The 72,089-nt window shown below is 36.0% G+C and overlaps 5 protein-coding genes and 1 long non-coding RNA gene across 8 annotated transcripts in view; 4 read left to right on the top strand and 2 right to left on the bottom strand.

The window, feature by feature from the left end:
* The first annotated feature begins 34,661 nt into the window (after positions 1 to 34,661).
* Positions 34,662 to 37,542, top strand: LOC135151161 (uncharacterized). Of its 2 annotated transcripts, none has more exons than XR_010289702.1 (2): positions 34,662 to 34,894; positions 37,205 to 37,542. It is a non-coding gene; the product is annotated as an uncharacterized LOC135151161 (long non-coding RNA). The 2 variants fall into 2 exon arrangements; XR_010289703.1 differs by lacking the exon at positions 34,662 to 34,894 and adding an exon at positions 35,011 to 36,354.
* A 1,740-nt stretch (positions 37,543 to 39,282) lies between these two features.
* LOC135151473 (uncharacterized mitochondrial protein AtMg00820-like) lies at positions 39,283 to 39,657 on the top strand. Its single transcript, XM_064089933.1, has one exon. The coding sequence runs from the start codon at positions 39,283 to 39,285 to the stop codon at positions 39,655 to 39,657; it is 375 nt and encodes a 124-aa protein (XP_063946003.1).
* A 13,930-nt stretch (positions 39,658 to 53,587) lies between these two features.
* Positions 53,588 to 55,358, top strand: LOC108212355 (obg-like ATPase 1). The gene is made up of 4 exons (XM_017384081.1): positions 53,588 to 53,785; positions 54,035 to 54,122; positions 54,636 to 54,724; positions 55,347 to 55,358. The coding sequence occupies exons 1-4, from the start codon at positions 53,588 to 53,590 to the stop codon at positions 55,356 to 55,358; spliced, it is 387 nt and encodes a 128-aa protein (XP_017239570.1).
* Positions 55,359 to 59,072: 3,714 nt separating this feature from the next.
* On the top strand, positions 59,073 to 61,022 carry LOC108213563 (uncharacterized). Its single transcript, XM_017385367.2, has 2 exons — positions 59,073 to 59,761; positions 60,849 to 61,022. Exons 1-2 carry the CDS (start codon positions 59,199 to 59,201, stop codon positions 60,913 to 60,915), a joined length of 630 nt encoding a protein of 209 aa, XP_017240856.1. The 5' UTR covers positions 59,073 to 59,198; the 3' UTR covers positions 60,916 to 61,022.
* Positions 61,023 to 62,648: 1,626 nt separating this feature from the next.
* On the bottom strand, positions 62,649 to 68,520 carry LOC108211476 (serine/threonine-protein kinase BIK1). Of its 2 annotated transcripts, XR_001805054.2 has the most exons (7): positions 68,372 to 68,510; positions 64,417 to 64,643; positions 64,179 to 64,314; positions 63,854 to 63,975; positions 63,551 to 63,680; positions 63,087 to 63,464; positions 62,649 to 62,788 (listed from the first exon to the last, which is right to left on the bottom strand). XR_001805054.2 is itself a non-coding variant. In XM_017383085.2 (6 exons), the coding sequence occupies exons 2-6, from the start codon at positions 64,639 to 64,641 to the stop codon at positions 63,145 to 63,147; spliced, it is 933 nt and encodes a 310-aa protein (XP_017238574.1). In that variant the 5' UTR covers positions 64,642 to 64,643; positions 68,372 to 68,520; the 3' UTR covers positions 62,857 to 63,144. The 2 variants fall into 2 exon arrangements, 1 of the variants encoding a protein (XP_017238574.1); XM_017383085.2 differs by lacking the exon at positions 62,649 to 62,788 and having other exon boundaries at positions 62,857 to 63,464; positions 68,372 to 68,520.
* A 1,982-nt stretch (positions 68,521 to 70,502) lies between these two features.
* The window catches only part of LOC108211473 (RNA-binding protein 2), a 2,265-nt gene continuing 678 nt past the window's right edge, over positions 70,503 to 72,089 (bottom strand). The window contains exons 2-6 of the mRNA XM_017383082.2: positions 71,922 to 72,058; positions 71,500 to 71,770; positions 71,331 to 71,392; positions 71,156 to 71,237; positions 70,503 to 70,952 (exon numbers count right to left, since the gene is read on the bottom strand). Coding sequence (XP_017238571.1) covers positions 70,849 to 70,952; positions 71,156 to 71,237; positions 71,331 to 71,392; positions 71,500 to 71,770; positions 71,922 to 72,058 — 656 coding nt within the window. The 3' untranslated portion in view covers positions 70,503 to 70,848. The remainder of the gene's footprint in view (positions 70,953 to 71,155; positions 71,238 to 71,330; positions 71,393 to 71,499; positions 71,771 to 71,921; positions 72,059 to 72,089) is intronic.

Genomic DNA, 72,089 nt, shown 5'->3' with positions numbered 1-72,089 from the left:
ACTGTTTTCTGTTTGGTTTCCATAGTCAGCAAATCACTCCTCCGCTTCTATCCTTCCTTGAAGTATATCCGCTTCTGAGCTCTTTCCACGTGTAAACTCTGACGAGTCTTGACTATGTAAACTCTGATCAGACTTTATCAAACTCTGGTCAGACTTTATTAAACTCTGATCAGCTTCCAGCTTAAACTCTGATCACTCCTGTTCTAAAACAAACTTTAAGAACATTAGTAATCATCAATTATATCTAACAATCTCCCCCAACTTGTGCATAAATATGTTATGTGCAAGTTAACAGATAATTGATGATGTCAAAACAAATAAGTCAAATGCAACAGAGTTTAGCTATATAACCATAACAGAAAACTTTTTAAACTTACAGATACTTTACTCCTTAGCTTCATAGACACCATGAGCTGTCTTTAAATATTCCTTGAGGAGTTCTCTTTCAGCTTCTGCAAGTGCTGTGATCATCTGTCTCTTGATCTCTCTTAGTTCTGGATCTGAAACTCCAGTTTGATAGATTGCAGATCTAAGATCATAGATCTTGTTTCTTCTCATGTCTTTATTCCAGCCTGATGTAGTAAGCTTTATCAGACTCTTCATTGAATGTAAGAGCACTGATTCCAGCTGCTGTTTCTATTTTTGCTGAATTCTTCTTCATCTCAACTAGCTGACCTTGATCATTGAAGTACTTAGGAATAAAAGGTCCAGCATTCTTGTTTCCTGTTATACCCATCTTTCTCTTGATTTGATCCTTGATCAGATTTGAGATGTGCTGACATGATTTGTTCTTCACTTGAAATATGTACTGAACATATCTCAACTCTTCCCAGTGTTTAGCATAAAGATCAGCTTCAATAATTCTAAACACTGTTCCATCAGACATAAAGTATATGAGAACATTATCACCTCTGTTATTCTTCACCAGTTGAACTGAATCAAGCTTGTCCATTCTTTCTTGCAAAGCTCCAGTCTTTGGTCCACAGAGGGATGAGGGATCATTAGGCATTGATGCTATGCTCTGCTCAAATACTTCATATTTTGATCCTAACCCTCTTTTATTTCTTCCTGCTTTTTGATGAGAGATTGGTTGAATTGAACCCTTGTCAAATTTTATCTCAGTCATCAAACTAGGCTTTACAAATCCTGATAAAGGAGTGATAGTTGGTTTAAACACAACTTGAGCCTTGTCAGAGGTTGTATCTTTCTTTGCTTCCTCATTAACTTGAGCTGTGTCAGAGGTTAATTTTTCTTCTTGTGATTCTGCAATATGAGCTTTGTCAGAGATTGCAGCTTCTGATTTCTTTCCTTTTACAACTTGATCTCTGTCAGAGGTTGTAGGCTTCTTCTGAATCCAGCCTTTCTCAAGGCAATCATCTACTATGCTTTTGCCTTTGCTTGTATATTCATCTTCAGAGTATACCTTTTTGATTGGTAAACTCTGATCAGCAATAGTAGTTTCCTTGATCATTATTCCTTTTTCCTTTGGTCTGGCAGTTGATTTTGCAGGTTTCTGAATTTGTCCTGAGTTTATAGCTTCAACATATTCTTTCTTCAGTTCAGCTTCCTCTGCAGCAATCAACTCCAAATCCAATTTAGCTTCTGGATTTTCTTGTTCAAATATCAGTCTAGCATATTCTTCATCAGTCATTGGTTTATCTGATCCAGCCACTGGTCTTTGCTTTGATCCAGATGTGACATTGTGTGTTGGAGCTGGAGCAGACTTTGAGCTTTGCCTAGACTGTTTTGCACTGTCAGAGTTTGAAACTCTTCCACCAGTTGCAGCTTGAAATCTCTTGTTCTTTGTGAAGTCATCCACATCATCATCATCATTTTTCTTTCTTTTCAGAGTTTGAGAAGTAGACTTGCATTTGACTTTTGCTACTCTCTCCCCCTTTTTGACATCATCCTCATCAGGAATCAGTACAGATGTGAGTAAAGAAAGTGAGGATTGGATGGCTTCCAGCTGTGTGGTCATTGTAGATTGGGTGGCCTCAATTGAAGTCATCCTTTGCTCCAGAGTTTGTTGAGCAGACACCAGCTTTTTCATATCTTCCTTCAGAGGTAGTAAATTTCTTTTCTTGTCCATGTTTTGAGTTTCAGCCAAGTTTGCTACCTCAGTTCTAAGATTATTTACAGACTTTGATGTTTGAGCGTGAGCTGTATGGAATGTCTTCAGATACAGGACTGTGGCTTTGAGACTAGACATTACATCAGAGTTTGTAATCTTGGCCTCTGCTAGAGATAAGAATTCTTCAGCTTTTGCTGGCTCCAGAGAATGCTGGTGACTCAGCCACAGTTTATCCCATACTTCATTAGGTGGATCAATCTGAAGATCCCTGGGAAGAGGCTCAGAGTTTGTCTTCAGAGTCTACAGCCTGGCATTGTATTGACTGGTAGACTCCCACTTCTGTTGTTGAAGAGACATGGGGACTTCATCCTCATTTTCATCATCTTCATTTTCATCATCCTCATCATCATCAGATGCAGGATCAACATCATCTTCAACATTCTCTTGATCTGCAGATTTTGATTTGTTGGGCTCTTCATCAGCCTTAGCAAGTGACTGCAATGCTTCCAATACTATCTTGTCAGAGTCTGCAATTACAGCATCTGACTTGTAATTTTCTGGAGCTGTATCATGAATTATGGCACCCTCAGGAAATTTCAATGGAGATTGAGGAATTGGAGTGGAGGGTCCATGATCAGAGATTGGAGTGTGAGGATCAGACACTGTTGTCCCAGCTTCAGTTGTAACTGGTTCCTTGCAGATTATTTCCTCATCTACTTCAGATGAAGTAGAAGATGCTGTAGCAGTAGAGAGTGGAACAGCTTGAAGAGGATGCACCATCAGAGCTTGAGAAAAATCAGGAAGTGTAGTAGATGGTGCTTGCTCTTCCTCAATAGTGAAATCAGTGATCTCAGTTATTGGTACCTTTGCCTTCTTAGGCTTGTTTGCCCTTGCTTTAAATCTAACTTTTCTTGACTGAGGGCTAGCCTGAGGAGGTTCAGAGTTTGTTGCATGAGAGGGTTCCAGATCATCATATTCATAAGCTGCAACAAGTCTCCTTCTTTTCTGCTTTGGTGGAGAAGCAGCTTCAGAGTTTAAAGTCTTAGAGACTGTATCAGAGTTTACAGTTGGAACTGTATCAGAGTTTGTTGGCACATCAGACTTTGTCTTCAGAACTTGTGTAGCAACAGAGGTTCTGGTCTTCACAGTGGAAGGGGCTGCATCAGACTTTGTAGCCCTTTTTGACTTGGATGCAGAAGATCTGCTTGCTGTGGGAGGTCTGGAAGGTTGAGGTTGTTGTTGTTGGACTGGGGGCAAATCCATCCTAGCTCTGACTGGAGCTGGAATTAGGAGAGGCCTCTGGATTGAATACTTCTCATCTTTTGAGATGAGGTCCTTGAACACCCTTTTATGAAGCCTAAAGGGCTTGATCTCATCATCAACAGCAAAATCCACCTCACCAACAGTGGCATTAAACAGTAATTGACAAAATCTTGAGAAATATATGATTTGTCTATTTTCATGCATTCTTTCACCAATATTTCTAAGAACTAATCTACCAAAATCAAAATTAGTAGAGTAGATCAGAGAATACCCAATTTGTAGCATATCCATGGGTATAGCATCCCAGTTGGTGCTTTTCTTCTGGAAAGCCCTCGTGATACAGTCAAAGAAGAAGCTCCATTCCCTTCTTAGTCCTGGACGCTTTAATTGTTAGGTCCAATCAGACGTAGAAGGGGGGGGGGGGGGTTGAATACGTCGTACCAATTTCTTCGATTTAATTTAATTGCGGATAATCTTTGTTTCAGTCCATGTTAAATCAATCGTAAATAAATAACTCCAGCAAGTCGGGGAATATTCTTGTATTAGAAATAATCCTCGGGTGCTACAAATTCCAACACAAGTGTCGGCTGCAGAGACTACAATCACTCTATTACAAACTCTCGATAAATACGATCTTCTAATTTAACTCTCGAGAATGTGTATAGTGTGTGCACTTACAAAGTGTGTAGTTGTTTTCAAATGAAAACACAAAGCCCTATTTATAGACTTTCCACCAACTAACCATGGTTAACGAGTTCGTCCAGGACGACTTTGATTCAACAAAATAATTCTAACTCCAATGTGAATGAAGTGGTGCCAGTTATGTATACACATATATATATATCACAAAGTTGCGCCTTGAATATATATACATGTGTATATAGAAAGTCAAACCTTGCGCTTTAGAATCAGTCAAACATTGCGCCTCTTTGTTCCACTGAGATGACTTAGATGAATTTTACTGGAATTGCGCCTTTGGACATGGTTGGAGAGTTGTGGCGCAAACTTTGACCTTGAGTCAAAGGTTGCGCCTCAACTGAGCACACTGTATCACTGTGGTTGCCTTAGACAAATCTAGGAGTGATTGACTCAAGTCAAAGTTGGCGCTTTGACTTGAGGTCAATCCTTGCGCCTCTTTCAAAGTATGTACACCTGAGTCACTTAGAAATATTTCTAAGTGTTTTAAGGAAGGATGAGGCGCAAACTTTGACTTAGTCAAAGTTTGCGCTTCATCAGTGATGAAGCTTCCCTGTATTGAAACACTTAGTCAAATTCATAAGCCTTCCAGTTTTGCATAATAATTAAATATACATACATATATCTATAATTAATTGTGTTTAATTAATTACTTGAATTTAATTAAATTCAAATAATTCACAATTAATATATATATATGTATATCTAATTAATAAGATCTTTTATCAATGTATTCTGGAGCAGCTTTATTGACTTGATCAATTAATTCGTTGATCGAATCCATTGAATACTTTCGTATGTCCTGACGTCCTGTGCACTGGTCTGGTTCACGAACGACTCGAACTGAAATAATTCTTTGAATCCTTTGCTTGATAATATACTTGATCAGTCATTCCGGGTTAGATGTTGCTTCGATAAATTTGATTGTAAATAATCAAATTAAATATACTGGAATCTTCTGGTCTTTGATACTTGATCTTCAGGCAATCTTGATAGCAGAAACATATTGAACTTTATTCTTCACTGAGGCTTGAACATGTTAATGAACTTCTTCCAGTGGACGGATGCTCGTCTCAGATATCTTGATTGTCTTTGTCTGTTCGTATCGAATCTCCAACCTGTAGATTCCTGTATAATACTTACGTATTGTTTCCTGTCTTTTGTTGTGTTGAGTTATCGTAATTACAGTTACGTTACATTATGCTTTACAATCTCCCCCTATTTGATTGTTAGAGTTCGACAAGCAAATCCTTTAAGAGGATAACTCAACTGACACAATGAAAAAGCATACTATTTTAAACAGGAAATAATACTAAGTACAGTCTGGATTATATCTTACATTTTCCAGAAATCAAAAGTAAATACAAGCAGCCATTGTTCCTCTAGCCTGAACTAATCTTTCCTTGGTTTCTTGGCTCTTGCATTAATCAGCTTCTGCTCAGCTTTCCTCTTTGCAGCTTCCTCTACTCTCTTCTGAGTAAGCTTGTTTTCAATCTCTTCAATCCTTGCTGTAATGGTACTCAGTGCCACTTGCTCCAGTGTATTCTCAGGTGGAGGTTGCTCTAGATTTTTCTTCATCTTCTCTAAAGTCTGCAGGTGAACCATCTTCTTCAACTTCTTAAAAGTGACATTCATCTCCATTCCTTCAATTTTCATAATGATCCTTGATGGATGAGCACGAACTCTAGAAGTGTTGTGGACAGTCTCTACAGCCTTTCTTATCTCCAGAAGATCAACCAAATCTTTGAGCACACTCTTGTCTTCTTTTACCACTGACCACTTAACAGCTGCAACTGCACGAGTGATTCTTTTGGAATTGAGTTTTCCAATCTCTGTGAGTGGTATAGCAGTGACTTCAGAGTCTTTCTTCTTCTTGAATAGTACAGATGTAGGATTGTAAGTAACAACAGGTGCATTTGGATTTTCAGGAATTTCAGGGTTGAGTGGAGGCAGTGGATATGGTGGTTGACGATTGATGGCTGATAAGTCTAAGTCTCTCAGAGCAGCAAAGTTCAGACGATAGGCATATAGCAGTTCAGCAGTTAGTCTTCCCTTGCTAGTCCTTGAGCACTTCTCCCTGACTTGAGCTTCCAGATATTTCAGTATACGAGGATTGTATGTTGATAGTGCTTCATCAGTGAGTCCAATACTCTGAATCATACCATCCTTGAAGTACTTAATAACTGAGGGCTTGTCATGAATTTCAACTCCAATATCAGTGATCCATTCTTCCACCATATCTCTGAATACTTCATTATGCTTTCTGCCGGTAGAGATGATCTTGTTTCTTACCACAAACAGCTCAGTTAAAGATAGATCTCTGAGAAACTGACTTGACACATGCTTGAGTCCATGGCCTTCTCTTTGTAGCTCAAATGATATGTTAACCATCCATCCTCTTCTGGGAAGAACAGCAACAGACACAGTAGAAATGATATCATTCAACACCTCGTGATAATCATGTAAATCTTTGTAGTTGTTCCTGAAGGAGTCAAAGATATCTTTTACTTCGTCATCATCATTATCTTGAGTGACCTCTGGAAAGTCAAACACAGATCTAGCAGCATCCCATTCAGCTCCATCTTTATGTAAGTTGGCAAGTCTCCTTTCCCTTCGAATCCGTCTTTGGTTTTCTAACTTCTCCCTTGCTCTCCTTTGCTCAGCATAATCCCTAGCAACATCAGCAATGTCTTGTGGATTTGCAATTTCAAACTCTTCAGCAGGAAAGATGTCATTGTGATATGCAAGTTCATCAGCAAAGACTTCAGCATCTGGGATTTCTCCTTCTTCAAGATCTTCATTCTCAGCACCAACCATCCTAATCACCCTGTCATCCACAAACTCAGGGATGTATTCATCATGAGTGTAACTGAATTGATGCCTAAGAGCAGAATCAATCAGTTCTTCAGACACCCCTGATATCACCCTTTTTCCCTTTGCTTTTTCTGCTGCTCTCTCCCCCTCAGTTGAGTAATCCTCTCTGGAAGGTTGAGATGCCAGCAATTTAGCCTCCAGGGTAGCCAACCTTTGTTCCATTGTTGATTTGATTTCTACCAACTCCTCCCGTAGAACAAGATTCTCAGCTTCTAAGTGTTGAACTTTGAATTTCAGAGCTTCAAATTCTGTCACAGATACAGTTGGAATAGCAGATTCAATTGTAGGTTGGGATGTGGGGTTCTCACTTGTTCGTTCTGTAGGTGTTTCTCTCGTTTCACTCAAAGCCAGAACACTCAGTGGGTCAGAGGGTTTCTGTATATCAAGTTCTGTTGGTGTTTCCCTCTCACTCAAAGACATTCCAGCATCCTTAGATGTACCTGTAGAAGAAATCTTCTTAGCCTCTTCTAGAGAGGTCACAGAAGGTGCAATGAAGGTTCGTAAGCCTTCGTCCTCGGTTTCCTCGTCAGATGAATCTGAGTCATAAGAAACAAGTTGCCGACCACTTGAAAGTGGTGAGTCCTTTGAAGGATCCTGAGTTGGAATCTCAGGGTGGGTAGACACAGGGCTCGAAGGATGTGATCCTTGAATTGGCGAAGCACCCTGGTTTCCCACAACTGCCTTTGACGGCGAAAGACTTTGTGACAAGTCCTCTATAACTGGCACACTTCCTGATACGAAGGGCTCAGAAACAGATTGCCGTTCACCTTCGAGAGGTGAAGAGTCCTTTGAAGGATCTGGGAATGTTCCTCCCAGGGGGGTAGACAAGGATGTAGAAAGTGGCATTTCATCCAAGTTTCCCCCAGAAGCCTGTGAAGGCACTTGACCCTGAAAAGGATCAGAAACAACAGTGTCTATCCCTGACATGGACGACAAAGTGTTCGCAACCGTCAATTCTTCAACTGTGTGTGCAACCTCACTGTGCATTGGAATAGTATTTGGCTGAGGTGGTGAAGAAATAGACATATCTGCAGTTGTCTCAGGTTCTATTCTCCTTTCATGACTAGGAGACAGAGCTGCAGTTTCAGAAACAATCTCCTTATGTGGTGCACTTAAGGCACTTTCTCCCTCTCTCTCAGAAATAATAAGTGGTTGGCTGAGGGGTAGAGTAGTTTCTGCTTCAGGTGTTTGTGAAGTGGTGCCTTGGTTATGAATTTGGGGGATTTCAAATTCATTGGCACTTGTGAGAGGTGGTGAAAGCTGATTGGAATCCAAAAGATTCTGAACCCAATCAGGTGCATCAAAGGACAAGTTGTCAGAGTCAGAAGGAATACCTGACTGTAGCAGTGGATTGTAAGTGTTAGAGAAAAGTTCATCAACATCCACCATTACATCAGCTGCAGTGGTTTGAACAGGAGTATCCACTTCATCTTCAGAATCAGTGGAGTTGTCTTGCAGTGAATCCTCTCCTTCAGATTGAGCATTGTCATCTGAGGATGTCTGTGCATCTTCCACTATCACCTCTTCTTCCATTAGTGAAGTTTGAGTCTCAGGGACATCAGCTTGATGAGATGACTCAGGAACTTCAGTACTTTGAGTTGCAGGGGCCTCCTCTTCCTGAACCACAGGATCAGCAACATTTTGAATGTGTGGTGGAGGCAAGTTCTGGTTGTTTAAGAATTCTTGCATTGCCTCCGGAAGAACCACATCCTCATTGTTAGTGTAGTTCTGGTGACTCTCCAGCATAGATATCACCCTTGTGGTCATGAAGGAGCATATGACATTGTCTATATTTGGATAGACAGCTCTCTCAGCAGGAGTCAGCATTTGATTCAGAACAATCTGAAAGAACCGAGGGTAGAGAAGTACATTCCTGTTCTTTCTTAGAGAATCCTGAAAAGCTCCCATGATTAAGTGTCCCAGATTTATCCTTGTGTTCTGTGCTATTGCAATTCCTATTTCCTGGTTGAAGATAGTAATTCCATGGAACCCTCCAGTCTTTGGTGCAAATACATGAGAAATGGAATTAAAGAAGAAATTCCATTCTCTGGGTAAATGCTTGACGTACATCTTTCCTGGAAGATCACCATTCTCCCTCTGGCAGTGAATAGCAAAGAAAAAGTTTGTTCTTTCAGCCCTATCTGGAACAGCTTCAAAGTCCTCTGTTGGAAGTTGCAGAGCAGTGTTCAGGGTATTTTCAGTAATTGATAGTGTTCGTCCCTGAATTTGACAAGTAATACCAAGTACCTGTCCTGCATTCACAACAGAAATGGAAGACAAGAAATCTCGTAGGAGAGATTTGTTAAGATATACTGATTCTGTCATAGCAAATCTAGCAAATGAATATTCTGACATATATCTTACCCAACGTCGATAATTTGCTTGCGTAATTAAATTATTATTCTCAACAATTGTGAAATTTGTTTTCGGAATCTCAAAATTTGCAGCCATTTTTAATTAAAATTAAAAATGATTATAAATTTTGTTTCACGAAAAAAATACGAACAAATAATCACTTTGTCACGAAAATAATTAATTAATAACGCTCCGAAAAACCCTAATTCCAAGAATTTTAGAATTCGATGAAATTCAAGTATGTTGTACTTCTTGAAATTCTAAGAATAATGGTATCGGTTTCGCAAATTATTGATGCTAAAATCACGTTAAAATCTGTCCTAGAAGTTGAAAAGCTTCGAAACACCCTTTCGAAAAACCGTAACGGATCGTGAAAAGGCACGGTTCAAATGAAAGCTCTCGTAAAGGGGGTTCTAAAACTGGTCTCGTAAAGAAAAATGGACAAGATTTGTGGTGATGGAGTTCGATCAAAGAACTCGACTTCGAGTAATTTGAAACAGTGGGGAGAGGGTTTATGCGTGTATGTATATGTCTGTGTATATAGTGAAGATGAAAAAGAAAAAGAAAATCACCAAGTGTAGCATATATATGTGTACAGGAGTGGGGAGGCGCAACATGTGAAAAGACATAACTGCCCCCTATTCTAGACACAGACAACAGAAGGAGGCGCAACATTTGGATTTACCAAATTGCCCTCTATACACAGCACAGTGTATAGAGGCGCAACTTCCTGACTTGGAAGAAAAAGGCTAAGTCACAACTCAGTAGATACAGAGAGATGACCCTAGCGCAACATTTGACTTGGTCAAATGTTGCGCCAGGCACAGTGGCGCCCAGATGATTAGAGAGGTGTTAGAGTAATTTGCATGTGTATATATATATGTTACTCAGGGGCGCAACATTTGACTTGGTCAAATGTTGCGCCTAAAAGGAGTTAATATCAGTGTATATATATACATACTTAGGCAAATATCAAACGAACTCTCAAAATCATATCAATTGATTAAACGTATTTGATTAAAATCAAATGTTCTAATAAATTGATATCACAACTAAATTAAACAATATGTAACTAAATTAAAATTTAGTTAACAAATATTTAATAAGTTATGCTGCAAGTATTTTAATTAAAATCTAATTAATGGATAACTTAATATAATTTGAATTGCTCCAAATCCATTAATCAAATATAATTAAAATATGAATTAAATAAACACTAATATTCATTAATTGAATATAAGCACTTAAATATTTCAAGAAAATTAATTCTAAATATCTACCATTTAGCAATTAATCACATAATCACATAAAATCATGCAAATCATATAAATCATGGCAAATAATTAAAACTAATTATCAGATAAATGTATAAAATACTGGATGCTCTTTGTAAATGCACAAGTCCTGAAAATATGTACATTTTAAAACTTGTGAACTTACGAACAAATTGCAGTTATTTCTTGTCTAATTAATTAGACATATTTAACATCCCAAGTTCACCAACCAGTCTAGAGAAAGTGGATTCGTCTAGTGGTTTAGTGAAGATGTCTGCAATTTGTTGATCAGTAGGTACGAAGTGTAACTCTACTGTTCCATTCATGACATGCTCGCGAAGGAAATGATACCTGATATCAATATGCTTTGTCCTGGAGTGTTGAACAGGATTGTTGGCAATGGCAATGGCACTCGTGTTATCACACAGAATCGGAATTTTATCCAACATGAGTCCATAATCTTGTAGTTGATTCCTCATCCACAAGATTTGAGCACAGCAACTTCCAGCAGCTATGTATTCAGCTTCCGCTGTAGACGTGGACACGGAGTGTTGCTTCTTGCTATACCATGACACCAACCTTCGTCCAAGAAACTGACAGCTTCCTGAAGTACTTTTCCTATCAATCTTACATCCTGCAAAGTCAGAATCTGTATAGCCAATCAGATTAAAACCTGTATCTTTAGGGTACCAAATCCCTAGATTGGGGGTTCCCTTAAGATACCTAAAAATACGCTTAACAGCTATAAGATGTGACTCTTTAGGATCAGCCTGGAATCTAGCACATAAACAAGTTGCGAACATGATATCTGGTCTACTAGCAGTTAAGTATAAGAGAGAGCCAATCATACCTCGATACTTCGTGATGTCAACTGACTTACCAGATTTGTCCTGATCAAGTTTGACAGTAGTTGGCATAGGGGTTTTGGCAGGAGATGCTTCTTCCATTCCATATTTCTTCAGAAGATCCTTGATGTATTTAGATTGGCAGATAAAAATACCGTCAGGCTTCTGAATAACTTGAAGTCCTAGGAAGAAGGACAATTCTCCCATCATGCTCATCTCATACTTACTCTGCATTAACTTAGCAAATCTCTCGCACAAAAGATCATTAGTAGAACCAAATATAATGTCATCGACATATACTTGTACAAGAATTATATCATCCTTATGCTTTTTATGGAAAAGAGTTTTATCGATGATACCTCTGGTGAAACCATTTTCAAGTAAGAACTTGGAAAGAGTGTCATACCAGGTTCGAGGGGCTTGCTTCAGGCCATAGAGTGCTTTGAAGAGAAAGTATACGAAGTCTTCAAATTCTTTGTCTTCAAACCCAGGGGGTTGTTCAACAAAGACTTCCTATTCCTGATCACCATTCAGGAATGCACTTTTCACATCCATTTGATATACTTTGAAGTTGGAGTGTGCAGCAAATGCTAAGAACATCCTGATTGCTTCAAGCCTAGCAACTGGAGCATAGGTTTCATCATAATCAATTCCTTCTTCTTGTGAATAACCCTTTGCAACCAGTCTTGCCTTATTCCTCGTAACAATACCATCTTCATCCAGTTTGTTTCTAAAAACCCATCTAGTGCCAACTATAGATTTTCCTTTAGGTCTTGGCACCAGCTTCCAAACTTTCTGCCTTTCGAATTGATTGAGTTCTTACTGCATTGCAGATACCCAATCTGGATCATTTAGAGCCTCTTCAACTTTCTTTGGTTCTGTCTGAGACAAGAATCCAGCAAAGTTGCATTCATTCTGAGTTGCTCTTCTAGTCTGCACTCCTGTGTCTGGATCACCAATGATTTGTTCAACAGGATGGTCTCTACTCCATACTCTTTGTCTTGGCAGATTCAATCTTGATGATTCACCAAAATCATAGTTGTGTTGAGTGTGATGACTAGTAGATCCACTTTGACTTACTCCCCCTGAGCTGATGTAGATTCTATTTGTTGATCCTCCACTTTGACCACTGTGATCATGATGATCATTTGTATTGTTACCAATACTTCCTCCAGATGGTTCAGGATCAGCATTTCCTTCATTTGTATTAGGTTCCCTTATATCAGCTTCAGGTTGATCTTCTCCTAAATAAATGTCTTCTAAATTCTCAAACTCCAGAGAATCAGATTCATTTTCTTTTTGGAGACTTGGGAGTTTGGTATCATCAAATCTTACATTGATGCTTTCAATCAGTTTGTCGTCATTGATCAGATAAACCCTGTAGGCCTTAGACTCCAAAGAATAACCCAGAAATATGCCTTCTTCAGCTTTGGCATCAAACTTTCCCAAATGCTCTTCTTTTAACACAAAGCATTTTGCACCAAACACATGAAAGTAACTCAGTGATGGTTTTCTGTTGGCCATTACTTCATAAGGAGTCTTATCCAAATCCTTGTTAATCAGGGTACGATTTTGAGTGTAGCAAGCAGTGCTTACAGCTTCAGCCCAGAAATAGATTGGAAGTCTTGATTGACTAATCATAGTCCTTGCTGCTTCAATCAAGGTTCTGTTCTTCCTTTCTACGACACCATTTTGTTGTGGAGTCCTTGGAGCTGAATACTGACGAGAGATGCCCTTATCAGTACAGAAGTCATTAAGAACAGCATTACGAAATTCTGTTCCATTATCTGATCTGATTGCCCTTACTGGCAGATCTGCTTCCTTTTCAATCTTCTTGATATGATCAATGATGACGAGTGCTGCTTCATCCTTTGAATGTAAGAATAATACCCATGTGTATTTTGAGTAGTCATCGACGATCACAAGAGCATATCTTTTCCTTGATATAGAAGGAATGTTGACTGGTCCAAACAGATCCATATGAATCAGTTGAAGGGGTGAACCAATGTCAGTCATGCCTTTGCTCCTGTGTGATGCTTTCTTTGACTTCCCTTTTTCACATGCATCACAGAGTCCTTCTTGACAGAATTCTTTCTGTGGTAATCCTCTCACAAGTTCCCTTTTGACTAAAGAGTTCATAGTCTTAAAGTTCAAGTGTGAGAGCTTCCGATGCCATAACCAACTATCATCAGCAGAGGCCTTGGTGTAGAAACACTTGACCTCCCCCTTACTTGCTGAGTCTATGTCGGCTATAAACAAACTTGATTTTCTTACACCACGGAGTGTAAGATCCTTGTTCTTCCGGTTCTGGATTAAGCAAACTTCCTTCTGAAAGATTACATCGTATCCTTTGTCACAGAACTGACTGATACTCAGTAAGTTGTGCTTGAGTCCTTCCACCAGAGAGATATCTTCAATGATGACATTTCCAACTTTCAGCTTACCATATCCCGTTGTAAATCCTTTGTTGTCATCTCCAAAGATTACAATTGGGCCGGTTCTCATCACCACATCTGTGAGCAGGGACTTTTCTCCAGTCATGTGTCTTGAACAACCACTATCAAGAACCCACACAACTTTACTTTTCCTTCCTGTGCCCTGCATTCACAAATGGATTAAACTTTCTTTGGTACCCAGACGTTCTTGGGTCCAGGTGATTTAGTAGAAACAGGATTATCAACAGAAACTGGTTTAACATGTGCTTGTTCAGGGGTGACTGGACTCTTCTCCTTTTTAGTCTTAGCAGAAGTGCTTTTAGACTTGGAGTTGGGAGTTTCCTTCTTCTTAGAAGGACTAGCAGTCTTTGCCACAGGGGCAACAGAAGGTGCAGGCATATTCATATTCATGGTAGATGGTGCAGAAAAAGATGCATTCAACATGGTAAAACATGTAGACATCATATTCATAGCACATAGCATGCAACCTACTCTACCACATGGCAAATGAACAGCATTCATGTTAACAGTATTAGGCATGCTAGAAACAGAATTATCTACTTTAATCACTTTACATGCATGAGTAAGATGATTAGTAGAATTGCAATTATTACAAACCTTTCTAGCATTAGAATTCCTAGAATTGGTGTTCTTAGAATCTAACTTGCCATTCCTGTTGTTCTTCTTTTTGTTGGAACTAGTACTTCCTAATCCAGTTTTATCTGAGTCATCTCTGACATGGGAATTAGAAGGTACATCTTGTGATTCCTGTTTTACTTGAGGCTTAACAACTTCCTCATTTTTCAACTCTTCCTTGATGACAAGGTCTTCTTCTATCAGAGGTTCTGTTTGTGCCATTCTAAAGATAGGGGTCTTGGTGTTCTTCAGAATTTTAGGTATATTTGTTCCTTCAGGAGCATTCTCAGTTCCTGCTGAAACAAATATGCCTTCATTCTCTTTTCTCTTCTTTCTTTTAGCTCTTTCCAAAGAACTATAGTCAAGGCCAATAGCAACCTTCTTATCAACCCTTTGACTATCCAAGATCTCTTTCTGTAGAAAAGCAGAATTCTGATAGGCCCTAAGCTTAGTTTCTAGGTCAGCAATCTGAGACCTAAGGGACTCCTCAATTTCTGCACTACACTTCTCCTTATTCTCTAGATATTCAATTTTATCTTTAAGGTTAGTGTTTATGAGTTTCTCTAAAGCTAATTCATCTACTCTTTCTTCAAGTTTAGCTATCTTTAGAGAAAGACTACTGTTATCTGATTCTGAAGCTAATAAACTAGTGTGCAAGTTATACATCTCTTGACCTAGTTCATTTATAGTCTTTTTATAATCAGCAGTAGTCATGTCATCAACAGAAATTTCAGGAGATACCTGAGATGGAGATTCCTCGACAGTGTCAGCCATTAATGCAAAAGCATAATTGCTCTGGACAGGTTCATCATCAGAATCTGTGTCATCCCAGCTTTTTCCCTCAGCAATATAAGCCCTTCCTTTGTGCTTGGCCACCATTGCTTCCAACTTAGCTTTTAGCTTCTCATTTTCTTTCTTCAGATCCTCATAAGAATTCTTCTTATCACATGAGTTGCTTCTGACAGGAGCTGCTTTGGGTTTCCTGCACTCTGTAGCAAAGTGCCCCAAGTCATTGCAGTTGTAGAATCTGACCTTGCTCTTGTCATACATGTTTGGTTTGAAACTGCCAGTACTCTTTGACCCTGAGCCTGAGTATCCTCCTTTACCCTGAAACTTGTTCCCTGAAGCTTTCTTGTACCGGGGGTTCTTTCTGAACTTGATATGCTTAAACCTTGCAGCCATATAAGCCATTGACTTATCTTCCAGCTGCTCCAGCTCTTCTTGAGTGTAGAACTCATCCTCCGGTTCTTCAGAAACTTCATCAACTTCAGAATCTACAATCTCAGTAATGGTAGAAGGATAGTCAGCTTTGATGGATGAACAATCACTCTGAGCAACAGTGTGATCATTGATACCATATTCAACTAATTGTTGATAACCAAAGTATGGTTGATCAGCAATCAGTGCAGTGGTCTTCTGTAAGGCCATACTCTTGGATTCTGTTGATCCACCACCATATATGATCTTTCTCTGTTCAAGTTCCATCTCAAACGTCTTCAGTTTTCCAAACAGCTTTTCCAAAGTCATAGTCCTGAAGTCGCTTCTTTCCCGGATGGTCTCTGTCTTAACAACTAGATGGGGTGGCATCACAAATGAGAACTTTCTGTTTATCTCTTTCTGTGGATAGGTCTTTCCATGCAGGGTGAGTTCATTCAGTAACAACATGAACCTCTCGTAGATTTGAGAAATGTTCTCTCCAGGTATTGCCTGAAATGCTTCATATCTGGCAATTAGCATATCGTATCTGTTTTCCCTGACTTCTTCAGATCCCTCCATCAATGCCTCAATAGTGTCCCACATCTGCTTTGAAGTTTTCAGACTTAGTATCAGATGTGTCATTGTCTTGGTCATTGATTCAACAATTATGAGTTGCAGATTATGATCCTGTGCAACATATTCCTTATCAGTGTCAGTGTATTCACTTTTCTCTTTGGGAACAGACTTCTGTGGAATACGAACACCATTTTCAACAGATTCAGGAATAATCTTCATAGGCACAAATGGACCATTTTCCAGAATCCCAATGAACATGGGATTAGCAACTCTGATGTACAGCAACATCTTCATCTTCCAGTTGTTGTAGTCATCCTTGTCAAATGGAGGTACTTTGATTCCTAACTTGTGTGTCGACATTGTTATCAGATAAAATTACGATTGTACGGACAGCTAGCTTTTCAGATTGGTTACGGATCTCAGATCTGTATATCGATCAGCTAAGCTCTGATACCAATTGTTAGGTCCAATCAGACGTAGAAGGGGGGGGTTGAATACGTCGTACCAATTTCTTCGATTTAATTTAATTGCGGATAATCTTTGTTTCAGTCCATGTTAAATCAATCGTAAATAAATAACTCCAGCAAGTCGGGGAATATTCTTGTATTAGAAATAATCCTCGGGTGCTACAAATTCCAACACAAGTGTCGGCTGCAGAGACTACAATCACTCTATTACAAACTCTCGATAAATACGATCTTCTAATTTAACTCTCGAGAATGTGTATAGTGTGTGCACTTACAAAGTGTGTAGTTGTTTTCAAATGAAAACACAAAGCCCTATTTATAGACTTTCCAACAACTAACCATGGTTAACGAGTTCGTCCAGGACGACTTTGATTCAACAAAATAATTCTAACTCCAATGTGAATGAAGTGGTGCCAGTTATGTATACACATATATATATATCACAAAGTTGCGCCTTGAATATATATACATGTGTATATAGAAAGTCAAACCTTGCGCTTTAGAATCAGTCAAACATTGCGCCTCTTTGTTCCACTGAGATGACTTAGATGAATTTTACTGGAATTGCGCCTTTGGACATGGTTGGAGAGTTGTGGCGCAAACTTTGACCTTGAGTCAAAGGTTGCGCCTCAACTGAGCACACTGTATCACTGTGGTTGCCTTAGACAAATCTAGGAGTGATTGACTCAAGTCAAAGTTGGCGCTTTGACTTGAGGTCAATCCTTGCGCCTCTTTCAAAGTATGTACACCTGAGTCACTTAGAAATATTTCTAAGTGTTTTAAGGAAGGATGAGGCGCAAACTTTGACTTAGTCAAAGTTTGCGCTTCATCAGTGATGAAGCTTCCCTGTATTGAAACACTTAGTCAAATTCATAAGCCTTCCAGTTTTGCATAATAATTAAATATACATACATATATTTATAATTAATTGTGTTTAATTAATTACTTGAATTTAATTAAATTCAAATAATTCACAATTAATATATATATATATGTATATCTAATTAATAAGATCTTTTATCAATGTATTCTGGAGCAGCTTTATTGACTTGATCAATTAATTCGTTGATCGAATCCATTGAATACTTTCGTATGTCCTGACGTCCTGTGCACTGGTCTGGTTCACGAACGACTCGAACTGAAATAATTCTTTGAATCCTTTGCTTGATAATATACTTGATCAGTCATTCCGGGTTAGATGTTGCTTCGATAAATTTGATTGTAAATAATCAAATTAAATATACTGGAATCTTCTGGTCTTTGATACTTGATCTTCAGGCAATCTTGATAGCAGAAACATATTGAACTTTATTCTTCACTGAGGCTTGAACATGTTAATGAACTTCTTCCAGTGGACGGATGCTCGTCTCAGATATCTTGATTGTCTTTGTCTGTTCGTATCGAATCTCCAACCTGTAGATTCCTGTATAATACTTACGTATTGTTTCCTGTCTTTTGTTGTGTTGAGTTATCGTAATTACAGTTACGTTACATTATGCTTTACATTAATTGTCCCAATTTATCAAACGATTCACTGTAGCCCAGAGCATTCATCATGCCCCTTAGATTGGTATCTCCATTTGTGATGTAAGCTGCATTCTCTGGCATGTTGAATGCTTGACGAACTGTGGCTGGAGTAACAGCATACTCCTCCCTTCATATTTGAACACAATAGATGGTGATCCATCTGCACCACCATTGTCATATTGCCCTGTCCTCCAAAAGGTGATGATTTGGCTTCCAGAGAGTCTGGCAGGGGCGGTAAGAGCAGTAGCCAGGGCACTCTGTGCCAGGAATTGCTGGATTGGATGATAATCCCTTGGAGCATCTGCTGTGTTAAGAATGGCAGCGTGGTTGTTGGGAACAAATTCCACACCTGCATGAGTAAACGCTGAAGTCGCCATTAGAACAGAGTTTGTAAAGGAAGAAAGGTGTTTGAGAAAGTGTGTAAGAGAAGATTTGAGTTGCAGAGAGAAAAGCTTAAGAGTTTGTTGAGAGAGTGTGTGTAAAGATGAAGTGTATAGGTGAATAACAAGCAATAAAATCTGATGTGATAAACTCTTCAGATTTTGTTTAGCTGTACACGCTTGGACTCTTGTTTAGCTGTACACCTGTCAGATTTTAACTGGTAGATGAGTGTTAGTGGCATGGAGAAAAGAAAAGAGTAATCATGAGCGCAGTAAAACTTGTGCAGTTATAAATGCTGATTACACGTTCTCCTATTAAAAGGTTTTACATGTACGCCCACTAACAATACAGCCGTTTGGAACACTCTCTTCACATTTTCTGAATATTTAAACTCCTGAGATGTACAAGATTTTAAAAAATCAAGATAAAATCCCTCGAATTTTAAACTCTGAGATTTAAAACAAAGAAAATAAATTTCTAAGTACCTCAGAATAAGACATAATGTTTAGAAAATTCATCAAAAATCAGAGTTTGTCATAAAATCCATAGCTCAATAATGTGCTTGTGAAATAATGTGTGTGATTTAACATATTAAATCAGAGACTAAAGAATTTCATAATTTCCTAAGAATAAGGAAGACAAATATAATCTGTTCAAACTCTCAAGACATAGAGAAGTGACATACTCTGATGAAGAATTATGCAATTAAATACCCCCTATTTTTTTTTAAAGGACGCTTCTCAGGGCAAATGAGGCACGACCTTTAAATATAATATTGCATCAGTATTTCTCCAGTAATCAGAGATTGTGACTGGTCACCATAGATTATAAAATCTTAGCAATTACTTAATACCAGCAAATGTTTGGGTCTTCCCAGTCACTGTCATATAGACATCGATCTCAAAGGAGTACCATGCTTATCATCTAGGGTGTATTGGCTTAGATATAAAGTCATCAGAGTTTATAACCACTGTGCATCTCTAATTTAATGAGAGAAAATTCAAATTAATCAGTCTCACTTATAATTAAGATATGTGAAGTAAAAGAGTCTCAATGATATTAACATGCTTCTTGTGTAATACAGTTGCACAAAATTGAGATCAAGATTGAAGAACTTAACTGAGATTCATGATTACTAATTCAGATCATGCTTCATAGTATCTTCACAGGTTATTTGTCTCAAAGAAATAAAATGAGATCATTTATCAAGATTTAGAGTTTACAAACATCAGAGAATATCATCAGAGAATGACAATCAGAGTATAACAAACAGAGTATATCATCAGAGAATGTCATCAGAGTATATCATGGCAAATTTGTGAGCAATAAATATGGTAATTTGACAATTTAAACTTGAAAGATCTGACCATTATGTTTACTCAGTTCCTGATATCATTCCTAGCTCATTCACCAGCCTAGTAAAGGTTGCTTCACATAGTGGTTTGGTGAATATGTCTGCTAGCTGCTGTTCAGTGGGAACAAAGTGAAGTTCAATGGTTCCTTCCAGCACATGCTCCCTTATAAAATGATATCTTATACTGATGTGCTTTGTCAGAGAATGTTGAACTGGGTTTCCTGTCATAGCAATAGCACTTTGGTTATCACAATAAATAGGAATTTTAGAAAAGTATAACCCATAGTCCAACAATTGATTCTTCATCCAAAGAATTTGAGCACAGCAGCTGCCTGCAGCTATATACTCTGACTCTGCTGTTGATGTTGATATTGACTTTTGCTTCTTGCTGTACCAAGAAACAAGTCTTCCACCAAGAAATTGACAACTCCCACTTGTGCTTTTCCTGTCAATTTTGCAACCTGCAAAATCTGCATCAGAGTATCCAATTAGACTAAAATCTGATTCTCTAGGATACCATAATCCTAATGATGTGGTTCCCTTAAGATATCTGAATATCCTCTTTACTGCAATCAGATGAGGCTCTCTTGGATCTGCCTGAAATCTTGCACATAGACATGTGGCATACATTATGTCTGGTCTACTTGCAGTCAGATAAAGCAAAGATCCAATCATTCCTCTATAGTTTGTGATATCCACTGATGCACCAGTATCTTTGTCTTGCATACCAAATTTCTTCAAGAGATTTCTGGTATACTTGGCTTGATTGATAAAAATCCCATCTTCAGTCTGTTTAACTTGTAAACCCAGAAAATAACTGAGTTCCCCCATCATGCTCATTTGGTACCTAGACTGCATGAGCTTGGCAAATCTTTGATAGAGTTTAGCATTAGTGGAACCAAAAATGATATCATCAACATAGATTTGAACTAAAAGCAGATCATTACCATGATTCAAATAAAACAAGGTTTTGTCTATGGTACCTCTAGTGAATCCACTTTCAATAAGAAATTGAGCTAGAGTTTCATACCATGACCTTGGAGCCTGCTTTAGTCTATAGAGAGCTTTGTCCAATCTGTAGACATAGTCTGGATGCTTTGGATCCACAAATCCTGGAGGTTGTTCAACATATACCTCTTCATCCAGTTTCCCATTAAGAAAAGCACTCTTGACATCCATCTGGAATACCTTGAATTTCTTGTGTGCAGCATAGGCCAGGAAGATTCTAATTGCCTCCAATCTTGCAACTGGAGCAAATGTCTCATCATAATCAATACCTTCCTGTTGTGAATACCCTTTTGCCACAAGTCTTGCTTTATTCCTTGTAATGACACCTTCACTATCAGTTTTGTTTCTGAAAACCCATTTTGTACCAACTATGGATCTATCTTTAGGTCTTGGTACTAGGGTCCAGACTTTATTTCTCTCAAACTCATTTAGCTCTTCTTGCATTGCTTGAATCCAGTCAGCATCTTGAAGAGCTTCCTCCACCTTTTTAGGTTCTGTTTGTGACAGAAAGCAATGATGTAAACACTCATTAGCTGTAGCTGTCCTTGTTTGCACACCTGCTTCTGGATTTCCAATTATCAAATCAGGTGTATGAGATTTTGTCCACTTCCTTGCATGTGGAAGTTGGCTACTTTCATCATTGGATCCTCCCCCTGATCCATGCTCTCTTGATTCTGTTGATCTTTCTCTGTAGCTCCCCCTGAATTTGTGCTATCAGAGTGTGAATCAGTATTCTCTGATGAGTGTGAACCAGAGTTTGCTGTATTTTGCTCACAGTCAGAGTTTGACTGTTCATCAGTGTTTGTCGAATCAGAGAATATTTCTTCATTTTCAAAATGCAGTTCTTCATGATCATCCATATCTGCTAAACCCATAATTCTCTTGTCATCAAATGACACATGTATGGATTCCATGATCACCTTGGTTCTTAGATTATAGACTCTGAAGGCCTTTGTTGTCAGAGGATAACCTACAAAAATGCCTTCATCAGCTTTTAAATCAAACTTGGTAAGCTGTTCTGGATGAGTCTTCAATACAAAGCATTTGCACCCAAATACATGAAAGTACTTCAGATTTGGCTTCTTTTTCTTCACCATCTCATATGGGGTCTTGCCATGCTTATTAATCAGTGTTGCATTTTGAGTGAAACAAGCTGTTTGAACAGCTTCTGCCCAGAAATAAGTAGGTAATTTAGCCTCATCAAGCATAGTTCTGGCAGCTTCTATTAGAGTCCTGTTTTTCTTTTCAACAACACCATTTTGCTGTGGTGTTCCAGGTGCAGAAAATTATTGCACTACACCTCTTTCTTTGCAGAACTCTTCCATAGTTGAATTTCTGAACTCAGTTCCATTATCACTTCTAATGATCTTTACTTTGTCTTCAGATCCATGGTCCAGTTGCTTCACATGATCCATCAGATGCAAAGCTATTTCATCTTTAGAGTGAAGAAAATATACCCAAGTGTATCAAGTATACTCATCAACAATGACAAGAGCATATTTCTTCCTTGCAATGGATGGTACATTAACTGGTCCAAATAGATCAACATGTAGAAGATGATATTGCTTCTTTATTGAGAATTCAGTCTTACTCTTGAAGGATGTCTTTCTCTGCTTGGCCTTTTGACATGAATCACATAGACCATCTGAAGTGAGTAGTGATTCAGGGAGTCCTCTCACAAGCTTTTTCTTTATAAGCTCATTTATGGAGTTGAAATTGAGATGTGAGAGCTTCTTATGCCACTTCCAACTTTCTTCTGCAGAGATTCTTGTAGATAAGCAAATTGCTTTTCCTTCAGAGTTTGTAGGCAAGTTGATTTCATAAATGTTTCCATGTCTGTGAGCAATCACTGCCACCTTGCCTGTTGACTTGCTTACTATCTCACTGTGTTCTTCATAGAAATCAACATGATATCCTCTATCACAGATCTGACTGACAGAGAGTAAATTGTGTTTTAGCCCTTGAACAAGAGCTACATTTGAGATGATGACATTTCCAAGATTGATGTTGCCATATCCCAGAGTCCTTCCTATGTTGCCATCTCCATAAGAAACACTTGGGCCAGCTTTCTCCACAAACTCTGACAGCAGGGCCTTATTTCCAGTCATGTGTCCTGAACATCCACTGTCCAAGACTAGGATATTCTTCCTGTTGCCCTGCAATCACAAAGACCACTAATTGTTAGTTTTAAGGACCCAGACTTGCTTGGATCCCTTGGCCTTATTAAGTTTGTTAGCTTTTGCAGCGGAATTATTATGATCAGAGTTTGAGCTAACAGACTTTGGAACAGAGTTTGTACTAGAAACAGATTTTGTACTTGCAGAGTTTTTATTAACCTTTTTCAAAGAAAGTTTTAATTGATAATAATCATAATACAAACTATGATATTCTTTGCAAGTATAAATAGAATGCCATAAACTACCACAATGAAAACATGGATCTTGTGGTTTATATCTAATACTATTTTTTCTAACTCCAGACTTTGTAGGTAAGGAGTTAATGTCCTTGTTCTTCCTGCAAAAATTAGCAAGATGATTAGTATTTCCACAGTTATGGCATGTCTTCCTAGGTGCATTTGGAATAGGCATGTAGTTATTACTCTTTTCTATTCCAACCTTGCCATTTCTATTTTTCCTAGGCTCCTTGTCTTTGTTATCAGACTTTACCTCTTTAAGCTTATGCTTAAGCTGTTTCTGAGTCATCAGTCCTATGTTTACCTGTTTGGGCTTTCCAGATTTTAAATTGTTGTTAATCTCTGATTCTGGTCTACTCTGTTTAGACTTAGAGGATTCAGCAACAAATTTAACAGGTTTAACCTTAGGTTTTTCAGTTTTAACAAACTCTGTTTTTGATGACTCAGCTTCTGAGTTATCAGTGTAACCTAGTCCCTTCTTCCAGTTTCCACTACCTAAGATATCCTGAGTAGTTTTGCCTGAATTAGTCCATGTCTTAATAATATCCCTTTCCTTAGCAAGTTCTGATTGAAGAGATGCATACCTCTTTAATAGTTCATCTTTGACAATGACAGCATCATCTCTCTCCTTCTGAACTTCTAACATCTGAACTAATTCTTTTTCTAGATAATCATTCCTTTTCTTTACACTTAGAGTTTCAGATTTTAATCTTTCATTCTCTAAAGTCTGATCTCTAAAGCTGATATGCAAAGTTTTAAGGAACAATCTTAACTCAGTTATATCTTCAGTATCAAAGGCAAGAGTAGAATGAGGTACCTTAGCAGTAGATTCAGAATTGTTGTCAGTGTTTGCCATCAGAGCATAATTGACTTCTTCCTCTGAATCAGATGTATTTGTCCAGTTTCCTTTCTTGGTGATAAAGGCTTTTTCCTTTTCTTTCTTGGCTTTCTTACATTCAGATGCAAAGTGACCCTTTTCACCACAGTTGAAACAGGTATACTTGTCAGCTTTTCCAGCTTTTCCTTCCTTGCCCTCATTCTTCCTGAAGTTCTTCTTATCATAAACTCTGTCAGAGTTTCTGTCTTTCCTTGAGAAACTTTTGCCTTTGTTGAACTTTTTGTAAGCCAACTTCTTGAAGCTTTTCACCATCAATGCTGCTAACTGCATCATCTCATCATCACTGTCTTCAGAGTCTGAGGGAACATCAGAGTTTAAGTCATCAGAGTTTGATGACTCAATGTCAGACTTTGTGACATGAGCTTTTCCTTTGCTCTTAGCAGCTTCCTCTTGAACTTTTAGAGCAACAGACTTTGATTTGCCTCCATGACGTTTGCTCCTCTGCTCCATCTCAAGTTCATGAGTCTTCAGTCTTCCAAAAACATCATCAAGAGACATTTCTCCAAGATCAAGATTGTCTCTTATTGTAGTGACTTTCAAATCCCATTTTTCAGGAAGAGCCAGAAGGAATTTGAGGTTTGAGTCTTCAAGATCATATTCCTTGTTCACCAGAGATAAGTCATTCAACAGTTTGACAAATCTGTCATACAGATCTGTCAAGGACTCACCAGATTTTGAGTCAAAGTGCTCATACTCCTGTGTAAGGATGGTTTTTCTGTTCTTCTTGATGGCTTGAGTTCCCTGACATCTGGTTTCCAGAGCATCCCAGATTTGTTTAGCAGTTTTGCACCCAATCACCCTATTAGACATTGCATTATCAAGGGCACTGTGCAGAAGGTGTTTCACCTTTGAGTCTTTACCAATTGACAAGATGTCCTCAGGGGTATAATCTTTCTTGTCTTTTGGAACCATCTTCTGAGGTTCATCTGCAATCCCAACAGAGAGCTTGGTGGGCATATGTGGTCCATCATAGATTCTGTCTAAGTATTCTGGATCTACAGAGTCCAGAAATATAATCATTCTCTCTTTCCAGACTGGATATTCAGATGCCTTAAGGACTGGAACTCTAAAAGACGAAGCTTGTGATTTCTCAGACATGACTGTGTGATTAAGATCTCACTGTAGGTATATCAACAGAGCTGGCTCTGATACCACTTGTTAGGTCCTTTAAACTCACTATATAGATTAATATAGTGAACACAATCAATTAACACAGTACGACAATATAAGAGATTAACGAAAATAAACTCTTATTCACAATGCTCAGTAGGTTACAAAAACTCTCTTAGTGATTTATATGTTATCACTAAGAGCTGCTAGGGTTCTGTAAAATATACTCGATAACTCAACTCATATAGAGTAACCCTAATCTGTGTCTATATATACACAGTTACAAAATCAATCTCTGATTTGATATCCTATAAATCAGCTATGTATTCTATCAATCAAAGATTGCTACTGTTTTCTGTTTGGTTTCCATAGTCAGCAAATCACTCCTCCGCTTCTATCCTTCCTTGAAGTATATCCGCTTCTGAGCTCTTTCCACGTGTAAACTCTGACGAGTCTTGACTATGTAAACTCTGATCAGACTTTATCAAACTCTGGTCAGACTTTATTAAACTCTGATCAGCTTCCAGCTTAAACTCTGATCACTCCTGTTCTAAAACAAACTTTAAGAACATTAGTAATCATCAATTATATCTAACATGTTTCATCACCCTCGGCAATGACCCTTAAGGGAGCCGAAGGGAATGGATTGGTTTTTGGAGATTTCATGGTTTTTGAGTTTGATTTCTTGTACATTCGAAGGGTGTGATGCTTTGGTGAGATTTTGGTGTGATTTCAGCCCTTGCATGTTAGTATTTTGATGTTATGTGATGATTTAGAGCTATGTATAAGAAATTCTAGTGATGCATGTTGCTATAAGTGAAAACCGTATGAAAAGCTATAAACTTGAGTTTTGTATGAGATTTCCATGTAATGCATGTCATGATTTTAGTGAGTAAATGCGAGATTAGAGTATATATGATGGTATGAAGTGAAGGTCAGTGGTTATGCTATGGATATCATGCTTGTTAAGTCAAAAATATGCTCAAAAATGCCATGTAAAAATCTGTTCTGTTTTGCTCTATGTTTTGCCTCGGTTTTGTGCTTTTAAATGGCCAAATTTTGTGATATCTTACTTAGTGTAAATAGTTAGTAGGTATATGGATAGTATAGAATAGGATTTGAGGCTTGGTTTGTTGGTTTATGGAGTTTTGGAGGGTGTTAAGGTGGAAGGAGACACACACACACTTAGGCAGATTTTTACACCTTAGAAACCATGAGAAATGGAGATGTCATGCTTAGGCCCTCATAGGCCCAAGTCACCTGGAGTTGGGACTTGGTATGTACAAGTCTCCAGTAGCCATAAAATCCATAAAGGCCTGAGCAAGGCCTTAATGTCATTCCAAGTGCACAACTTATATTTAGGTCTTAGGTAACCAGAGGAGTCACAATTTCACCAAGGCACATAGTGGAAACACTTGTTTTTGCCAAAACCCCCAAGAGGTGCCAAACTGCCTAGGCAGAATGGTCACTTTAGTGCACTAGTTATTAACGACCCATATAGGCAAGGCCTTTGAGTCACACCACTTCACAAAGTTAGTTTAGGATCATATCAACCTTTAGAAGTCAATTTAGAGTGAATGCCTTAAGTGGAGATGCCTCATTTCCACTAAAATACACAAGTGTCACACATAGAGTCACATTTTAGAACTAAGTGAGAATGCATTGCATTTGAGTGTGTCATCAGTGAGGCCTTGACCTCATATTGAGTCCATGAGTTAGTTTTAAGTCATATTAGATAGTGCAAGTTAGTTTAGGTTAATGCACATAGTGTAGATGCATTATTTTACCAAGGCACACAAGTGTCGCCAAGGTAAACATACTAATAAGTCACTTAGGTTGCACTTCACTTGTAAGTCTTGGGAGGTGGGGCACAAGTGTGCCTTACTATTAATTGGTTAAGTTGGGGTCAGTAGAGTATAGTGAGGAGGTATTGGTCTTAGACCTTATGTGCTACTTGATTAATTGATTAAGTGACTTAAGTATAATTAGAGGTTTATTAAGTGCTATTAGTTAAGTAACAAAATGCCATGCGTTACTTGTTATGTGCATTACTTGATGATTATGTTACTTGTTTTAATTAAGTTTAAGTGTATATTTTATATATATGTATATATATATATATATATTTATACACGAAAGGGTAGTTAGCATTATAGTGACGAGGATACTATTAATTATAGGTGCAAGTAGGAGGCCAGGCAAGGAACCCCTAGAAGCATCTATACAAGAGCTCAGTAAGCTTAGCCAGGCAAGTGAAATTCTTCCTTTATACTTGCTTGATAATTGTATATCCTGTGAATGTTGAGTTACTGTTTACTTAGAACTGAATTACCTCATCACCCCTTATGATCAAAACTTTGGATTCCAATAATACCCTTAATACCTGAATTACCTTATTCATATAATATCACCCTACACCCACATGATTATACTCCAATAGTCCCTTGATGAATAATGAGAACTTGATACCCCACATTAAACTGAATTATCTCTTTTAGAACCCTGATCTTAATAACATTCCCTATTTTAGAAAGATCACTTGTATTTTGAAAACACCCTTGCTTATAACTTGTCTTTGATCAAGACCCTTTTTGAAATTGAATTGAATTGATATGACCTTAAAAAGGAATTGGATAATAATTTTATATTAAGACTGAGGCGCCAGTCAATTATTGCAGCATCAGTAGCGGGGAGCCTGATGTCTGTTTATGGCCAATGTGTGCCGAGGATCCTCCCTGGTTGAAACACTTTATGTGGTTCGGAGCTTGGTGTGGGCTGATCACCCCTCAATGCTCGTAGCGCTGTGTGTTTCCAATTCCAATAAACTTGTTATCTCACATTGCACCTTTACTTGTGATTATACCTTGTGATATCCATTGTTGTTATTGCACTTGATTATATTGCATATTGTGAACTGTTATATACTGCTTTCACTTGCTGAGCTTATGCTCATATATTTCGTTGTTTATTATAACCCTTCAGTGAAACCCGAGAATGGCTCGATTCAAGCAGACCGTCCGTAAGTCCACCTCAGGTTCAGGGATTGCATACCGCCGTATGATGGAGCAGGTTGGGAACTCGTAGTTCCCTAGTTGTTATCTTTTAAGACTTTTGGGATTTAAAATGTGTAGTAATGACTTAGACATTAATTTTTGGGTTGTAATAACTTTAGATGTTGTTCATACTCATTCCTGGTGATTCCAGGATTGTGGATTTAGACTTGTAGATTAATATTTTATAATTCTGTAGTTTAATTTAATACCGTAATATGCATGCTTTAGTCGGTTATTTATGGTGGGTCCGTCACATAACAAATGGGTTAAATGGCAATAAGGTCACTCAACTCGATAGTAATTTTCACTTGGGTCATCCAACTCAAAAAGCTCTCAATTGGGTCACAAGTCAAATAATAATATTCAAACTAATCATCGAACACGATTAAATTTTCACAACCGTTAACTTGCGTTGACAATAGACGGAAGTCCGTCAATTGTCCCACATCAGCGGCCACGTATACCGCCACATAATCAGCCACATCAGTACTCAACCAAAATTAAAAAACCCGACCCATAACCCACCCTTTTTATAACCCACCCTCTTTATACACAAATCAGTTCGACCCAAATCCCTAATTAACCCCACACCCAAATCACCCAAATCAATCGCTGAATCAATCGCTCGTTCGTTGTAAGGTGTTGAAAAAATGGTTCGAACGCGATCAGGTGTTGAAGTTCGTATAACCCAGAAACGAAATGATGAAGACGAGATTGTGATCGAAGATGATAACGCTGGTGAAGATGATGGAGTCGATGCAAGTGATGGTGAAGACGAAAATCCTAACAATGGTGAAGAAACACTGTAAGGCTGTTTCTTTTGTGATCATTTGTTAAAACGCCCTTTACATTTTGTAATTAGGGTTCTTAATTTCTTTACATTTAACAGGAAAAATCTGTACAATGTTGAATTATACTATGGTGGGCATTTTGTTTATGTTCCTTACGAATCATATACAAGTAGTGTGAAGAGAGTCTACAAGCATGTTGATCTGGAGAAGCTTAGTATCGATGAGTTGAAGAGCTGTTTTAAAGGTCCTGTTGGTGAGTTTGATTCTCTCTTTTTTAGAAGTCCAGAACTCAAGATTTATTTGCTTAATGCTGAATCAAAGCCAGTGCTAATAGAGTTGAGTAAGAACTGTGGTAATGTAGTGAAATTATATGTCTATCATGTGAGTTTGCCTACTGATGATTCTGATGTAGAAAGAGAATATAGTGATGATGAGTTTGCAGAGATTAGAAAATCTTGTAGGGAAGAAGCCTTCAAGTCTGCAATGAAGTTAATGGAACGAGCCTCGAAGGGTGCATTTGAGAAAATGAATGAACTTGATCCTGGTGTTTGGTCCAAGGCTTTCTTCAAGACACATTCACTAACTGATTCTACAGAGAATAATATTAGTGAATGTTTCAACTCTTGGATACTCAAAGCAAGGTACATGCCTCTTATTGATATGCTAGTTGAAATACATGATATGATAATGACAAGAGTGCATCAAAATAGAGATAAAATGGTTAGAAGAGATTGCACACTTGTTCCCAAAGCTAAAAAAATTCTAGATCAGGCAGTGAAAGAATCATGTGGTTACTCTGTGCTTTGGGATGGGAGGGAAACATATGTAGTGAAGGGAAAGGGTACTTCATGTTCTGTCAATTTGAAAAATAGAAGCTGTTCATGTAGAGTCTGAGATTTGATAGGAATACCATGTGCTCATGGGGTTGTTGCAATACAAGAGGCTAGACAAAATCTCTTTGATTATGTTGAACCATGTTATACAAAAGAGACATATTTAAGGTGTTATTCTCACTGTTTGGATGTAATAAGGGGGAAGAATTCTGGGAAGATGTAGAAGGTGACACAATTTTGCCTCCATTGATTGTCAAGCAACTCAGGGGTAGGCCTAAAAAGATGAGAAGAAGAGAGGGGTGGGAGGGTGTTGTCTCCAGTGGTAAAAAGGCTAGGCTTAGCTTTTCAGGAAGGAAAATGCACTGTGGTCTGTGCAGGAAGGAAGGACACAAGAGAGATAAGTGCCCTGATAAACACCTGTATCCAGAGCATTCAAAGGGTAAAAAGGGGGGTGCACAAGAGAAGCAACCTGCTCCTGATCCTATGGAAGAAGAAAGTGCAGAAGTGCACTTACAAGAACAAGAAATTCTAACTGGTGAGGATGATCTAATGAATGAGACCATGGCAGAGATGGAAACTTCAGTTGCACAGGAAGCTGGGCCTAGCAAAGGGATGAAATTTGTAAGACATTTTTTTTTCGATTTTTTATCATTACTTTTCCTGCATATATATATGTAGTAACTTATGTATTGTATTGTATTGTGTTTAACAGATGCCAACTCCAAGTCTAATCCAACTCACAAGCACTGGATGCACACCACCAGCATCAACACCTCCAACACCAGCATCACAACCAGCCAAGAAAAAGACACCAAGGAAGTCTGTCAAGTCTTTTGCACCTCCAAGACCAAAAAAGCAGTGATGCTACTTTAAGTTTTAGAATAAGATTATGCAAATGAGAATCTTTTGAGACATTTTGTCATAGACAATGTGACATGTTCACAGCTTTCCACTCGTTTGAGAATCTTTTGACTATTATTATTGATCTTTGTAATGAGAATCATTTGAATATTATTGTTAATGTCCAATCTCTGTTTCTATTATTTGGCAATGTTTGGCTCTGTTTGTTACTAGAAACACAAATCACACAAAAATCACACAACATTCAATATAGAAAATTCTTCAGATTTATAAACTTTCATTAGATAATGTTGATACTCAACTGAAATATCACATTCAAACATTGATTACACTACTTGAAGAACCTAAAAACAACCCAGGCGATGATCATAAGCAATACCAACTTCTTCATTTTGCTGCCATCTGTTTTTATATGGATCGAAGCTGTCAATTCATCATTTTTCTTACGCAGCAACATACATTCTTCGTTCAAGACCACCATCTTTTTTTCGACAAAACGCAACTCCGCCATAGCTTTTTCCAGCTGATCTTCTTTGACTCTCAATTTTGTCTTCAAATGTTGAACCACCTCTCGTGCTCTTTCTGTGTATGGGGGATCAGCCCATACAAAAAAGTTACATTTTTTGCTTGCATCCTAAACAGAATGGTAGAGATTAGCTTAATACAGTCAAATACTAAACTAAAAAGCATACACACAAATTATACCTTGTATTGACTGCAACCAAAAAACCTCCTTCCCGGGTCCATTGTCCCTTCTCTCCAAGCTTCTTGACATGGAGCCAAAAGATCACACTTACATTTGATACCATTGTAGCAATATTCCAATTCAGAATTGAAGTGTTTATGGGTTGTGAAGGAGTTATTAATTGTTCCAAACGGATTTCTAACTGATGAACTACTACTCTTAGAATCCGACATAGAAGATGGAAGGGGGAGGGGAAGAACCCTAACTCAGAGATGAAAATGGGGGAAAGCGAGATGAGAGATTGAATGGACTGATTAACACGTGGGTCGGGTTTCAATATGCTCAGCTGATGCTTGCCACGTCAAACTGCCACCTCAGGTTTCCATCCATTTTCAAACGGCGTTAACGCCATGTGACCTTTTTGAAATATTTTAAGTGAAAAGTGAGTTGACTGATAGCTTTTTGAGTTGGATGACCCAAGTGAAAATTACTATCGAGTTGAGTGACCTAATTGCCATTTAACCCCATAACAAATGACCCAACACTAAGTAATTTTTTTATTTAAATATTCGAATGATAATCATTTTGTCTAAAATCAACTTTTATTATAAAGACATCATAATTATGAATAATATATTATATATCATTTATTAAGTATGTATGATTAAAATTAATGCATTATCTGAATAAATTGCGAGATTTTAAATTTCTACAATATAGTAAAAATTATAAAATGACTATATTTTTTACAATTATGATGAGATAAAAATAGAATTAATATATGGGTTCAAATTGAATATAGAGATCATATACAAATATTTAAGTAATGAGGAGAGTCATGAGGAGGGTGTCGTTGTATGTATTGCGGAGGGCTGTGTACCACAAACTAATACCTTCAAATACTTGGGTTCTATTATTCAGAGAGATGGCGATATTTCTGCGGATGTGACATATCGTATTTGGAAAGGATGGCTTGCTGCTACCGGTGTATTGTGTTATAAGAGTGTACCTTTGATGTTGAAGGGTAAATTATATCGTGTAGCAATTAGACCGTCATTATTATATGATTCTGAGTGCTGGCCATTGAGAAAGGCTCAGGAGCATAGGCTAGAGACAGCAGAAATGCGTATGTTGTGTTGGATTTGTGGTAACACCATGACAGGTCATATATCGAATGTTACTTTTCGCCTCTTTTAGGTGTTGAGTCTATATCTAAGAAGATAAGGGAGGGACGTTAACGTTGGTATGGACATGTTCGGCGCAAATGTAACTCAACACCGGTTAGGAGAGACGAGCACATATCGGTTCGGGGCAAGAGAAAGAGAGGTCGGCCTCGTCGGACATGGGCTGATCAATTAAGTTTGGACATGGGAGCCTTGAATCTTACGGGTGATATGATATTAGATAAGAGTGATTGGAGACGGCGTATTAGAGTAGTTGAGACTAGGTCTCGTGGCTTACAGAGATTATGAGGATTATGGCATTATCTTTTAAGGGAAGGGTTCAACTCAATCATTAAGAGATGCGTTCGTGACAATCGGAACTGTTTAGGTAAGTCCCATGTGAAGAATGCCAGCTAAGGTATTATTATTTTTCATTAACTTTAGTACATTATGTTGATGGAGGAATGTTAAATATACTATATAAAATAGTTAATGGAGGAGTGTTAAATATATTGTATAAAATATGGATCACCATTTATAATCAAGAGCATCAATTATGATTCTGTATTTTATGTATCTCTCCGTACCATGCAATAGTTTTGCACATCTATTTAATTATTTGTCCACTTCATCATCGATTATCGTTTTTCTTCATAATCTTCATGTCAATAACCTCAATCGCGCTGCATCTCTATTGGTCCGATTAATTTTTGTTGTTCAACATAGTTGAAGAGGATGACGATAATTACAATGGACTGTTGTGCACCTCCAATCATATCGTACATATGCATATAATGAAAATGCAAGACGATGTTGGCAATTACAATGGATTGTTCAGCACTCCATAGCAATTTTACATATGCATACAAAATGTACAATAAAAATGCAAGACAATGATGTCAATTATAGTGGATTGTTCTGCAACTAACCGTTAAACATAGTTGAAGACGATAACGGATGGTCTGACGATTCTGCTATGCATGAAGCTATAAAACTGATGTACGAGATGATGGTCTTGTAGTCCTATTTACAGTAAAAAACTTGATTTGTAATTGAAGATTTGTTAGAGAGAAGTACATGATGATTAGTGATATACTATTACGGTTGCAAGATATACGGTCCTTCAAATCCAACGAGATTGTTATAATTAATAAAATCTATTTTATTCCTAAAATATTCTTAGTCATTTATTTGTTTTATAATCCTATGATATATTATTTAGTCTACAAAGAGTACATTAAAATAAGTACTACACACTACACAAAACTAACTCTCAAATATTTTGAGAAGATCATATTATAAAAAATAAGGAATTTAGCCAATATATTGATTTTTGCAAGGTTTTTTTTATTTATAATTTTACTATCTTCAAAAATAAACTTCACTATATTTGCTTAGATATAACCTATTCTTCATAAAAAAAATTAGGGACATCTTATGTTCGTCGCGAACCGGTAAAAGCTGGTAACACACTAGCACAACTCAAACCACAAATATTATTTACAAGTAAGCCAAGTCTTTTCCTGAACAAGTTCTCAGTCGGTTCAAACGGATCTTCTTCAAGTGAGAGCTACCTTTCTCCGGTGCGGCTTCTTCACTTCTCTGGTCGTCAGGGCTGATTTGTGGGTGGTTTTTATGGCGAGCTGCTTTCTAGATGCATTCCTCTGGTGATTTTTGAGCCGTCTGATTGGTACGCTTTGAAATCGAGAATGCGGAGATGAAGAAGAGATTTTATGGTCGCATTTAGTTAATTTTAATTACTTTTGTGATCTTAGGCTCTGTTCACTTCACTTGAATGGAATGATTTTGGGCTGAATGGAATGACCATTCCGGGCTGAATGAAGAATTAACTTGTTTGGTTGGGCCAGCGGAATGGAATGAGGTATCCAGGTCCATTCCCTTTGGACTAAAAAAAATAACAACTCATTCCTTTTAAAATATGCGGTACAGATTCATTCCATTGTCAAATTAAAATGTCCGGCCAACGCGAAGAAGACGATCTATACTCACTGCCCTAGCCCCCCAGCGATGGTTCTCTCCTAGATGCTATCTCTCTCTCTCCGAATAGAGCGCGCTCTCTCTCCCAATTAACTCCCAAGCACTCAATCTCTCAATTAGCTCTCTCTCGGTTAGCTCTCTCTCTCTCTCTCCCTCTCCCTCTCTCTCCCTCTCCCCCCCTCTCTCTCTCTCCCTCTCTCGCTCGCTCTCTCTTTCTCTCCCTCTCTCTTTCCCTCTCCCTCTCTCTCTCCCTCTCCCTCTCCCTCCCCCTCCCCCTTATCAGCTTGAATTGTTGATTTTGATTAATTGTTGATTTTGATTATGTATGAATTGTCGATATTACGAATTTATGTGTTTGTATATTTGCTTTATTGAGTTTTGATTGTTTTTTTGAGGTGGATTATGAATTGTTGCTTTTTGTTTGGTAATTAGTAGTGTAATTATGGGATAAAGTCCTTTCCTCAGCTTCTGCTTGTAACAAGAAGAGTGCCTTCCCATATGGAAGGCAGCAATAAAAATTTTAAGCAGTGTGTGTGTTTATAAACAATTGATTAGTGAAGACTGAGAGAGTTTAGAAAATGAAATGGAGAGGTGATGGGTAAGTGAATCAAATTAATAGCAAGGATTAACTCAACAATTAATATAACATTGACACGCGACAAAAACTCTACTTTACCACCGATGATAGCTGCAATGGAAGTATTCACAAAATGGGCTACACATGTGAAGCAGAAGTACGCAGCTCCGTCATCTGGAGCTGCTGGGGGATTTATATCATTGGCATTTTCACTGATGATTCCTTTTGTGTTTGTATTGGTAGCATGAAAGTGGTAAGAGACATTTTGAAGCACAGTGTAATCATCGTAAATTATAATAAAAGGTCACATTCCTATGATAAGTTAAACCTGTAAAGGAAAATTTCATCTGAAAATGATAATCCAAATTGAAATGTATACTAAATTTGGTAATTTGTTTATGTTCTTTTTGTAGAGGACAAACTGAAATATAAGCTACGAAACTTGAGATTAAAGTAGGCATGTTAACGTGGTAGAAAAAGTTGCTCATACTGACTTGTAATTATGGTGTTGGTTAATGACATCTTTTCGTTATTTTTGCTTGCGTCTTTTTGTTCAAAAAATGATCCCAAGTTTTGTTTGCGTCGTAACTGGCCAGTACTGTCGTAGTGCTGCCAGGAATCTTGTTAATGTACTGGAGCTTCATTTTGAGATCTCCTAGCTCATAAATACTATACATTGTTCTAATAGAGAACTTGCTCTGATGTTCCCTGCTTAAATGATTTTGACTTTATTTAACAAAGGTTCTATGTACTTTGTACATGTATATTAATATCAGAAAAGCGCTCTTCTTTTGTGTATAAAATATAAAGAAGTTATCCTGAATTCCCTATTACAGCGGAAATGGTTTGCTCTTGTATGATAATGGTTTACTCTTCTTTAATATGCATTAGAATTTCAATAAAAAATGGGTTCTGCTTATTGTGAATATGGTGATTAGTCTGCCAAATCGTAATGCAAGTGTTGGAGCTGGACTATTCTGTCTGGAATCTTTTCTCAGAATTGGGTTATTCAGGTAAATTGTGAATTGGCTGTTGATGACGCTGATGTTTTAGTTTCATGTATGACTTGGTTATTCTCAAATAATAGGCCTTGTCATCGCGCTTTATGGAGAAAAGTTTGCATACTAATGATTTCTAATGAAAATTGCTGAATTAAATTTGAGGTCAAGTGGCATTAAGTTAAGGCAGTGAGCATCGAAAACGTAAACTTCATTTTCTTTCCTCTGTATATAAAAGCATTTTAAAGTATATAATTTTATGGACTTAGACCCAAGAAAATGTGTATGGATGGTTTTGGTTTTGGTATAAAGGGATAAAATGACTTCAGGGGATGTATTTAAACTGAATGGTGCATTCATTTTGAGATTCGGAAGAAGTGTAGGATTGCAACTTGGTCTGCGTTATAATTTTGTGTAATCTTTTGTGGCTTTGATATTTGCTTCTGATGGAACAAGGAACTGTCACCAAATATGTTTTCAAATTAAACAGAGATAGTGAAGGAAAATTTTTGCTGAAAAACAGCCAGATTTCCTGTTTCTCATCTGGCTCTATTTTCTTTGCATTGTGATTTAATTTCAATGATCAAATTTTAGACTTTTAAGCTTAGTCATATCAATTGTGTTAAAGTTTTGGACAAACAAGAGAAACTGTGTGCCTCTACTCTACTAACCAAGGCGTCAGTAGCTGTATATGAGTGTTTTCTTGGTTTGTAAATGTATCATTGTAAATATCAGTAACTAGATATTTCTTGGTTTTTTTGGTTTTTGACCAGACTTTAGATGCTTCACTTGTCAATTGACCCTCAGCCTTTGTTCCGGTATGTTTTGTAGTGATAATGATTTGTTCTTTGTTCCGGCAATGCAGGGGGTTGCGCGGAATGCACTGCTTAAGTTAATTCATGAAAATTCCTCTTCCATGCGCAGCAATCTGTATGGCAGGTAGATAATTGCATGTCTGGAGAAGACAAAGAATAACGCGATGTGGACATTGAACTGTTGAAGGAGTCTCCAGATTAGTTGTGCTGATGAAAAATCTGAAAATAACTTTGATGTTCTGTTGTTTTTACATGGTCAAGTAGCGAAACTTTGGTGTGTAGTTGAAATAGGTGCCTTGTATTAGTATCGTAAACTTTGATGGGTGCTTCTATGAGACTTGTCAATTTTTATTTTATACTTATTTTGATGAAGTTCAATTTAAAATTTGTATTATGTTACCTCTAGTTAATTGTATTTATTTTGTCGATCGAAATATTTTTTTTTTTCAAATTAAATTTAACAATCGGGTTTACAATGATTAAATTAAATATGACTTCCATTACAATTAAATTAAATTTTTTTGGCTAATTTCATTCCATTCCATCCTACATAATTGGACAAGTGAACAAGGGAATGGAATGATCATTCTTTTCCCATTCCCATTCCATTCCTTCTTCCATTCCATTCCGGCACCATTCCATTCATGCGAAGTGAACACAACCTTAGTATTGTCCTGTAGGCGCACTTATTTTTCGATCTTTGCAACTACTTTTAACTTATTATGCAAATAAATATAATTTTTAACAGACTTTTTAAAGTTGCATTTGTACTTGCATATATGGTTGCTAGCAGTTGTAGATATGGTTACAAATACAACCTCCGTATTTTTCCAAAAGAGTTTCTAGAAAACAGTATTTTTTATAATTTTATTTGGTAGACAGTATTTTTGCAAATATTTCTAAATATTAAAGTATTTTTACAAAAAACTTTTAATACTTGGATATTTATGAAGGACCCCCTAAAACTACGAGTTCTAGTCTGAAGGGTATATGAGCACGTTCTCGAATATATATTTCATTAAAATTTAAATTTTTTGACAAATTTTGATTATTTACTCCATTCACCCCTCTGGATTCTATACGTTTACTATTTGGCAAGCATTTTTTTTCCGACAAAAATACACTTACTCATATCGAGATACACCAATACTCCGATGAGTTTCTTTCATTCAAAAAGCTTATTATCTAACCGAAAGACATGAAAATGTCTCCAAAAGTTTAAACAATAAAACTTAATGTCCGATAAAACGTCCCAAGCTTTGAATCCACGCGCTACATCCACCTCATCCCTGAAAGAAACGAACCATTAATAACAGAAAAATAATAAATATAATAATAAAATTAAATTAGTATGCCAAAAGATGATAAAAAGGATGAATAGACAAAAAAATAGTTTGTCAAAAAAGAAAAAAGAAAAAGAAGGTAAGAATAAAAGAAAACAAAAAATATATATATCTAACCAAAGGGAGACCCTTTGGCTAGATATATAACAAGTTAAATATATACAAGAAATATAATTAATAATATAAGTATTAAAATAAAGTTTAAAATATAAAACTCTAATCTTCAAAAAAATATTTGAAATTTTAAGTAACAAATTAAATATAATAAACAAGCCAACAAAATGGCACCAAATTGCCGTTTAGGCCAGAATCTACGCCATCAATCATGGCCACCCATAAATGGTACAAATAATAGTCACTAAACAAAACCGTAAATAATTAAACACTAGTTATTGAATTGCACAAAACTCTAATCAATGAGGATTAAAACAATTAGAGCATACATTTATCAGCACTTAATTGAGAAACAAAATAAAATTCAAAAATCAGCACCAAACCCGAAGTGTGTTTTCCTTGGCTACTCGTTAGATCATCAAGGCTATAGATGTTTGGATCCTTCCACTGGTCGTGTTTATCTTTCTCGACATGTCATTTTTTATGAACAATCGTTTCCATTTAAAGAGTATGCTACAAATACCTCCCTCACAAAAGTTACATCTGACTCATTTGTTCCGTTAGTGGAGATTGTTAACTTGTCACCTGGACATACACTACCAGCACCTAATCATTTAAGCGCGGAGTCAGGCCAAGCTTGGTAACCAGTTGTTGTCGAACCATCACACACCATGGTAACCAGAAGCAAGCTTGGTGTACATAAGCCAAACACAAAATATGCATTACATGTTTCAATTGGCACTGAAATTGAACCAACCTGTTTCAGCCATGCAGCTTCAAAACAAGAGTGGAGGGAAGCAATGGGAGCAGAATTTAATGCTCTACGACGTAATGGGACATGGTCCTTGGTTCCTGCTAAGCCGGGTATGAATGTTTTGCCTTGCAAGTGGGTATTTAAAATTAAAAAGAGGGTAGATGGATCTATTGAGCGATATAAGGCGTGTCTTGTAGCAAATGGATTTCATCAACAAGAGGGTATTGACTACACTGAGACATTCATTCAGTCCTTGTTAGAATATAAGATCCTCGAAAGGGCCATTCTCTAACACCTCGAGGTTTTAGAGTAACTGGTTCCTTGACATGGTATCAGAGCGAGGTTGGCAGAGGACTCGGGTTCGATCCCTGCCACCGCCAATATTCTCACAATTTATAGTGACACGAATGGCAAATTAATGCTCCAAAGATGAGCACTCGTGATCCACTCTTCGACCCATAAATAGGCTCTCGAGTGAGGGGGAATGTTAGAATATACGATCTTAGAAAGGCTCATTCTCTAACACCTTGAGATTTTAGAGTAACTGGTTCCTTGACATGGTATCCATAACACCAATCAAGCAAGTCAAATAAAATTCAAAAATCAGCACCAATCAAGCAAGTCAACTAGCGAATTAATATAGCTAAAATTAAAACATCATTTACTACTATTAAAGCCAATTAAATAAAATAAAAGTTGGCATCAATTTTACAAAACAAACCTTAAATCATGCACATAATATACAAAATAAGTTTAACTAAATCTCACAAACTTTCTCATATTCTAGATAAATTTTAAAAAGACAAAATTAAAGTTAGAATTGAAACACGAACCATCCCAATGAATCAACACTGACTAAAATTTATTCACACATTTCATTGGAGAACTAAGAAGAAAGAAACAACAAGTGATCACAAAACCAAACATATATTAATCAAATCAAAATAATGATCTAAAGGTGTAAACTAGTAAGAGTTAGTGATGCACAAGAAACTTGAACTTTTAATCAAGAAAATCCAATAAAATATAGGCTCCGAAAGGCTATAAAATTAGTCAAAACAGTTACAATACTAGTCTTGAACATCTCATAACAGAATGATCGAGAAAAAATAACAAGTAGCAGATTCACGAATTCAAGACTATCAATATTCACGTCTACATCTAACACTTATAAACATATAACACAACAAAATCAATATTATAGTAAATCTTCAAAAGATAGCGTACCTTAATTGTGGCGTAAATACACACAAAAAACATTCGAAATACTAAAGAAAAACATGTTAAAACATCAATCAATAATCATGTAGCAAAATCGCCTAGTCACCGTACTCCCCAAGTTCTAACGAATTGATTCTCGGATCAAACTGTATCAAGTAGTGTTGATGGTGCTTTTGTAGCTGGTGATGGTGCTTTTGCCGCGAGAAACAAAGGTGTTCGAAATCTTGCCATCCTTCCGTTTTGTTTTCATTTACACAACACACCGGGAGAGGGAGAGGGAGAGGGATAGTGACAGAGAAAGGGGGAGAGGGGAGAGGGGAGAGGGTGGATGATTCTATATGTGTGTGTTTTTGTGTGTGAAAGAAGAGAAAATCGAAGAGGGAGAAGGCTGGAGGAGAGCAGTGATGTAAAATTTTTTTCGACTAATATTTGGCAAGCACTTTAATGATTCTATAAAATATGATTCTATAATTTATTTTTTAAATTTTTTTTTGAATAAAATTTAATTAAATTTTATTCGGAAAAATTCTCTAAAATCAATATACTTATATAAAGGAGAAGCGACGGGCGTGTAGGTGGCGCCTCTCACATCGCTCCGTTCTATTTTTCTAATTTTCTGGAATTTTTGGATGAAAAATATCAAAAATTAGAACTACCTTTTTTAGTTTTGGATATATTAGAAGCAAGTTTCAGAATCTGATTTTGTTTCAAATTATTTATGTAATATATAGCTTGAAAGTTTTAATCTGATTTTGTTTCTATATAAAGGAGAAGCGAGGGGCTATCAAAAATTAGAACTTCCTTTTTCAGTTTCGAATATATTAGAAGCAAATTTCAGAATCTGGTTTTGTTTCACATTAATTATGGAATATAGCAGCTTGAAAGTTTTAATCTGATTTTGTTTCAGATTATTTAATTATGGGAAAGAGTAGAACACAAGTCTTTCTACACCTATAAATATCCCTGTAGGTTGTAGCGTTTTGGATCATCTAAACACAACCTTCTCCCTCAATACTAGGGGTGTTCATCAAACCGCCCACACCGCATAAACCGCCCGCTCCGCACCGCACCACACCGCAAAATGCGGTTTTTCTTTTTCGTGGTGCGGTTGCGGGTTGAAATTTTAACAAACCGCGCGGTGCGGTGCGGGTTGCGGTTTTACATTATAGAAGCGCGGTTCAAACCGCACCGCACCGCTATTTTCTAATATATAATAATATATTACATATAATTACAAATATTTATATTATATAGATAGATTATTTATTATGATGTTATCTCCTATGTGTGTGTATATGTTCAAGTTACTCAACTTAATTTTATTAATTTTACAATACAAATTAAAATTAAGGTTAGTTTTAAGACGACAAATTAAATATTATAATTATATTTGTTTTCTATAAAATAATTTATTAGTGTTGAAATCTTTTCATCTTCGTCGTTATCATTCATATTTTCGTTTATATTTCTTATGATGAGTATCTTAACTCTAAAATTTTGTGTGTGTGTGTGCGTGTGTATGTATATATTATAAAAATTATTTTTAAATACATATAGTTTAAAATTATATTTATATCGTCATTCAAAAGTATAAATTTTTTAATGTATAAACCACGCAAACCGCATGAACCGCACCACACCGCACCGCAATTTTGTGGTGTGGTTTACGCGGTTTTTATATTACGCGGTGTGGTTGCGGTTTATGAATTTTTCCAAACCGCATGCGCGGGTTGGTTTGCGGTTTTGGGAAAAAACCGCACCGCCCGCACCGCGAACACCCCTACTCAATACCACAACCCCACCTCTCTCTGGTGATAGTTCTCTTGCTCGATTTCTAACTCGGTGGTGCCGTTCTTCTACAACGATAAGTGAAGGCTGTTTACTATTAAAAAAAATAAAAGTTCTTGCAAGCAAAGGTAGTTATAGATCGCTATGTGGGAGTCGACAAATCCAAACACGAGAGAAAAATATAGTCTTGACATGATATTGATGGATGATATCAACAAATTAACTATTAGTGATGTATGTTTGTTGGTTATTCTTTAATAATAATATTTGTTTTGTTCAACGGACATGTTTGTTATTGTTAATTTTTTTATGATTTATTTTGTACACTGGAAAATATTATTCATGCATTATCTGTTTGCTCCGTTCAACCAACTTTTAAGTGAAGACTGTTCATACAGTATTATTGTTACAAGCAATGGTAGTTATAGACCGTTATCTCACGGATTTAAGTTAGATGTTTTTGTACACAATCAATCCAAAATAATTGGAGGAAGGTGACAATGTAAGAATATGATTACTTTTTTAAAAAAACACAAATAAAATTAAGATTCGTCGTGCTTTAAATTGTTAATTACGTGTAATTTATTTTCATTTTTTTCACCATGAATTATAGTCCATTTTTACAATTTTATATATTAGTATTGGTATTAAATCAAGATTTTTATAATATAAAATTATTTTATCCTACAAATATTAATTTTTAGTCATTAATATACTTTTTATAGACAGCCACAAAATTATTGCATTCTACAAATATTAATATGAATCATTAATATAATTTTTATATGCCGCCAGCGCGCGGATTCATAACTGGTTAAGTTATAAAACAATATTTTAGAGAAATATTAAGGTGCGTGCCTGCGTATGTAACTTGGAGCACGGAGGGAGTACACAGTAACACCACCTAACCACCTATCACTTTATTGCCGTATCATTAAGTCAAGAGAATCAAGATCTCATCCGTTGTTCTGAACTGGGTACGGTACACACCACAGTGACTATTCAGTGTATTATTATGGACTTGTGCTTCGTTTTGTGGCTATACACTGACTATTTTCACACTAAAACTAGACATCATGGATGCTCTTCCAGAAGGTATCTCCCTTTTGGGTTTATAATTTTGAGGTGTTGAAATAAATTACTAAATCTTTTGTGTGCTTTCAGCTTTATTGTTAGTTTCACATATGGATATCCATATTGGACGGTCAATCAGTACGGAATTGTTTACATTTTTTCTTTCGAAAGTACCATTTTCTATTCTATTTGTCCCAAGTATATTTAGCTATTTGCGTAACAAAACTCTTTATCTGTATTTTGAGGGAATAGAACTCGGATTTCACAAAACTCACAGATAATATTTAAAATAATAAAATTGAGAGAAATGACCCAATATATCATCTTTTAACGTCGATTAATCTAGTATTTTAGTTTTTGAGAGAAAATACTAAATCGTGTTGCATTTGATCTGAAAAATCCTATGAAACGTAATGATCTAGTGTTTTAGGAGTAAAAGCTACATGAATAACATTTAGGGTTTGAAAACTCTAATTCGTGTGATGTTAAAAAGGAAAAGAGGATAAATATCATTTTGGATTAAGTCGTGATCATCTTCTTCGACACTAATATTTGGGGCTATTTCCATCTAATTTGTGACACCAAGGCAAACACCCAATTTTTATAATTTTATTTTTCGTAGAGTTGGATTCTGTGAAGACCTGGAGACCGCATCTCCTACCATTGATTTTTATATTTATTTAATGAACACGATTAAAGACATATTAATTTGTTTTTATATTAATTATCACATTGATGCATTCAATACATGTATTTATAATCAGTTAGAGACATATATTGCGTATAATCAAAATCCCCACACTTCCGTCAACACAATCGATGGTTACTAAAACCAAACCAAACCAAACCAAACAAACCCGGTATATCCCGCTTAAAGCAGGGTCTGGGGAGGGTAAAATGTACGCAGACCATGCCCCTACTCATTTAGAGTAAGGAGGCTGTTTCCGTGAGACCCTCGACTTAGTGCAAGACAAAGTTTTGTGTGAAATATAAGTAGATTGTACCTTGGCCCATGATTTCTAACACATGGGACTCACCTCTATCGGCAATGCATCTGTCCATGAGTGATGTGAACCGTTGCGCCGAAGCATAACGTCAAAACACCCAAGATCTCTTCGCCGCTAATTTATCTATCAATAAATGACCTGAGCCTTGTCTTAAAAGCAGAAGAGAAAATATAATAAAAATAATACAAATCTATTAAAAAATAGAATTGGTTACTGAACAATACAAATCTATTAAAAATAATATAACAGAAGAGAATATATAATAAAAGGACGACTGTGGAATAATATGAATTAAAATTAGGAGACAAGAGACAAAATACAGGACGAGACAAAATGCAGGACAAGTGGACAACCAGTTTCTATTGGAGACATATGAATGTAATTATCACAATCCGAAAAAAGGAATGCTTGATTAGTAGTGCTGCTCGCGAATGTGGAGGAATAAAAAAATTGCAGAATAAAATGATGATACAGTATTTCAACTGCATGTCATCGTATGTTATCACGTACATACACACATGTTTTTGTATTTAGTTAAATGTTTATTAAAATAATTTTTTGTGTTGATTTTAGGCCTTTAGATTAAAAATTGTTGGACGGTTTAGATGGTGGTCTCCAGTACTCCAAGAAAGATAGGTCTCCAAGTATCTAATATGATTCCAAGTTTAGTTGAATAAGATTTACTCTCTTTGTTCCTTTCAATTATTTACACCGGGAACTGACAGCTGACATAGTGTAGATTTTTAAATTATTTTAATTTTTTTTCTTGATAAAAGTTTAATATTTAAATTTTTATGTAAAATATATTCTAAAAACAAATTACAAAATTATATATTATATATATTTTAGAATACGAGTGAAAAATAGCCGTAAAAAATGAGAAAGAGCGGAGGGAGCAAGAATTTTATTTATTTGCATATCCTTATGGAGACATGTATATCAATCTAGTTGTGCATTATAATTTAACGGTGGCTACAAATCTAAGCTGCAAATCAATGTACTAACAAAGTGATTGTCCGGTTTTTTTTATATTTGTTTAAATAAACTTGTCGACCACTTGAATAAAACTACAAAAGCACAGCTTTTTTTCATTTTGGTCCACTTAAAACAAACACATTTCATGTTTTACTTTTGTTAATTGCTAGTTAGCTATAACACACTCGCATTTGGCTATATAACAAGGGTATTTTTGTAGTTTCATTCCCTTCCAGACCAATGTCCCTGTCTCGTATAATTCTCTTTACACACTGCGTAGTAGTTTATAATATCGTTGCAAATAGTGGGCGTGGCCACCGGTAAGTCGGATTCAAGTTACGAGAATCGATATAAAAGAAATTCTTCTTTTATATATCCTGCAATGAATTTTGTTGGAAAATAAGGGTTTTAGTCATACTTGAGCAATGAGTTATGACTAAGGGACGTGTGAGTAGGGCTGTCAAACGGATAATTCGGATACGGATATGCCTATATCCGTATCCTTATCCGCAACTGTCGGATTTGAATACGGATAATATCCGCTTTATTTCGGATACGGATAATATCCGTTTTTTTCCGGATACGGGTGCGGATATTTCAGACGGATGTCGGATATTTTTTATGTTCATACCATATTGACGATGATTTTAGAACAATTTTTTTATGACTAAGCTCAATTGATAATTTTATATATGTATAAAGTATTTTAGTATTGTATAATTATTTAAATTTTGTATAAATATATTATTTAATGCATATACACACACATATAACATAAAATTTTAATTACGTATAATTATATATTATATTATTTAAATATCATATATGTCTTTAGTTTCGGATTCGAATATCACGGGTTCGGATACGGATAATATTCTCTTTTTCTTGGATACGAAAAATATCCGCTTTTTCTCGGATACGGTGGCGGATTTTTCGGACAGATTCGGATTTTTCGGATTTTTTTGACAGCCCTACGTGTGAGATATGATGATATTCTCTTAATAATGGAAGTTATTATTTTCATTGGAATTTGGCTCAAATATTATGGCATAAATTAATTTGATTTTGTTTCAGATTAATTGATATGATGTTTATCTTGATATATTTTAATCTGATTGTGTTTCATATTATATACTCCCTCTGTCCCATTTAATTCTATACGCTTCTTTTTAACTGCTCGACACGCATTTCAATGCTCTTATAAAATATAGTTCCGTAACTTATTTTTGAGATTTTCTTTTTCTGTATAAAAATATAACATCCAAACTTTAATTCAGAAAAAAAAAATTTAAAAATAAATTGCACAACTACACTTTGCAGGAGCATTAAAGTCCGTGCCGCGTCCCCGTCCCCCAATGTATACAACTCAGGGGGACGGAGGGAGTATGTAATAGAGTACTTGCAAGTATTACACCTATTTCTAACTCGTTGGTGATGCCGTTCTACTGCAACGGCATCGTAATCCGTTTTATCCTGGAAAACTATCGTTCTACACAGACATCATACGGTGATGGGCGAATACACTTTAAGTAGACAGTCACGCACTGGACCCGGTTTTTGTTGTCTCTTTGTCTTTTGATTTGTCTCGCTCATTGTTTTGCATTGCACACACAAACATGATAGTTTTATTATTTGGTTTTGACGTAGATTGCTCAACAATCTTAAAGTGTAGTTTATATTTACATATGTGTTTGGTATTTACGTGTTTGTTTACTTGTCGTGACAAATTTATGGAGAATCAAATTGTGAACAACGCGATGAACGCAACGACTGATCCCAACGCACAAGTCGTAGTATCTGATGTGTAGGAACAATCGGACCTTGGCCCTGCGTTTTATGATACTAATTAAAAGTTCGAAAATAATATTAACCTTAATCGCTACGGCGCAAGCGATTCAAATCCACGTCTTCTACTGTATTCCCTAATTCTCCTTGGACGAAGTGTGGCCTTCGATCTCCCAAGGTGTGCCTCTCCTTAAAGCTCCGAAAACCCAAATCCCTAGCTGGCTCCTTGAGAAAAACGACTGCCTCTCTCAAACCCTAGGATGAATTCGTTTTGGTGTGTCTTTCAGCTTTAGGAGAGCGAGAATATATATAGGCTACAGTAGGGATCATGGACCATTAGGTCAGGCCTTCCAATGACATTCTGGGTCAGGCCCAATGTCATTAAATATTAATTCAATCCACTAAAGAATTAATATTTGCACTACCTTTCCTAATTCTGTAAATTAATTATTTATTTCGGCTCCCATATTACTTGCTTATAAATTCCCCATTTTTAAGATATCGCATGTCCATTAATTAAATTAATTTTTGACAATTAATTTAATCAATATCTTTTATCCTTGATCATCCACTAAACCTTATAATTATGCAAGAACAAATCTGCCTGCAGGACTAAAGCATAATTATCTTTATGAGCTTTCAAGAGGACATCATCACCCGAATATATTTTTCAGACACGGTTTCCTTTTATAGTCAATATCCCACTCTGTATATAATGTCATTTCCTAATACATAAATTCGTAATTTAAAATAAATTACTTAACTTATGAGTCAAGGCATGTGCATTAAATACAAGTGTCAATCACTATATCCGGATTAAGAACTTAAGCATTAATAACATCATAGAATCTTAGTTCTTTATTGTCAGAATAATAGAAACAATTATTCTACTATTTTGATCCCGTTCAATATACACAAAGTATATAAGTATTATTCAATAGTCAAGATAAACTATTTCTAAATAATACTTCAGCCGTTCCAGTGGTTTGTCTAACACCACCTCGACTGTGAACCTTTATTATATTATATAAGAAGTCTGACAATCTAATCTTCTGCTATCCCATTTGATACTAGATTGTCTACAATATATAATATACAGACAATGTGAAAACATGCATTCAAGATTCTCAAATAATTGTTATATACTTCAAACGAATATTTCAGTATAACCCTAACAATCTCCCACCTATACTCAAGATATTCTTTGAGTATATCAGTGTTTATTACAAGCAATCCACTACCAACTATATAACTATGTGACAAAGTATCTGACTCCTATCGCTTCTACGTGCTGCTGAAAAGCCTTAGCTGGTAAGCTCATCGTGAAAGGATCTGCCCAGTTATCCTTCGATGCTATATCAGCCACAATGATATCTCCTCGCTTAACGAACTGTCATATGAGGTGATACTTACGCTCTATGTGTTTCGCTGCCTTATGGGCCCGTGGTTCCTTAGTATTCGCCACAGCACCAGTGTTATCACAATAAATCATGATTTGCTGTAGAAGATTAGGAACCACATCCAAATTCAGCAGGAAGTTTCGGAACCATATAGCCTCTTTGGCTGCCTCAGAGGCTGCCACATATTCGGCTTTCATGGTTGAGTCTGCGATGCATTTCTACTTCACACTACTCCATATTACGGCTCCACCTCCCAAAGTAAAAACACATCCCGATTTGGACTTTCTCTTATCCTTATATGTCTGGAAATCCGAATCGGTATATCCCAGAGGCAATAAATCAGAGCACTTGTAAACTAACATATACTCCTTAGTCCTTCGCAGGTACTTGAGTATTGCTTTTACAGCACTCCAATGTACCTATCCTGGGTTTGACTGGTATCTGCAAACCATGCCCACAGCAAAGCAGATATCAGGCCTCGTACATAACATTGCATACATTAGGCTTCCACATGCCGAAGCATAAGGAACTGCCTTCATGTTCTCTATCTCCTTAGGTGTCGAAGGACACTAACTCTTTGATAGAGTAACTCCATGTCTGAAGGGTAAATTACCCTTCTTGGAGTCCTGCATGTTAAAACGAGCTAATGCGTCATCTATGTAGGGCTCCTGAGATAAAGCCAACATCCTTTTCTTGCGATCCCTTATAAGTTTGATCTCAAGGATGTATGCTGCTTCACCTAAGTCCTTCATTTCGAATTGTTTGAACATCCATGCCTTTATTGAAGACAACATCTTAACATTGTTTCCAATAATTAAAATGTCATCAACATAAAGCACTAGAAAAACCACTGCATTTCCCTCACATCTTTTATACACGCATGCTTCGCTTGGACTTTGATCAAATCCATACGACTGGACTGCCTGATCAAAGCGAATGTTCCAATACCTAGAAGCTTGTTTAAGTCCATAGATAGACCTCTTCAGCTTACATACAAGATGCGCTTGGCCTTCTTTAATGAATCCCTATGTTGCTGCATATAGATGGTTTCTTCAAGATTTCCATTAAGGAAAGCTGTCTTGACATCCATTTGCCAAATCTCATAATCGAGATGAGCTCCTATAGATAAAAGAATACGGATTGACTTAAGCATGACTACCGGCGAAAAGGTTCCCTCATAATCGATACCTTCTTTCTGAGTATACCCTTTCGCAACAAGTCTTGCTTTCCAGGCTTTCACCTTTTTGTCTTATCCCCTCTTTTTCTTGTAGATCCACTTACATCCAATAGGTTTTACACCTTTGGGTGGTTCCACGAGCTCCCAGACCTGATTAGAATACATTGATTCCATCTCAGAATCAATTGCCTTTTGCCAAAGACTTGCATCTTTGTCTTGTATTGTCTCTTCGTATGTCCGGGGATCATCATCATGTTCACCATAGACCAAGTCTGAAGACTCTCCCAAAAACATGAATTTGTCGGGTTGTCGAACAACCCTCCCACTACGACGAGGAACTGGTGCGGTATTAATGACAGGTTGTAAAGTCTGCTGTGGTTGTTCTACTTGTACTACAGGTTCATTATTTGTCCCTCCCACTAGTTCCTCTAAAACGATACTACTCATGGGTTTGTGATTCATTATATATATAGTCTTCCTCTAAGAATCATGCATTGGTGCTAACAGTGACATCCCAATTCTTAGGACTATAAAATAAATAACCTTTTGTTCCCATGGGGTAGCCTAAAAACAGCTTTACTTCTGTACGAGATTCTAGCTTAGTCGCGTTCTTGTTCAGCACATGTGCTGGACAACCCCATATCCGAATATGTCTTAGACTCGGTTTGTCCCTGGTCCATAATTCTAAGGGGGTTTTAGGAACCGACTTAGAAGGTACTAAGTTCAGAAGATAAGCTGATGTCTCTAAGGCATGTCCCCAAAACGACTCAGGTAAATCCGAATAACTCATCATCGATCTAATACTCTCTAAAAGAGTCCGGTTCCTTCTCTCTGCTACACCGTTCTGTTGGGGTGTGCCTGGTGCAGGCAACTGGGATTCTATCCCATTTTCTGATAAACATTCCCTGAATTCCCCAAGCAAGTATTCGCCACCACGATCTGATCGTAGTGACTTGATACTTTTATTATGTCGCTTCTCCGTTTTAGCTTTGTACTCTTTGAATTTATCAAAGCACTCAGACTTACGGTGCAACAAATAAACGTACTCATATCTTGAATAATCGTCAATAAAAGTGACGAAATACTCATAACCACCTCTTGCTTGGATATTCATAGGTCCACATAAATCAGAGTGAACCAATTGTAACACTTCTTTGGCTCTATTCCCCTTTGCCTTGAAAGGCCTATTAGTCATTTTACCTTCCAAGCAAGATTCACAAACTGGAAATGGCTTCACTGCCAATGAGCTCAAAGGCCCGTCTACTACCAGTCTTTGAATCCTCCTCAAGTTAATATGACCTAATCTCAAGTGCTTAAGATATGTCTGGTTCAAACTAGAAGGTTCCTTTCTTTTAGTAGAGGTAGAAGATGTGTTGTTCAACACCTTATGTTGTAGTTGCAGTGCAGGTTGACTAGGATTAATTACATACAAATTGTCTTGCAATGTACCAGAACATATAATCTGTTTATTCATCATAATAGAAACATTACGATCCAAACAAACATTATAACCATCCATAACAAGTTTAGAAACCGAAATTAAATTCCTTCTAAAAGAAGGTACATAAATAAAATTGTTCAAAACCAAAATCCTATAAAAACCAAAAGATAAATGAATCTCTCCTACTGCAACTACTGCTACTTTCGTAGCATCTCCCATGAACACGTAGATCTCACCATCTCTAAGTATTCTAGATTGCTGGAACCCATGCATAGAGTTACAAACATGATCAGTGGCTCCTGTATCTACACACCAAGTGCTCATAGATACAGCCGCTACAAATGTTTCGGTAACTAGAGAAAGAGACATACCAGTATTGTTTGTCTTCTTCAGGAAGAGGACAATCTTGTTTTCAGTGACCCGACTGCTTCCACCGGTAGCACTTTCCCTTAGGCTTTTTCACACCACCTTGAACTCCCACTTCCTTCACAGCTTTCTATGTCTGAGCCTTTTTCTTCTTCTTATTGCCTTTCGGCTTAGAGGAAGAACCTTTCTCAGCCACATTCACTTGAACACTCTGCCGAAGTAATCCTTCAGCTGCCTGAAGTTCTGTCAGCAGTTCCGCAAGACTATACTGCCTCTTGTTCATGTTGTAATTCAAGCGGAACTGCTCAAAACTCTTGGGCAAGCTCATAAGGATAATGTCAATCTGGGTTCCTCGTCAAGCTCAGCACTAAGGATCTCTATCTCATTCAGATGTGACATCATCTTGAGAACATGATCCCTTACAGGTGTACCTTCAGCCATCTGAGTGTTCATTAAAGCGTTCATGGCTACTTGCCTAGCAGCCCTATTCTAATCTCCAAAAAGTTCCTTGAGATTAAAGAGCATATCCGAAGCAATGGCCATAACATGATGCTGATGCTGCAAAACACCCGACATTGCTGCCAGAATGTAACATCGCGACATCTCATCAGCCTTTGTCCACCGCTTATAATACTCCTTATCCTCATCAGGAGCATCAGCAGCGGGCTGCTCAGGCTTGCGTTCATAAGTGCAAAACTTGTACTCCTTCAGCAGTCAACACAATGTCCAAATTACGTTTCCATTCAATATAGTTAGGTCTGGTAATTTTGTTATCCTTAAGTATGGTGAACAGTGGATTAAAGCCCATTTTATCCTGAGAATCATGCATGGAAAAATCACATTACACATAAAGAAGGGTGCATTAAAAATTAAGACCTATTGGTTCCTCTAACAATTATTAAAATTAAATGCACTAACGTTTAAATACCATAAGTTTCTGGTACGTCACGATGGGTGACAATACCACCTAAATTTGTTTAAACGTTACTTCGGTCCTATTACTAAACAATAAGCCACGTCGGGGTGGTCTATATTATTTTTCATAGCTAAGTGTATACCATCATCAAATCTTAAATTATCCGAAACCTATGGAACTTGGTACGACACGATGGGCGGCATGTATACCTTCCAATATTCTTTGAATAGAATACTTCAATTCAATATTCGTCAATGGTTTGATTTTTAGGCAGTGGAGGAGTCACATCGGTCTCACTTAATACCCATAAGCCTTAGAAATCGCCCCAAATCAGAGATAAAGAAAATTCGTATTTATTCGTATTAATTTAAGAAGTTTGTTCCAGTAATATCTATAACATTCTAGACACCATAAATTACACGTCACGATGGGTGATGTATACATAATTTATATTCGTCTTTATGTTAAATTACATACAAACAAACAATGATGGAGACCATGGGATTTAATATCATATTAATTCCCTCTCCCACTTAGAATTTACTTTGAGGATTTTAATCTAGATGCATCGTCCTATGTTATTTCTTCGAAGTCCACATGCATACTATCATGGTAATAGCAACACAAAGAACACATAACATGGCAGCATACTAACATGATTAAAGCATTAATGAAAAAACATCCCTATGTCCATGTCATTCTAGCATGCGAATGGTTAGTATCACATGGCATAACAACACAGACAAGAAACACGTAATAACAATAATCAAGAATTATGTAAATCATAATAAAACACATCCACTATTATGGCCCCGGAAGAACAGCTTCGAATTCATCCTTCGAAAAATTCCGGAAAACTTCGAGAGCCCGTTTGGAGACCTAAACAGCCTCAGATCGCCTTGAAAAACTGCGCCAAATGGACTACGTGGATTTGGAACCTGTCCATCTCGTTCTGCCGTCCCCGAAAAGGTATTATGCGCCCAAGTCGGACATCGTATGCAAAAGTCAACACCGGCTGAGAATTTGGAACCTGTCCGTCTCGTATGCAAATGTCTAGTCTTTTAAGTTAACTATGAGACTTATTGTTTTACTTGGATTTCATGTTGGAATGCCAAATGTTGGCATATTTACTCTTTTTAACACGCTCACTATATTATCAACACCGGCTGAGAATTACCCTTTTTGTACTATAGAACCTAACGAGGCCCGAGTGTACATTCCAGATGAGCGGTTTGAATCGCTTTGCCAAATGTATAAACTGAAAAGTGAGGTTAGTGATTTCAGTGCCCAATATATGATGCAATTTACAAATACGTTACTGGAATACTATGTAATTGTTTAGTTGATGAATTTCATTTTCATTGGTTTGATTGGAACCAATAAATAAGTTAGAATTCTCAGGCGTAGCTGAGGTTTCTACTGGTCAACTGTGTGGTTAATCTGTACCGACTAAAACTTTCTAAAGATAGCTAAGAGTCCATGTATTCAATTGCATTTACTTTTGTTATTTGTTTGTCAGGTAGCAGCTTTTCTTGAAATCCATGATATTATATCTTCACTTGCTACTATAGCCTTTAATATAATCCAGTATACGAAATTTGTTTACTGTTTTCATTTTAGTTAGATCATACAAATAGGACGAGCAATGGAAGTCATGGATCCATTCTCTAATAGATAACTATTAATCAGAAATTGCCAAGTGTATCTTATGTCAGGTTGTTAAGTTTATGCTTTAACAAGTAACTTGTAGGTGTTATACTTATCTAGTTATTTAGTTATTTGCTATTTAAGTGAAAAAATGCATGAAAGCTCACATCTCGTCTTTGATTATCTTTCTTGGCTCTCCTTTGTGGGAAGTGGTAACTACTATACTAATGTTATGGGTTTAATCAAATTCTCTTGGTGGAATCTTAAAAGTATAGATAATTTTTATGTGGATGCATATGAACAATGAACAGTGAACACTGAAACATAAGAGGTATTCAAGTAGGAAACTTGGTAGACTTATAACGGATTAACAGTAACAATAATTAAATAACTTTTTAGTTAGGTAACTTTCCAAATATTCACCCCCCGGTTGTTGGTGTTTATTCTTTGCATTTATATTCTTTCTGTATCAGGTGGTTTTGATGATCCTGAAATTACCCAAGTTGATGACACTGTGGATCCCGTGAGGGATCTAGAGACTATTCAAGAGTTACGGCTCAAGGTAATGTTTTTATGCATTAATAAATTTTATGAGTCCATAAGTGTACTTGTTACTTGTTGAGTTTTTTTCCCCAACAAAGCTTTACCCTGAAGCCTGATGTAAATGGTGCAGAGTATACACTAATTTAATTATAGTCCGATGAAATTTAATGTTATTATTTAGAGATAGATACAAGTCACTGGGAATTAGTTCTGGTGATTAAGTTGTAGAAATATGTTAGGCTCTTTTTAAAATATATAATTCTATTATCAGTATATAAAAGAATAGTAGATTTGGTTAGTAGTAGGCAACTGTCATCTGTCTGTTCCTAATATTTTATCATTAGCAAAGACATATAAAGCCTAAACACTATAGTTATCGCACACAATCTTACGCAGAACAAAATAGCCATCAACTAATTATGATTATATTTTTGACACTAAGGAATGATAGTGATCAGTGTTATTAAATGCGATATGCGCACTGAAGCGCAAAGGGCCTCCTGGCGCATAAGTGCAACGCGCAATGCGAGATGTGCGCTTTTTGAAACAAAGCGTAAAAAATTATAAAAAAATGCATAACAATTAAATTTAACAAGTAATAAGCATATTAGATTGTCATTGAACATGTTGATGATAATCAGGTTCATAGTTAGGGCACAAATAGATAATCTAAAATCCTAGTAGTTGATAATCTAAAACCTCTTTCACCGCTCGTGAATATTTCCAAGCCACGTCTTTCCGTTCAGCCATCTATTTGTCGTAAATTAGTCACTAATCAGAATATCATATCTTTGTGTGTTCATATATATATATTATTAGCAAAAAATAAATAATATGTTCATATATATACACATATATAATATGTCTATACTAAATAATTATTATTATAATCAGTATATGTGTATAGACAAGATTATGTATATATATTTCTGTATATGTGTGTGCATGTGTGTGTGTATGTGTGTATATGTGTATAGATATGTGTGTGTACATGTGTATATATGTGTGTGTGTGTGTGTGTGTGTGTATACAAGAAAGAAGATAATTACCAGAAAGGAGATTATCCTGCACAGATCTTGTTCAATCGATTGCCTATGTATGTGTATGTACGTGTTGTATGGTATCAAAGATGCGTGTCTGTCTGTTTTTGGGTTTTATGACCCTTTTCTTTTAAAAAGACCCAGTCAACAACCTAGTCAATGGCTCAGTCAACAGCCCAGTCAAAAAAATAAAAAAGCGCGCTTTTCCTACGCTTCCCGCATCTCGCTTATGCTCTTCATGCGTTGAAAAGCGCACGCATCTCTAACCTCGCATTGCATCTCGCATATGCGAGCGCATATGCGCGCTTTTAATAACACTGATAGTGATAGCTTTGGTTGAAGTTTCACTAATTTAAGGTTTGTAATGAACACTACAGTACATTCTGTACAATAAGTTTACGTCCGAAATTCGGTATTTAGTTTAATTGTCGAAGCAGTTGCTTGGGTTAATATTGAACTGCACTGCCTTTAGCATACTTGTTTTATTTTTCTATTTCTAATTTTTCAAAATAATTTTTTAACTTTAGACGGAGACTCAGGGTAAGGATCCAACTCCAATGATGAAGAATACCAACAAATGCAAGTTGAGTTACAAGACATGAAGAATCGGGTGAAGCAACTACAAGAGGTGAGGAGAAATCAGGAATTGGAAGAGATGAAAAAGCAAATGGAAGAGATGAAGAGGCAACTTGCTATGGCATTTAATAATCGGATTGAAAATTAGACATTCTGTACGAGACAAGCTAGCTTTTTGTATGTTACGTATGAAGTATGTATGACTTATGAATTATAACTTTGGATGTTGCTTTTCATTTATGACATTTCTTTTATCTAATGAAGCAATTTGTTTTATTAATTGTATAATACAGGGATGTCAACAAAATTTAAATGTATTAATAAAAATAAAAAAAAATTATATTTTACAACTTTACCAACCGTTTACCAACGGAATTGAATTATAAATAAATAAAATTTAATCTTTATTCTAGAGCACAATTTGTAGGCATTCCGTTGGTAAAGTTCTTTACCAACAGAATGTCATTCCCTTGGTAAAGTCTTTTACCAACGGAACGTTGTGGCAATTGTTGTTGGCATATTACCAACGGTTTAATGTCTGTTGGCAAGTTACCAACGGAATATCCGTTGGGACAATGGATTTCTTTTAAAGTCAACCGCCTCCCGATCCGTTAATCAGTTGTAACATTACCATCGGAATCCATATTCTGTTGGGAAAATTTTACCAACGAGGATTTTAGTAATAGTTTTTTCCGTTGGGAATTCGGTTGGCATTCCATTTTACCAACGGGATTTCATGTTTACCGACGGAAAATTCCGTTGGGAATCTCGGATTTTCTTGTAGTGAAATATTGCAAAATTTCTGATCCATTCTTTTATATTTGTTCCAATTGTTCCGATTAGTGCAAGTATTCAGATCCATCCTTTATAATTCTTAAGATCCAGATAAATTCATTTTCACAAATTAATTCGAAGTTCATATTGTCATTGAAGCATGTGTTGCTCAGTGATAATTAGAACTTAGAATGAGTTGGGATCTTCTTGATTACTCAACCCGCCATTGTCATGCTGGTTTTGCAGGCTAAATACAATAAAATTAGCCGATAATAGAGGATACTGAATAGTTAGGGATTTCCTGAACTATGATTTATGAAAGGATGGACTATGGTTTGTGAAAAATTGATTATCAAAAGTTAATTTGGAATAATTCCGTTGTTGATAATGATTGTGATTCTGTCATATTGATTTACATTGGCTTGTTAAATTGAATTATAGAATTGGATTGTTGTTTTTATAAAATTATGTGGACTAGATTCGTGGTCAAACCAGATGGGTGGTCATATTATGCCAATGAGTGCCTTGGATCCAGTGATAGAGCATGGCGGGGCCTTCTCGAGGTTAGGCATGACTGATCAACAGCCTAACATTGGTTTTAATTAAAAATATGATAATCCAATTCAATAATTCTCTTGGAAAGATTGAATTCTTCAGTGTTCCAATACTGCAAGTTATTGTGAATCCTTCTAAACAATACCCTGGTCTTGTGAATTCATGTTGAATCTTTTGATAAAGTATGTTGAACCCGTGAGCTTCTGTTATATCATTTCGGAATTATCATTGTTTATTACTACTTGCTGAGCATTGTTGCTCACTCTTGCTATTCTCTTTTAACCATTTCAGAAAGGTTGAAAGATGAGTGGTTAGATTGTGATCATGAATAAGGCTAATGCTAGGTGAGGAGTCAGAGGTGTTAAAGATCTAATGGTCGAGGAATGTCCAGGAAGATTGGTAAGGTTGGTGCTAGCTAGAGTTGTGCTATTGAGATTCAGATGTAAGTCATAGCTGGAATAGATTGACAGTGATTCTTCATATCGAAGATGATTGGATGTTGTAAGGTATTGTTTATTGATAGTGGTTGATTATAATTTCAATACTGTAACCTGGATGCGATCTTGTGTTTTTAGGGGGTTAAAGTGTTCTCTTTCAAATCCTTTATTAAAGCTTTCCGGTTTAAATTCTTTGGTTTTCATTATCTTTTCAAAAAAAAAATACCAAAAAAAATTATAAAAATAACAACTATAGATATATCGTGTTACTTAAATTACGTATAAAATGTCAAAAACACAGGGAGAGATAGAGTAACTTGACACAAGATTAACAATATTCTATGTATCTCAACTTTTTTAAGAACTTGTCTACTTTTTTTTCTTTTTCAAAAGTAAATTATTTTGGGCTTTTTTTATTCATAACTACGTTTTCAATCTTATTTCCAAAAATACTGCCTTATCCAATCTTATTTTCAAAAATACTACCTTCTCTAAAATATTTTCAAAAATACTGTGGTTGCATATGCAACCATATATGCAACTACAAATCATGATTTCAAGTTTCAGTTTTCAAATGTCATTTTCGACCTCATCGTTAGAGTCGATATATATATATATATATTTTTGGAAAATATTTTCAAAAAGGTAGTATTTTTGAAAATATTTTAGAGATTTGAAAATAAGATTGGATAAGGTAGTATTTTTGAAAATAAGATTGAAAAAACAATATACAAGATAATTCCCCAATTATTTTCCTTAAAGAAAACGTGAGTTTATACTATTATTTTCGTGTAAACAAACAATGTAAATCACTCCCAAATACTTAACTCCACCGGTAGTATACGAACATAATCCTTTTTTACCGAAAATAACTGATTATATATTTTTATAAGATAAGTGTGCACAAACAATAGGGAAAACGGGACCCCACGTCCACCTATCTAGAAAGTCATTGACATATTGGAAGGTCGGAGGCAGAAAAGAAATAGAAAAATAAATTTTACTTTGGATAAAAATTTGATTATATAACAATAATAGAGCACTTGGTGATGGTGTGGTTCATACAGTACATACATATATCACTTGCAAGAGGTTGGAAGTTGCAGGAGGAATGGCATACTATAGCTGTGTTGACAGATCAGAATATGGAGAAAAAGGTGGCAGTGACAATATTGAATTTAATATTGATCATGGAGATGCAGAATCAGGTGGAGGTGCTTGTTCATCGCCACCCTTGTGGGGTGATTCGAAAATGTCAAACAACAAGAAGATGATGAGGAGTGCAAGAGTAGAAGCCATAGCAAGAGGTCAGAAGGAGCTGATGGAGATGGTGAAGAGCATGCCTGACTCCTCTTACGAGCTGTCGTTAAGAGACCTTGTAGATCATCATCAAAAACTGGGATTCCAACAAAACAACAACAAGAAGAAGAAGCAGCAAGCCAGTGTGAGGAAGCTGCAAGGCAGTTCAAGACAGACTAGTACTAGTAAGAATTACAAGACAGGAGGAGGGTTGTTGTTGAAGATGGTATTCCCTGCACTGCCTCTTGGAGCCACTCAAAAATCAAAGGAAATCCCAACATATTCCCACACCACTACTGCTGCAGGTGGATTCAGTAGCCATGGAAGCACTGGAAGCTCAGACACCACTGTTACTGTTAGTAGTAATAGCACAAGGTACTCCCTCCGTCCCATTCATTTTTAGCATATCCTATCATTTCTATATATTTCAAAAATAATATAGTTTAATAATATACAACATTATTATACCAACTACTTTCTTCCACTATATTCATGCTATAATAATATAAGAGCAGTGTTAGGTGCACATAATTGTGTACATAAAACTTGTACATAATGACGTGGCAATTGAGGTGGAAGGTTTTAATTGGGGTGGTTGATGTGAATACAGGGGGTCCAATCCAATTAAAACCTCCCACATGTCATTATGTACACAATTTTGTATACAATTATGTGCACCAAGCATTTTCCATAATATAAACACTATTACACTCAATACTTTCTCAGTGTCCACAACCAATGTATATATTTCATCGGAACGGAGGGAGTATATATATATATATATGCTTCTTCACTTCGTTTTTAACTATTATTATTATAATTACTGTATTTTATTCAAGAGTCAATATTTACTCATTATTCAAAATCTGTATTACATTACTTATTTTCATTTAGTGATGTACTTAATATGAATAAAGATGAAATTCTATTTTATATTTTATTCTTCTGAAATAAATAATATTTTAAAACAAATTTGTTTTGAGAGATATATTCAAATCATAGACATATGAGAAGTAATCTCCGCCAAAAGTACTTCTGATATTTGGTTCCGAATGTGTTAAAATATAATATTATTTTATCGATTAAATTAAATTATAATCTCAAATATCAAGTGTGAACACTGAACACCACTGAAATTAGTAAAATAAAAAATCACGTACATGTTTTTGTGTTGCAACGCGCAGGCGTTACAACTTGCATGCACTTCCATCGAAAGTTCATCTCAAATTTTTATATTCTAGTTTCAAATTTTATCCGATCAATTACATCTATTCATATTAACAATTTCTCAACTTTTCTTCTTTTTTTTTTGTAAGATCCAGTTTCTCAACTTTAATATTAACTTTATTCAATTTTCTCAAATGATGTGCTGGCTCCCCCAGACGTGAAATTCATTATTACTAATCTTGTGTAATACAGTAATTGACCAGATGTTCATATAACGTTTATTTTTAAATTGCAGGAAGAAAGGCGGATTACTCTGCGGATGCTCACCCTTTCATTCGAATAAAAAGAAAATCGTAGAGTGAATCAAATGTTTTTTCTAAGATTTATGTAGACATGTTGAGCTTTAGAAGTTCTGTAGCTAAGATGTGGAAAGCTGGAATTTTGTATATTTCTTTTCTAATTTTTTTTATTGCTGTAAATTTTGAGTGCGTTTTTTTCGATTAAATGAGACATCGATGGTGTCAAACTTTATACTCCCTCCGTCCCATTTTAATTGACACTTATTTTTTTTTGACGTCCCAAAAAGAATGAACCTATTACACTTACTATTTTTGAACCCTACTTTTCACTATTACACCCACTACTTCTTCCACTATCTCTATTCTATAATTATATAAACACTATTATACCCACTACTTTCCTCCACTATCTCAAATATATTATTAAAATTTTGATGGGTCCCATCACTTTACCAACTTTTCAACTAATTTAATTTCTTTTACTACCTTTTTTTTTAATCTCCGTGAAAGTCAAAGCAGTTCAATCTTTTTGGGACGGAGGGAGTATGCGATACTCCCTCCGTCCCATTTTAGTTTTCACATTTGGTATTGTGCCGGTCAAATTGACCCAAGTTTGACTGTAATTTATTAATATATTATTAATTGATAAAATAAAAAAAATATATCACCGGAAATAATTTTTAATCTACTTTAAGATGTAATTTTTAGTTTTTCAAAATAATGAAAGAGTGACATATAATCTTTGGTCAAAAAGTAGTCAATTTGACCAACAAAAATAAAAATGTGACAACTAAAATGGGATAGAGGGAGTACCTTTCATGCACAGATTTTCAAGTTCAGGTTTGGATTTTGTGGACTATAGTGGTATTTTTAACAAAGTAACACACTCACAAGGCCCTTGTTTGGAAGTTGGAGGTGTTGTGCAAAATTAGAGGTTTGAGATGTTTTATAGGTTTGACCACTAAAATATATTAATATTAGTGTTTGGTAGTTAGCAGATTGAAATAGAGATTTGGATCCAAAAAACTAATTTTGAAAAAGCTACTTTGAGGAGTTTTTTGGATTAGCGGTTTTGGTTTGTGTCAGAAAAATCTAATCAATCAGCTATTTACCACCCAGTTTTACGAGAAATAGCTAATTCAATCCGTTGGTCAGAACATCTAATTCAATCTCCTAGTCAAAACAGCTAATTCAATCCGCTAACAATTAACAGCTAACCGTAATTGAAATAAAAGAAAATCGTTTTCACAAAGAAAAAGGTAGATGAAAATATTCGAGCAAAGTCTTTTGACAACTGAACAAACGTAAAATTATTATCACGAGATTTAAGAAGAAATCTGGGTATTATATTATGATGAGATTTTAGAAAAAGTTTCTTTAAAAAATCTCATTTCTTCGAATCATCCCACTGTCCGTCTCACTGTCTCGGGTTCCGGATGACCCTTTGGATCAACGCAAGGCCCCGTTTCTCAGCTCTCGCATTCTGATTTTAGAAAAAGTTGGACACTTGGACTAATTACTTAAGAAGAAATTGAATAGGCCTAATATGATATCAGGGGAGTAGAGATTAGCAGAGGAACAGCGTTTGCTTTAGCTCTGGCAACTTATTTAGCTTCTGCCTCTCAGATCCAGCAACACATAATAAATATTGAGTAAACTCAAGTTAAAATGGTGTCCTGAAGACTTCTTAGCAACGCAAGCACAGAGAATGGTAACTTGAAATTCCTACACATACCTCCTCCGAGTATTCTGGTTTCTAGAAACGGTAATTTAGTCAAGTCTGGAGTAGCACTTAAATCTTGAGAAAACTTTTAAGTTTATAACCTGTCAACTGTTTTCTCAAGGAGTCAGAAGATAATCACTTCAGGGGACAACTATTCCAACAGAGCAACCTCAGTCCTCAAATCTCATGCACCGGCAAAATTGGAGTTCAAGGCTGAGGCCAAAGATAAAGGGCAGTTAGAACTTACAAGTGTCACTCAAAATTCAAATGGCAAGGAATAGTCAAGAGCAAGACATATCTCTATTAGTTAGGAGTGAGTTTTTGTTTTCTATTACAAATTCTTAAAATGAAATTTTACAAAAATGTATAAGATCTTTTGGAGGACATGGTTTGCATCCTGTATACATATATACTCAAAACTGCTGAATTATTACTTCATTTTGCAAGGAGTACTACCCCAGGAAGCACCAACACTGTCCTGAAGTGGTAATCAGATCCGAAAAGTACATACTTGTGAGTTTCAGGCTACTAAACAAGGAGATATATTTGACCTCCAGCCAGGTAGGCAATCAAGCATCCCCATCTTTGATTTGGCGTTTCTCTAGAAACTTAACTATTTGCAGCATTATAGGCCGACTTTGTGGATAATATTCCAAACAACACATAGCCAACGCTGTGACATCATTTCCGCAGCGAGCATCATAGGCTGGATCATCCTGAAGTTTCTTATGAACCAAAGAACAATCAGGCTTAAACTCTTTCTTGGCCCAACAATCTGCTTTTGTTTCTTCTTTGTTTTCTGGATTATAAGCTTTTTTCCCTATTAGACTTAGAAGTAATGCTCCATAAGAATAGATATCACATTTCACGGACCATGGACTACTTGCACCTGTCACCACAGAAACAACTTTAATTTTCAGAAAAGCCTAAAAAACAGAATCTGCGCAAAAAATATATTTATGGCTGATACCGTACCTAGCAATTTTCCTGCAGAGATCAGACGAGGGTCAATATAACCAGGCGATCCCCAAATGGACCCATTTGGCACATCCCCGAAAAATCCGCCAGTTAGCATTGAAAGATCAAATAGTATAGGGTTGCAATCCTTCATTAAACATTGAAAATTGATGCCTAAAGAAATGTCTCAAGACATTTGCGATGCAAAAGTGCATACATGAAACAAAGCCAACTTTAAAACTGAATTCCTCAAGTCTTAAGACATTTGTGATGCGTAAGTACATACATAAAAACAAAGCTAACTGCAAATACAGCACTGACCTTATCAATCATTATGTGAGCTGCAGATATATTTCGAACCAAGTAATCACTGCGGTGTAATTCGTCAAGAAGACGAGCAAATTGAAGTGCTACATTGACAGTCTGCTGCCAGTTCATCTGATCTGCAAAAGACAAAACTTTGCACTGAAGAAGCGAAAATAAAATAATACAAGATACATAAACAATATTCTACCCAGGAATTGATAAACAAGGCTAGCTGATATGATCACTCTCAGAAAAGAATTTTTTTTTTTTTTAAAACAACTTGATAAGGATAATAACTTTAAAAATAAATAAATCTAACAAGTAGTATTTCAAACACTACCTTTTTCTAATAAATTGTGGAGGGTATCAAGTGGACTGATATCATATATAGTGGCTAATAACTCATCAGACTCGCAACATCCAATCAGCTTTACTAAATTTGGATGATTGTGATGCTTCAAGAACAATACCTCCGTCTGAAAAGAAAAAATATATTTGATGTTAATCAGTAATATGCTTTCATCTATAAACAGAAAAGACAAACTATGGATCTAGACCATGAAATATCAGGAATATACTTTTAATTTCGACCGGAGATCTTGGAATGAGCACTTCTGATGCTCCCAGATTTTCAAAGTCACGTCTTTTTCTTCTCCCGACTCATCATCATGTTTGATTTTTCCCCTGTAAAGCTTTCCAAACTGGGCACTTGCGATTAAATTTTCAGCGCTAAATCCATTGGTTGCTACTTTTAGCTGGTCATGTGTGAATAATTCTGGATGAGATTGTAAAACTAAGTCCATACCTGTAAATGATTCTAACATTAGTTGACACAGGATAACGAAAGAAGAAAGATCATAAAAAGTCCTTAACATAAGAGGGAAAATACTATTGTCCCACAACCACCTTTTATTAAAGCGCTATTTAGCTTGTTTTGATTGGTGGAGCTTTTGTATATGTAGGGGGCCACCATTATTAATAAGTAGTAGCCAATCAAAATGAGTTAAATACATGAAATTTGGTGCTTAGCACATGCTTATGGGCACACCATAGGAAAAACCGTTTATTAAATACTGCAAAAAATACTTCAATTCATTATATTGGTCTCATAATTCAACAAATTTCAGTGGCAGACCTCCATATATTGATTGAGATTCCAAGTGTATCCTTTTAATTAAACATTAGTATAAAATTGATTCCAAAGCCAAGAGACTTTCTTTTTTAGCCCCGGCAGTTTTAAAATCCTTGTATCTGACAAAAGCACTAAGAGCATCTTTAACAGGGAATACTCCTTCGCTAAAAATCCATGTGATATATCATACATAAAAAATATAGAGAATGTATGAAAATTGCTCACTCCAATGGCACATTCCCCTTTAGGTAAAATTTTAGGCAAGCCCTGAATTATATTTGTCGAACCTAGGGACGTGCACATAGTTACCCAGTTCGCGGTACGGCCTATGGATCCGCGAACCGGTTCGCTCGTACCGGAACACGGGTCGAAGTCGACCCGGATCGGCCGGGATCGCGTTCCAATTCGTCTTTCCGGCGAACCGCGGATGCTTGCTCTGACTACACTAAAACGAGGAAGAAAGGAAGAAAATCTATTTGTGCTGTATTGTTTTGATGATCCATAATATACATATACATGTTTGTATGTATATTTGTTTGCTGATGAAGAAGATGAACTGTGAAGAAGATGAAGTGTGTACGGTGTGAATGAAATCTTACAAAAACAAAACTATTATATTAATTAATATAAAAAAGTAAACGAAATTAGTTAATGTTAAAAAAATAGTCACCGATAAATGATTCACTATCAATTAGTTGCGGGAATTTTGTTTCAATTGATTCTTATTCAATTTATGTTAATTTCAAATTATAGTTTAAATTAAAAATTTTGTTTTTGATAGTTTTGCGAAACCTTGCAAAATCACATGTGTGCATATTTCTTAATATCTTTTCTTGTATTTTGTAACATATTTATATTTTTCTACCTTTATTACATATATATATATATATATATATATATATATATATTAACGGGATCCTTATATCAACCCGCGTACCCGATTCACACTTCAGCGTACCCCATTCACTTAAACTAACGTTCCACGTTCCCGAACTCGTACCGCGTACCGGATCGATCCACGATCACGCGCATGAAGCACGTTATCTATAACCATATTAAAATAATATATTTTATTTATAACTTGAATCATGATAACATACTATTTTCAAAAGATAACCAATCATTATAGCCTGTCCCAATAAAGCACAATAAAGATTTTACATAATCATCATCTTACATTGTTTTAACCATGGGCATTGCGCACTACACAGATGAACTTTGGTGATCACCTCTATGTCCAAAACCAGTGCAAAAATACATAGCTATTTCTATTTATGACATTAAAAAGTTTTTTTTTCTGCAAAAACTAAACCTCAAATCCAATGCACAGTTTTTAATGAAAGAAGATAGCTCTAAATTGCATATATCTATTTTAGAAAAAATATCTGCTAGCTTTGAATAATATGTTTCCTTGCCTTTTCCATGCTTAGAGTATTTCTAATGGAGTTATCTAAAATATGGAATATTTAGGTCCCTGAATTGGCATTTTACTTTTATAGACTAGGTTCCAGATTCCGTTTTTTGGGTCACTTAACTTTTTCATTTTTTTATCTAAGTCCATCCATCAAAAAGATTCTAACGGCGTTAGAATAAGAAAACTAGGACCAAACAAAGCAATTTTGAAGGTGTTGGCGATATCTGAATTTAAAGTTCAAGTCGTCAAATTGAAGCTTGAATCACTAGCGACACTCATACGACACCAATTTTCACAAACTAGGTCCAATTCATAAATTTAGGTCCCTAAATTCGATCAAAAACTCAAAATTTATGGTCCAGTTTAGGGTTTTTTGAATTAAACCTAGTTTGTGAAAATTGGTGTCATATGATTGTCGCTAGTGATTCAAGTTTCAATTTGCCAACCGGAACTTTAAGTTTGGATTTCACTAACACCTTCAAAATTGCTTTAATCCGTATGAACATCTGGAATCCTAGTTTTCTAACTATAACGCCGTTCAAAATTTTTTGACAAAAGGACTTAAATTAAAAAACAAAAGTTAAGTGACCCAAAAAACGGAATAGTTCAGGAACCTAGACAAAAAAACACCAATAGTTCAGAGATTTATAATTTAATTTTCCCGCTAAAATAATATATATAATATATAATACTAATTATATAAAATTTGTTCAAACTAGGAGGCGTGAGCTTTGATGAGAATACCTATACCTTAAAATATATTTATATTATTTTAGGTTGTTGTATATATAATATATTAATATATCATTTTAATATGATAACAAATATCATATGTAATGTTCTTATCGCCAGAGATTTGACAAATATAACTAGCATAGGTTGACTAAATTATGAATTGGAATTGAGATATTTTTACATAATCTCTATAATTTTAATTTATAATTTTCTTTAACTATGTTTACGTAAAAGTTTCGTATGTTCGGAAATGCTCTGATTAGTTTATTGGCAATTAGCAACATCTATATATTTAATTTTTATATTTACAACATATATTAAATCAAGTAGTTAAACTGTATCTATAAATTGTATTCTAGAGCATGTGTAACTCAACGGAGAAAAAGCCCTCAATGTCACTTACTCCCTCCGTCCAACCAGGATGTTTACATTCACTGTTTGCACGCATTTTGAGGCTCTTATAAAGTATAGTTCAATAACGTTTTTTTTAATTTTTTTCTTTTTTTGAATAAAAGTTTAAACGTTAAACTTTTTTTCGGGGTTTTTAAGAAAAATAAATATATAGCAGAAGTATACTTTATAGGATCCTTAAAATGTGTGCCAAAGAGTAACGTAAATAACCTGATGGGACGGAGGGAATAACTATTTAATACATAATTACCCAGATATCACTATATAAAAAATAAGCCCTCACCGTCACTCCAAAACACAACTTAAAGTTGTGTTTTCATTATTAATCAAAACGTAACACGAAGTTACGTTTTCCTCTTAAACCCAATAGCTTATTAGATAGACACAATACTGTCAATACACACAAATACTAACAAAAGTTGCGTTTTGGCATCTTAAAACACAAATTGAAGTTACGTTTTGATTATATTATTTTAAAAATAAATATAAACACAAGACGAAGTTGCGTCTTCGTAACATGAAACGAACTCAAATTTCGAAGTGACATTTGGTGCCAGCTCCCAGCTACACCATATATGCCAGGGACTCCCAAATTGGAGTCATATCTAACAATCGCGACATTCAAGTCATTTTTCCTGGAAAGTGATATATGGGCCAACACCCAATTGAATGCTATATCTATAACTTGGAATCAAAAGATATAATCATATAACACACACCATTCAAATATACGTGGTTCTACTCTGCTTACGTTGCATCAGAGACGTGTGTCACAGTACAAGACGCACATCACAGTAATCTTTTTTGCAAAAACATGAAAAGAGGATTATAAATTACATACCTATAGATCGGTATGTATGTATCTCGCCTTGTGTATCTATATAGATCGATCGTTGGAGGTTTTGGTTTTGCTTGTAATTCTTCCGGCCCAGACCTATGAATTTACTTGATTTCTATATTTAGAACCCTTCTGGTATACAGGCCCTTATTGGGGGTTAGCTGTCAGCTGTGACAGGATTAAATTAGATGTTTTGATTAGCCGATTGAATTAGATGTTTTGACTAGCGAATTAGATTAGTTGTTTCCCGTAAAATTCTTTGGTAAATAGCTGATTTTTCGTAAAACTGTTTAGTAAATAGCTGATTGATTAGCTTTTTCCGACACAAACCAAAACCTCTAATTCAAAACGCTCCTCAAAGTAGCTTTTTTAAAATTAGCTTTTGGACCCAAACTTCTATTTCAATCCTCTAACTACCAAACACCAAAATTAGTGGATTCCAATGGTTAAACCTCTAAATCACCTCAAATCTATAATTTTTGCCAAACCCTCTAACTTCCAAACCGGTCCATACTCTTAAAAATATCCAATTTCTTAAAAACATATTAGTGGTAAAAAATCCTATGTAATAAAATCTATGTAAATAATATTTTTAAAATTGAAAATGCTAGATTACCTGATATTAATAAATGATATTTGGGGCCATTTTTTCCAACTCTATTATTTTGGACATTGGCCGAATTAGCGGTTAGCGGTTAGGAGATTGAAATAGATGTATCGACTAGCTGATTGAAATAGATGTTTTGACTAGCGGATTGGATTAGTGATTTCTTCTAAAACTGTTTGGTAAATAGATGTTTGATTAGTTTTTTATGACACATAACAAAATCTTTAACCCAAAAAGCTCCTCTAAGTAATTATTTTTTTTTGAGAAAAAGGAATTAATTCAATAATGAAAAGCCATACGGCATATACAAAAACAATCGAGTCGAACAAACATAAAACATATCATATTGTTGATTAATCTAGTCTTTTTAAAGACACAATCAAGCGATTCGTTGAAATTGATATATCTACATGTATAGCCTTCACCAACACCTTCACCAAAATCAGTTTAAGCTATCGATCGTAATTGCAATCCCATATTAATCTTTATCATTGAATCAAACCCTTAAAAATCCGACGGATCTAACGTCTTGGACATTAAATCACACCAAAACACACTAGGCTCTCACAAGGAGAAAATAACCAAATGTGTAACTTGTTGAATAAATCATATAGTTCATTTTAAAATAACATGTATGGGTAAAACATATTTTTGGTTTAAAATATTTAAATATTTAATTTGGTTACATTTTGCTCCCTCCGTATCAATTTATAGGTCCCTTTTGGAATAAACACGCATATTAAGAAAGTAGTTGGTTAGATATAACTTTAAATAAGCTCCACATTTTACTATTTAAGCTCCAATTCCAAATTTTATACCATATTTATCCATGACTTCTCCACATATTTCATCCATATTAATGGTGATAATAAATGGAAAAAATTGAATTGGAGCTTAAATAGTAAAATTTGGAGCTTATTTATCAATTCTCTAACTTTATCTCATGTATCATTAATTAGTATATTGATAAGGGAGAATATAGTAATTAGTATATTGAAAAGGGAGAATATAGTTGAGTTTCAAAAAAATCACAATAAGTATAGAGATTTAGTGCATTGAAATGAGAATAATGTTGAGTTTGAAAAAATTCATTATTAATATAGAGATAAATTTGTATTGAAAGAAGAAAGAGACAAGTATTTTGGGACAAATTTTTTTCTCAAAAGAGACCTATAAATTTACACGGGGAAGTAGATAGAATGTTTGAAAAATGTGCTAATCCAGACCTCAAAAGCATGTCGCTTTTGACTGTACAAAATTTTAGCAAGAACATACCATTTGTCCATACCGTCACGATGCAATAGTTCACTAAGCCAACTCATGTTGCTTTTCAGACTGTATAGAAGTTGAACAAGTGCCATATGGTTTGCCCATAATATCAGGATGAGTAGAATATATAACTAAATACCGAGTCGAAGACAAAATAAGTTAACAATCTAAATTACCACAAAAAAAGGTGAAAGAAAGGTGAAGTCCAGATATGCAAAACTAGTTGGCAAAAAGAAAAAGGGATATGAGAAACAAGTATAAAGTGACAATTGCAAGTTGCAACTGGTTAATTTTCATTGCCATGTCTGCCAAATTAATGACACGTCGAGTCACCATAAGCGCAAAACACACATTTCTAGTTGCTGAATAGAACATGAACTAGCTAAAACTACTATTGCTGTTTTTCATCAAAATTAGCTCCATAGGCCCTTCCTCACTATAACACTAATGTACATACTTCCAGAATCCAGATTAAGCATCGGTTTGGGGGTTGAGGTAAAGTCTCGGAATACGTTATAAAATATGCTGAACATGATAATATTATCCCAGCAAAGGTAAGATAATGACCAGAAAGCTCAAATCATGGGGTTTCTATATGACATTGTCATCTCCCATAACGTCCAGATCCACCAGACCTTGGACCTGGATGCCTTGAGAACTGAAGCCGCAAATAGGCCGAATCAGGATCATGTTCATCAACTTTATAACCTGTGCATTTTGACAATAAAGTTAGTGTTATAGCAAGAGTAAACAGAAAAGAAGACAAACAAACAAAACAACAGTCTCAAATATATTTCATAATTCACATATTATATATCAAAACACTTATTCAAAGACTTTTTACAAAAATTAGAGATAAAGCGGCCTACATCTGAAGACTAAGAAAGCACCATACAAACAAAGTTGCATACCTTGTATGGCACTCAGAGCCGTCGCTGCACACACTGGATTCTCAAAATCAACAAAGCAAAGGATAAGAGGATTCCTACCATGCTGCAATAAAGGCACAAAACTTAGTAGCATAAATAAAGCCTAGCTACTGGAGATCACCAACGAGAACAATTAGTGGTTCAATTAGAAACTTACATGTTTTGATGGCTTGCTCACAAGTCTAACTTCTTTATAGCCTACAAATGGACGGAAAATATCTATGATGATGTGAAGGAACATAAACAAGCTGGACAGAGGCGATCACATGGCAAAAGGCTGTATGAAAAAACATACATTGTCAATAATTTGCTATTTTAAAGGATACGAGCTACTTCTCTTCTAGTGCTGTTAGCAGGAAGTCCCTCAATATATAAAGTATTGGAAGCATCTCGAGGAAGAGGCAGTATCTCATGACCAGGCCTTGGCGTTGTATCTACCGGATGCTTAAAACTAGGTAAATCCCGAAGTACATCCCTAGGTTGACTAACAGAAACAGGACCATCTAACATATGTGCAGGCCGTCCAGAACCATGAGTGCTATCTAGCCCAACCTTGCTGTAAATATTACCGTCTGCAGAAGTGAGTGGAGAATATTGCTACATAACACATAACAAGGTGAATGTTTTAGCAGAAAATCTTTTGGCATGAGTAAAAGGAGAATATTGCTATATAAAAACACAAAGAAAAATATTGTGACAAATATATATATTTTCTCAAAAGCACATGTCCAGTTGAGTATAAAGATACCCCATTCCGGAGGTAATGATCATAAGCTGATCCAATCGATTCTGTGTCATTTACAGCATAAGGCCCAATCCGATCATTATCTCGTGTCAAGTAATTGCGCATCTCATGAGCTAAAGGTAATACAGCAGGTGAAAGGTCTGCAATAAAAATAAAAGGTCCACATTATAG

Source organism: Daucus carota, chromosome 3 (genome assembly GCF_001625215.2).
Source record: "Daucus carota subsp. sativus chromosome 3, DH1 v3.0, whole genome shotgun sequence".
In the NCBI taxonomy this organism is placed as follows: Eukaryota; Viridiplantae; Streptophyta; class Magnoliopsida; order Apiales; family Apiaceae; genus Daucus; species Daucus carota.
The sequence above is the reverse complement of the archived record's forward strand: the minus strand, read 5'-3'. Positions and strand labels throughout refer to the sequence as shown.

Excerpts from the sequence above, each read along its gene's own strand:
- LOC108212355 (XM_017384081.1), top strand. The coding sequence starts at position 53,588 with ATGAGACTTATTGTTTTACTTGGATTTCATGTTGGAATGCCAAATGTT. Across the intron at positions 53,786-54,034 it reads TGTATAAACTGAAAAGTGAG|GTAGCAGCTTTTCTTGAAAT; the intron begins GTTAGTGATTTC and ends TTTGTTTGTCAG. Across the intron at positions 54,123-54,635 it reads GTATACGAAATTTGTTTACT|GTGGTTTTGATGATCCTGAA; the intron begins GTTTTCATTTTA and ends TTTCTGTATCAG.
- LOC108213563 (XM_017385367.2), top strand. The coding sequence starts at position 59,199 with ATGGCATACTATAGCTGTGTTGACAGATCAGAATATGGAGAAAAAGGT. Across the intron at positions 59,762-60,848 it reads GTTAGTAGTAATAGCACAAG|GAAGAAAGGCGGATTACTCT; the intron begins GTACTCCCTCCG and ends TTTAAATTGCAG.
- LOC108211476 (XM_017383085.2), bottom strand. The coding sequence starts at position 64,641 with ATGGACTTAGTTTTACAATCTCATCCAGAATTATTCACACATGACCAG. Across the intron at positions 63,976-64,178 it reads CCACAATTTATTAGAAAAAG|ATCAGATGAACTGGCAGCAG; the intron begins GTAGTGTTTGAA and ends TGTCTTTTGCAG. Across the intron at positions 63,681-63,853 it reads CTCACATAATGATTGATAAG|GATTGCAACCCTATACTATT; the intron begins GTCAGTGCTGTA and ends TGTTTAATGAAG.
- LOC135151473 (XM_064089933.1), top strand. The coding sequence starts at position 39,283 with ATGGTAACCAGAAGCAAGCTTGGTGTACATAAGCCAAACACAAAATAT.